At 34.5% G+C, this 72089-nt stretch overlaps 1 protein-coding gene across 1 annotated transcript; it reads left to right on the forward strand.

Annotated features, from left to right (window-relative positions):
- Nucleotides 1-20970: 20970 nt before the first annotated feature.
- Nucleotides 20971-27474, forward strand: LOC149169956 (uncharacterized). The gene is made up of 3 exons (XM_089425400.1): nt 20971-21509; nt 22238-26449; nt 26694-27474. Exons 1-3 carry the CDS (start codon nt 20971-20973, stop codon nt 27472-27474), a joined length of 5532 nt encoding a protein of 1843 aa, XP_089281526.1.
- The last annotated feature ends 44615 nt before the right edge of the window (nt 27475-72089 follow it).

Genomic DNA, 72089 nt, shown 5'->3' on the forward strand with positions numbered 1-72089 from the left:
GGTACGAAGGAAGGCAACTTCTTTCGGGAGGGGTGAAGGAGTAACAAGGAGGACATTGTCGTCTGATTTGTAGTCACTGACCACACAACGCCAGACGGACGACTACGGTAGGATGCTGCTAAGACTAGTGCCAGTACAACCAAAGGGCCACTGTATAATATTAACGGTGTTTCGTAATTTTTAATTAAGAAATTTATTTACTTTATTAGATTATAATTTTTTTTGCTCATTGTTTTTATAAAATTAATTATACTATGGCTTTTTGGAAATAGGTTGGAATTCCATGGATAGGAGCTATTTCAAATTCAAACACTTAATCACACCTTTTGTACATTCATTTTAGAAATTGCAATATTTCTAAAATCCTAGGGTGAAAATAGATATGGTGAAATCTATATCCTTTTTCGGGGTAGTCCCGAAATTTTCTCGGGAAATATATTTGGAAAAATTTTTACCACTGGTATATTCTCTTAAAAAAAGAAGTTTTATCTTTATAATCAGCATACCCTATTTGTATTGCACAACCTTCGTAGCTTTTTCTTATGCATTTTTGCTAATTGGGAGGCTGTTACAGGGCTTAATTGCAGTGGTTTTTGAATACCTTGAATTTTCTATCTCTCTCCTTTTTCATTTATGTAATTGATGGTTTTGGTTTTACAGTTAATGAGGGATCAATGCTTTCCGGACGAGTCCATACTTATAAGGATGTTGTATGATCCGAAGGGCAGCACATTCAGATCTGCGATGATAGATTCACCACCTAATGTTAGCTAACAATTACTAACTTTGGACAACACCTTTCTTTTTGCCTTGTGACTAGTTGTACTAACCAAGGATTTTTAAATTTAATAGCGTGTAAGCAACATTGTTTTACTATTTTGGGGCTAATGTAACTCAAGTTAGCTTCGCGATCAATTAAAATGAATATATTTTGGTCAAAAACATTACTTTCGAATACAACCATGGTTGGTTGAAATTCTTTCTGGTCGTCTTCAAGGGCTGCATTAATTTTAGGGATGCTTCTTGCCACTTCTCCCACCGTGGATGCTTATTGAATCTATGAAATCTGATCATCTCCTTTGTGGTGTGGGTAGTTTTTGACATTATGTGAGCCTTCACATCCCCAACACTGTACAGGTGGTCTATTGGTCACTTCTACTTATATTTTGCGTGATTGTTCATTCACCTTTGATTCACTTGGTAACTTAAATCTGGGCTGATTCCTATTCACATTCCGGTTATTTTGGCCTCCAAACAATCCTTTGTTGACTATGCCCTTATTTTCCTTGTGGCTCGAAGTAAATTTGATCCCCTTTTTGTCGACCCATCTCTTCCCCACATCTCCCCTTGGTTTGTTTTGTTGTTGGCATATCCGCGCTTTTCATATAACTTCGTCATGGTATTTGGGTTATCAAACTCTAGTCATTCTTTCATGAACAACGAGGCACTTCTGATAAACCACTGCACTTTCGCCTTTTGTTCGCGTAGGTAAGGGACATGCCAAAGTAATGATGTGAATTCTATTATGAACTCATCCGTGGACAATTGGCTTAGTTGGAGATCTTAAAATTCCTTTTCCTTTTCGTCGTAAAGTATTTTGGTTAGATATTTTTCTTTAAAATAATTTTGGAATTTTTCCCAGGTTATACTTTGTTCATTTACTCCGGGAACTGTTTTTACTTCCTCCCACCACAAGGTGGCTTTCCCTTGTAAGTGGAAAATGGCTTGGAGGCAACTTCTTTCGGGAGGGGTGAAGAAGAACAAGGGTGACATTGCCGTCAGATTTGTAATCATTGACAACACAACGCGAGACACATGACTACGGTAACGAAATCAACCATTGTAGGGTGATTTTAAAAATTTTAATGCGGTGCACAAAAAGCTAAGACTATCTCCAGACTAGCGCCAAGAGAACCAAAGGGCCTTCGATGTATAATCTTAACGGTGTTTCTTAATTTTTAATTAAGAAATCTATTTTCTTGAACTTTTTTAGATTATAATTTTTTTACTCGTTTTTTTAAAATTAATTATGTTATAGCTTTTTTGAAATATGTTGGAATAAGATGGAAAGCAGCTATTTCAAACACTTAATCACAGTCTTGTACATTAATTTTAGAAATTGAATATTTTGTTATTATCAATTTACAGCAAAATTCAAAATCAAGTTTGAAATTAAGCATATCATAAATATTTAAATTATAATTTTTAATTTGAACAAGAAATTTATAATATATATGTTGTTATTATTATTATTATTATTTAATTTTAAGGTTATAGTTAAGCTAGACATCAAATTGGTGTATGAAATCTCTTTGTTTATGGGACAAGGGACCCATTTCTTCATAGTTATTTGACTTCTAAGTTTATGAAGACATACATACTCTACCTTTCTAGTTTTTAACCTAACACTTCTTAAAAAGAAACACATACTCTTAACCATTACACCCACTCAAAACCCACATGCTATCAAAACGACTAAAATATTTTTTATAGATTTATAACCCTGAACAATAACCACACAATAAACTACTACAATAATGAAATCAACTCCTGTAAAGTATTTTTAAAATTTTGAATGGGGCGCATAGAAAGCTAAGACTAGCTACAAGACAACCAAAGTGGCCTACGCTGTCCGATATTAACAAGTTTTTTCCCTAATTTTTAATTAAAAAATCTATTTTCTTAAATATAATTAGATTATATTTTTTTGCACAAAATTTTTGAAACCTATCTTCCTAAACTTAGGTTTTGAAAATGTGCTAGAATTTGAAAATGTACAATAATTTTTGAAATATTGGGAAATGTGTTTTAATTTTTCTTTTTAAATTTTGAAATATTGGGAAATGTGTTCTAATTTTTCTTTTTAAATATATAAATCAATTTACAGCACAACTCAAACCATAGTTATCAAGTTTCAAATTAAGCATACTGGAAATATTTAAATTAGAATTTTCAATTAAAAAGAACAGATAATATACCTCTTATGACAAGGGCATTGCTGGCTGGACTTATAGTCCAGAGCAGTGACCACACAATGACACACGGACTGCTACACTTATGAAATCAACCATTGTAGGGTGCTTTTAAATTGGCACACAGAAAGTTGAGACTAGGTACAGGACAACCAAAGGGCATTCGTTGTCGGATGTTAACAGCGTTTTTAAATTAAGAAATCTATTTTCCTAAAGTTAATTAGATTATAATTTTTTCTCAAACATATTTTCTTAAATTTAATTATATTTTAAGTTTGGGAAATATATGGAAATTTGATAGAGGGAGTTACCTCACACAATTAATCTCTCTAATATAAAAAATATAAAAAACTGAGAATTAAGAAATATACAATTTTCATTAATATCTACCAAATAAAAGAACTTCAACGATCTAAAAAACTGATAGAAAATCAAAGGAAAATAATTAGAATAATATTTCAAGGAATTTTAATATAAAATCAAGAAATCATTTTTTTATTTTTATTTTTTTAGTTTATTTAGAACTGTTAGATATTGTTAAATTTGTATTACTCATTAATTATGTTTCTGGCTTCCTTTATTTTCTCCATAATTTTAGCATTTCATCTTTATATTTTATATATTTCTTGCTTTCCAATTTTATTGCAATTTATGAGGATGTTTATGAATGTTTATAGTTATTAATTTCATTTTCATTTTACTTTGACTTTATAACATTTCAAAAAAAATTAATTTTAATTTAATTTTGATTTTTTGACTTTCTAACGGATCAAATTGTTTTTCCTTGATATTGTTAATGTTGGATAAGATACTCCACCTTTTCCCTGATGATGAACCATAGTAGAGTGTTCGAAACGTTGGCTCCAAGAAAATATTCGATGTGATCTCTCTGAAAAAAAAAATAAAAAATTCTAAACATTATGGATCACAAAAGTATACACTCATATATAATTTTTATATTAAAAGTTGTCTACATTATAAACTCAAGGGATGAATACTAAAACTCTTGGGATTAATAATATAAACCCAAGGGATTAATAAACACAATATAATAAATTTTTAAACTCAGTGATTATTAATATTATAATCATATGAGATTAATAATAAACCCAAGGGATTAATAATATTAAAAACCCAAGGGTTGATATCATAAAATCAAGGTATTATTATTATTAGAAACCTATGGGGCTAATATTATAAATGTTAGGTATTAATAAACCTAAGGGATTATTAATATTATAAAACCAAGTAATTTACAAATGAAAGTGATTATTAGTATTATAAACTCAAGGGATAAATGTGTTCACTATGTTAGAGTTTATAATATTTATACAATAAGAAATGTTAATTATGGTTGATTATTGTTGACATGGTTGACTATAGTCAACATGGGCATTACAATCAACAATAGTGAATGTGACTCCCTTGGTGAACCATATTTTCCACCAGAATCATGGTCTATCTATAAATGACCTATAATGAACAATAACAGATGAACATGACTCATGATGGAGACTTATAGTGGATGATTGGGTTTAAAATATTAATATTGAGGTTTATAATATTAATCATGGGGTCTATTTCCTAGTGTTTAATAAATTAAACTTGGATTTTATAATCTTAGGGTTTATAATAACAATCTTAGGTTTTATTTTATTAGGTTTTATAATGCTAGGGTTTTGTATTATGGCTTAATATTGTGACATTGGAATGGTACAAAAATTTATCCAACATCACATTAAGATATTACAAAATTAGGGTTTAATATTAAGGTTTTTAATGTTCAGGTTTTTAATATTGGGTTTATAATATTAGGGTTTAATATTTGGTTTATAATTTATAACACTGAAGTTTAATATTAGAGTTTATAATATTGATCTTAGGGTAGATTCTATTGGGTTTTATAAAAATATAGTTTTGTATTATAGTTTAATACTATGACTTCAAAATGGTACAAAAATCTATCAAACACCCCATGTGACAAACATTGTCTCAATACGACAAACAATCTAACAACCATTGTCACAATTTTACATTTCTTTGCAATTTATTCTATTATGTTTATTATATTGAGTTTTATACTGTTAGGGATTTACATTAGAGTTTAACACTATGACATTGGAATGGTACAAAAATCTATCAAATGTTGCATTTTGACAAACATTGTCTCGCTACGACAATCAATGTTGTAATTTACATTGCTTTGTAATTTATCCAACATCACGTTATTGCATTACAAAACTGGGATTTAATATTGGGTTTATAATATTAGGTTTTGAATATTAATCGTGGGGTTGTATATAATTCCCTTGGATTTATAATCATGTAAGTTTATAATATTAATCCATTGGGTTTAATGTTTGTCGCAACGTTGCAATGTGACAAACATTGTCTCAATGTGATAGTCAATATCAAAATCATTGTCACAATGTTACATCACATTCCAACTTATTCAATATTGCCTTGCGGCATTAGTTTTTATACCTTGAGTTTAATATTAATCCCTTGGATTTATATTATTCATCCCATAGGTTTATTAATCCATTGGTTTTATTAATCCCTTAGGTTTATAATATTAATTTTTTGGGTTTATAATATTAATCCCTTGAGTTTATAATACTATTCCCATAGGTTTATAATATTAATAATCCCTTGGGTTTATTAACCCCTTGAGTTTATTAATCCATTATTGTTTATAATATGGAGCCCTTGGGTTTATTATATCAATAATCCCCTTGATTTATTTATCTTTCCAGTTTATAAGATTATTATTCCCTTGGATTTATAAAGTTTTTTCAAGTTCGGTTGGTGATATATGTACATGGGGGTTGGAGTTTTGATCATTGGGCTACACAAAAGGCTTCCCAAAATGTTTTTTCCAATTGTTCTACCAACTGCAAACCCCTTGGGTTCATAATGTTGATAGCATGGATTTATGATATGAATAGTCCCTTGGGTTTATTAATCCTTTAGGTTTATAATATTAATCCCTCATACACATAATAATATATTAGGGAGTATAATATTAGGGTTTATAATATTAATCATAGGTTTCATCCATTTTTGTTTGTTTTTCAACTTGCTTGTGTTCCTCTAGGCTTGATCTGTGGCTTGAGAAACCACGACCCAAGGGAATTTAAGGTGTCAATGTAACACGGGGATCACACCTGGCCTGCGTCACACCAGACCTGAGTTGAATGGATTTTAGTGTGTCTCCTCCCCCTAGCGTGGACACAACAAGCTTCGTGACATTTGACCGTGGGTCGTCTTGCTGACAAGGCCTATTCTCAACCAATTGTGATAGTGGGAGGAGACATCATAGGTTTGATACATTAATCTTAGGATTGATAATACTAAACTTAGGGTTTAATATTCATCCTAGGGTTTATAATCCATTTGTACTATAATATTAATCGTAGGGTATAATATTAATCCCTTTGGTTTATAATCCCCTAGGTTTATAATATTAATCCCAAAGGTTTATAATATTAATCCCGAACTTACTAATATAAAAGGTAAATTATAGGGTTTTATAATGTCAGGTTTTATATTAGGGTTTAGTATTGTGATGTTGGAAAGGTAAAAAAAATTATCCAACATTTCATTATTACAAATATTGTCTCGATACAACAATCAACCTGGAAATCATTGTTGCATTGAAACATTACATTGCAATTTATTCAACGTCACATTGTTACATTACAAAATTGTGGTTTAATATTAGGCTGATAATATTAGGGTTTTTTAATATTTGGTTTATAATATTAAGGTTTATTACATCATAGGGTTTACAATATTAACGCTAGAATTTATAGTCCCTTCGGTTTATAATAGTAATCCTAGGGTTTATAATCCGTCAGGTTTATAATATTAATTCCAGGGTTTAATATTTATTCATTGGGCTTAATATTAATCCCATGGGTTTATAATATTTCTCCCTTATGTTTATTAATCCCTTGGTTTTATAATATTAATAATCCCTTGGTTTTAATAGTCCCTTGAATTTATAATACTAAGAATCCCTATGGTTTATAATATTAATCTCTTGGGTTTTTAATATTAATCTCTTAGGTGTATTAATGCTTTGGGTTTATAATATCAACCCACTGGGTTTATTACTTCTTTGGGTTTATATTATTAATCCCTTGGATTTATTAATCCTTTAGTTTATAATATTAACAATCCCTTGGTTTTATTAATACTTTAGTCTTATAATATTAGTCTATTGGGTTTATTAATCCCTTGGATTTATAGCGTAAATAATTCATTGGGTTTCTAATATGAATAAGCTCTTCGTTCTATTAATCCCCTTGGTTTATAATATTCATCCTAAGTGTTTATAATGTTAATGTGTTGAGTTTATTAGTCTGTTGGGTTTATAATCCCGTGAGTTTTATTAAAATTAATAATACCTTGTATTTATAATAACAATCATCCATTGGGTTAATTAACCCCAAAGTTTTATAATATTATTGATAATTTCAATATTATTATAATATAATAATTTTTATTATAATTTTTATCTTAATAATAATAGTAATAATAATATTTTTTTAAATAATAATTATTTGTATAATATCATTATTATAATTATATTTTTACTAATATAAATATTAAATTTATAGTATTGAAATTTATCAACCTATATTAACCATATTTACTAATATAATTTTATGTGAGATTGATATAATCATATCATAATCACATTTATTAATCTTATTGTTCCAATAAAATAAACCCATGATATAAATACTTACAAAATTACAAACATATCCCATTAAACAAATTTCAATTTTTTATAATTTATAAGCTGAAACTCTTTCTCATAAAATAAATCAGTGATATTAATCATTACAGAATTGCATCACCTGAATTTAAGAAATGAAAGTACACATTTAGTTGGGGATAGGGTTTACTGTTGAGAAATTCTATGTGTTGACCTCTGATTTATACTCAAGTTACAACTTATTACATCATAACTTTATCTAGCCAGCGACATTGGACTTTGTGAGGCACCATTGTTGGTCGTGATAATACTTTACCAGCCTTGTGGTTAGAGTCAATGTGACCAACAAGGAAGCAACAACATCCAAGAGTATTGGTTTCCCAGTGTTAGCCACCCTCCAACATTAGGATTATATGTTTTTATATTGTTTGAAATGTAAAATATAAGAAATTTTTAACCCAAAAAACACCACCTAAGAGGAAAAGCAAAACTAGAGGAAATAACACTGCAATTAGTTAAAGACATGCAAAGGAGGTTAGTGAGATTGTGGTGAGTATTATGATCTGTACATTTAGTAACAAGGACTAGACATGATTTCACTTTTCTATAACTCATCTTCTTCACCAAATTCGTGGTACTCCTCGTTGTTATTTTGATTCATGTATTAATTATTATTACTCTATGTAACTCCACCATTTTTAAGTGTCAGAATATGTAGTTCCTACTTGTCTCAGTTGTGATTATTTCTAGCTAGAGGAGTCTGTTCCTATTTGTTTTCTAGATTTGTGTGTGGTTGAGACATTCTCTCAACCAACAGATTGTGTGTCCAAGATAGTTTTCCTATCTTGAGACAACACTTCATATATTTATTTGTAACATTATTTGATTAATGGTAATATAGATTTCCTTATGGAAATTTAACATGGTATCAAAACCCTTGAGGGCCTAGCCCCTCTTGGGCTTGATCCATCCTGGGCGAATGTAAATAAGAGTGTACTTGTTTTTAGAGTATTATTTTTTATGTTTGCAACATCTATTTTTTTTGGTTTGTCCATCATTTGCCGAAACCTGTTGCTAATTTTAAATTGAATAATTATAAGTGGTCTGCGTGTGGCACCTTCATTGCCAGATCCAGGGAGGAGTTGTAGAGATTGAAATATATCTCTATTCGCAAAGATTGCAAAATTGAAATTGGTGTGGTGAGTGTGGAAGCCTACTGTTTGATTAAGTTTATGGTTGAGATCACGTGATCTATTGAGCGACTGTTTCAGCCAGAGAATATATGTGTGAGCGATTGTTGTGTTAGATATTGCTGTCAGCATGAAGGTGAAGATTGAAAACCGTCATGGCACCAAGGATTTGCAAGGATCCTACATGTGGCTTTCGAATGTTTTGTGGAATCGCAAGCTACTCGTTATAAATGTTGAAGGAGTATGTGTGACTAAATTATGTGTGGAGGATTGTTGCATGTGTAAGCAAACATTCTGAACCTCTCTATGGATTTCCGAGCTTTGTGGAATGATTGTGTGATAAAGTCCTATAGAGGAGACTGTGCTCGCTTGTCAAGGAACTCAAGTGTTTTGCGATTTTACAACTGATTCATCGTTGGACTCTGTACTGTGAATAGTACTGGGAAAGGAGGACTAGAAAAGCCAGAAAATCTAAAAGGTCGATTGATATAGCCACTATTTTTTAATGAAGGCTTGTCTGTCAGGTGCTTGTTGATTGTTTAATTATGAATTTCAATATTTCTTCAACTTCTCTAGAGAGAATACCTGCTAGGGCAGCTCATATCAATGATAAGAAAAAAATAATCATGTTCACATTGATCTAATTGGCTTAGATTTTGATCTCAAAAGCCAATACCAGGGGTGATTTAGTGCAAAGGATCAAAGAATCTATGGCAACGTTTGGAATGGCATGATCAGTAAATGGTGTTGACAGGGAATGAAATAATTACCGTCGGTGACATAATGAAGGGAAACAGTTGTGGAGCGAGACGGACCAAATGTTGACGAAAATGGCAGATAGAGTGTAAATCAGGCGAGGGCACAGTGACTTTTCTAGAAGGGGAGGATGGTAAGAATTGTTGCTTTGTTTGAGATCGTGTTGACTTCCCTTCACAGGCATTATTAGGATTTATTTGAGTAAGGGCATAATCACAGTCATAAAAATCTATGAAAATGGGGGAAACATTTAAGTGAGGAGCAGATCGCTTCAATGCGATAGGAATTTAACCTCTTTGACACCGACCATGATGGGTACATCATAGCGGCCGAACTGGCAACCATGATGTAGGTATGTTTAACTAAGTGATGACCCATGAAAAATGACCATGCATTCATTCATTACTGCATAGATTTTAATCAAAGGAAAGGAGTTGATAAGTGTCAATCTTGTAGCCACTTGGAACTTATGTCTATGGTATTCTTGGATCATTTAACCAAACTTGCTCAAATTTTTGTTCTTCTTGCCATTCAAATCTTATTTGTGAAAAACCATGGCATGAGAAAGCCAACCCTCTTTTATGTATATATAGATTCTGTTATTTATGGCGGGACATCTTGGTTATGTCTAGTCAAAATCAATTGTGAGAGTGTACCAAGTCAGGTAGAATTGTATTGATATATGTCTAGAGGAAGGGATTGGATGCTTGATAATTATTCTAGCCAACTATTTTCATATGTTTGAGTCTATGTCGGAATTGGCCATTCCAACAATAGATAAATCTATTTGGAGGAATTGTTCACTACAAGGTATAATGAAGACATGACAATGAAGATGGCATTAGAGGAGTTGCATCAGATATTAAAGGATTATGGATAACTGAGTTTGTGTGAGTTTGTGGAAGTAACTCATTATCATGATGTATTTTTGAGTCACACATATTAATTGTAAGAAATCCTAGGATGTTTTGTAGTGGTCTTTGGAAAGTATGTACCTCGTAACTCCAAGGATTGGAGTGTGAAATATAAGCCTGATGAGGCATGTGTACACCCAAAATGTTCATGGTAATCTTAAAACCAGTTTGTAATTGCAGGTTTGTGGCTAGTTGAAAACCACTGTGTTGTGTTGGTTTGTAGTAAGCCAGAAACCACATGTGAAAGTGAAGTGGACAAAGATTCCTGTAGGCATGGTTTATGGTTAGACGACAAAACCATAATCCTATATGGAAAAATATATGAACCAAGCACCTCTAGCAAAATGTTGCTCTAATGTCTTCCTATATTGCTATAATGTTGCTCTAATGCAGGTATGTCTATATTATGACTCTCCCCCTTCCTCCTTCTTTACTTAATGTATGTATGATTATTCACAGGGAGCAGGTCACTTAAGCTATATTTTAGGGTAGAATGTCTGCATTCTAGAATTTATGGAAGGAATATGTTGTTTTTTATGTTTAGCAACTTCAATTCGGCCAAATTGTTTATGTTATCTAGAGCATCCTTCTCTCTCAGATGTGTATGACTGAGGGTTAATGCTCTCGCATTCATTTTTTATTCTATGCATGGTGGTGTGGGTTTTATTTCATGTCTCTTTACTCTATTTGTTTGTAAGCATGAGAGGAGATTCCTTGAATAATTATATGTCTGAATGGATTATGGGTTTCTTTCTACCGAGGCTCGGGAGAACCATGGATTGATGATGTTAGCATTTATCCATTCACCCATATCATAAACAATGGAAATATTTGTTTTGTTTGCTTCAAGCTCGTAGTTCTATGAATTTCTTTTGCGTTATACCTTCAAGTGTTATTTCCATGTACATGCTCGAGATTCGTCACCTTAAGACATGCTATGTGTTATGGTTTTAGGGTTGCCATCTCAATTCTTTGTTTTATTATAGTGATAAGTGCAACAATAGTATAGCCCGACCTTCCTCCAGTAGAAGCACCAGGTCAGGTGATAATAGGGGTTAGAGTCATCGTGCGGGAACTCTACGAGGTGGTAGTCAGCACCAAGAATGTCCTTCTCGATGTTAAGGTCATAGAATAACTTTCGGACTCATTCGTGAAGTGGCCCAGGCATACCATACAAGCACTCAACCAAATATTTGTCAACTTATCTCTAGGTGGGAAGCGGATTTGAATCGACATGCAGCTTAAGAGAATTTTGATATTAGGGAATGGTTGGAATTAGCTTAAGACCTTGGTCATACCAGAGGTTGATCCTCCCAGTACAAATAAATTGTTTACCTATATTGACTCATGAAAAAAATTGTATCAAGAGCTCTGTCCACTACTGCAACTACTCTGGCCAAGTGTGACCACGTTCTTCCATAAATTCATAAAGAATTTCAACTTATTGAGATTTAGGTTCAGCAACCAAATGTCCACCTCAGCGACATAGAAAAAAATATTACGTCTCCCTCAAACTGAACTACCTAGGTCGAGCACGAAATATCCAACTCCTGTGGCCTCCTGTGATTATTAATAGTATGTATAGCCTAATATGATTTTGTATTTTTGTTAAGTACAAATGCAGGACAAAAATACTTTGACATTATGCAGTAGATATTTAGATATTAGAGATGATAAGGATACTCAGACATATATAGTTCTAAAAGATAGTCTTAAACTATTTTTGTTTTGGTTGGCTTATAATGCGGTATGGTGGCTAATAGATTTGGTTTCTCATTGGGAAGATTGAAGTTACCTCACCACTTGATGATGGGTGTATTCTCTTCTTTTTATGAATGAATGAAGAAGGCATTTCCAAGCTTACAAAAAATATATATATAATAATTATTATTATTATTATAAATTATTATATAATAATTATTATTATAATTTTTATCGTAATAATAATAATAGTATTTTTAAAATAGTAACTATTTTTATAATATCATTATTATAATTATATTTTTATTAATATGGAATTTTTATTTAACTAATCACGAACAACTAGTTTTGAATGATGCATCCATACTATTTATTCTTGAAGATTTACTGATTTTTTCACCTTGTCCCTAGGATGAACCACATTAGTTGGCTCAAAACATAGACCAAATCCTAATTATGTCATTCACCCAAAAGACATTTATCTATAGATCTCAAAAATCTTGGATCTAACAATATTAAATATATAATATTGACATTTGTTTATTGAAATATATTAACTATATTTACTAATATAATTTTGTATGTGGTTGATATAGATATATCATAACCACATTTATTAATGTGGTAGTGCTAATAAAATAAACATATAATATAAATAATTACAAGTTGGAAATATAAGGCATCAAACAAATTTCAGCGCTTTCTAATTAATTTCTAATTTATAAGGTGAAAGTATTTCTGATAAAATAAACCAGTGATATTAATAATTACTAAGTTGAATCATCTGAATTTAAGAAATGAAAGTATGCATTTAGTTGGGGTTAGGGTTTACTGTTGAGAAAGTTTGTGTGTTATCCTCTCATTTATAGTCAAGTTACAACTTATTACATCGGAACTTTCTCTAGCCAGTGACATTGGACTTTTTGAGGCACCATTGTTGGCCATGATAATACTTTACACGCCTTCTGGTTAGAGTTAATGCGACCAACAGAGAAGGAACAACATCCAAGAGTATTGGTTTCCCAGTGGTTGCCACTCTCCAGCATTAGGATTATATGTATAAATTATACAGTTTGAATGTAAGATATAAGAAATTCTTAACCCAAAAAACAACACCTAAGAGGAAAAGCAAAACCAGAGGAAATAACACTGCAATTAGTAGAGACATGCAAAGGAGGCTAGTGAGCTTGTGGTGAGTATTGTGCTCTGTACATTTGGTAACAAGGATCGGACATGATTTTAGTTTTCTATAACTCATCTTTTTCACCAAATTCATGGTGCTCCTCATTGTTATTTTGATTCATATATTAATTATTAGTATTAGTATTTTGTGTAACTCAACCATTTAATTTTATGTTTTTGGTGATAAAAATTGAAGAGAACAAAATGATGGTGCAGAGGACTTCTCTTCTAAGTATTTCAAATCACCTAAATAAAATTACATTGGAAACATCAGCAATAAATCACTGGAGTTAAACAAACTGGACTAACTCAAACTGAACTAAGACACATGGAGGGAGAGTTTTGACACCTAATTATAGGTGGTTGGAATTAGATTGTCCAACACTCCCCCTTAATTGCAACCACATAAAAATTTAATTTAATTTAATTCAGAATTGGCTCATTCTCCTAGGCTTCTTCAATCTTCTTCAAACTTCTGCTACTCTCTCAAAGAGTCTTACGCTCTCTCTCTCCTTCTTCCTAGTAGGCTTCTACAAACTTTCGTTGCTCTGTCAAAGAGTCTTATGTTGGCAGGCCTATTCTCTCTGCTTCTCTCTTCACTCATGTTGTTGCTCTCTCAGGGAGTCCTATGCAAACCGCTATGATCTCTGCTACTCTCAAGTGCTCTCAAGGAGTCTCATGTAGGCTAAGCTCTGATTCCATGACAAAAATTGAAGAAAACGAAATGATGAAGCAGAGGACTTGCTCTTCTTAGTATTACGAATCATTTAAATAAGACTATATTAGAAACATAAGTAATAAATGACTCGAGTTAAACTAAACTTAAAGTGAACTAACTCAAATTGAAATGAAACACTTGGAGAAACTATTTTGACACCTAACAAATGATTGGAATTAGATCTAACATTTAGACTTGGACACTCGAGTTGTATGCTCATCTGAATGAATTCGAGAAAACTTTTTTTTTTGGTTGGTGTCCACCTCAGCGAATTCATTACTTGAAATATTGAAAATAACATGAAGCGCTATTCATGTGATGAATATATATTAACTCACTCCACTCAAATGAATTCCCTGAAGTTGTATTAGCTTGACATGCAGATGCTATACAATACTGACCTTAAGTGGTTCTTAGAGTTCATCCAATCCGCCCAAATGTACAGCGAGGAATAAATTACTTCAAAGTTGTATTTGCTTAATTACATACAGGCTATGTAAAAATTAAGCTCGCGTGACATGTGCCATGTTTTTAATTAAAGTACAAAAATATGGTGTAATTTTTCCTTTCTATCTCATATCTTTTTGGACAAAGTTTCTATAAAATCTGATGGAGGGTAAATTTAATTTACTAAATCTTTATATTTCAACTTTCAATATGTATTTCAAAACTAAAAAGCCTTTTATTAAGCATGGTAACGTGGAATTTTAATCAAACAAATTAATGTTTATTCCTTATTTTTTAAATAAGAATTTAACTTTGTGTTTGAGAAATTTAGTTAGTAAATAATTTTTATATTTAGTGTTATTTTTATAATTACAAGTTTTAATTTTGAATTTTAATGTGGAGTTTAATTTTTTTGTAAGCTTGGAAGGATTATATTTTCATTGTATTTAATATACCATTTTGATTTGAGCGGGCAATTGAACCGGTGACTTCACATTAAAAATACCTTAACAAAGCACCATATTACCTTTAAATTATTATTATTATTATTATAATACTTTAGATTTTTTTTAATAAAATCTTAAAATTTTTTAGAGAACTTATATTGTGCCAACTATATAATTCAAACTCTTAATTTCAATGATTCCTCACCAAATTTAAAATAATATTAATCCAAAAATACAACTAAAAAACCAAACCATAAAAAAAGCCTAACTAATTTTAATAAATGTGTAATATCTATATTCTCCCTCCCAAACATAATATTATTAAATCTTTTATGATTACTTAAATTTTTATTAATAATTTATTTTTATTTGAAACCCTATTCATATATAAAACTCTCAATTTAACACTTTATATAAATAAATCTTAACTATTTAAAATATATAAATTAATTATTACGAAGCAATAAAAATTATATTGAATTTAATAATGTCACATTTTGATGATGATGATGATGGTTAACCTCCGATGAGACCAAACATTGGTCTATAGACCTAAAGAAACAAATTATTATTTTGATTTAAAATTTTATTCCTATATTCAAAAAGCTTGGAGAGAAGCCTCCTGAACTCACTATAATTTTATAATTTTGACATTGTAAAAAGTTAAAAAGGTCAGTATTGTAACAAAGATTGTGAAACTGAGATCTAATATAGTTGTATGCGAAACACTCTAAGAAAAAGTGATTTTATAATTTATATAATTTTAATTAAAAAATATTTTAAATAAATATAAATTTAACTATTCATCCATAATTACTGTATCGCTGAAGGGTTAGTATATATATCGCGATATTTTGTGTTTAACGATTCAGTAAATGGTTTGTAAGTTAACCTAATGTTTTTTATTAATATATATATTACATGTTAGCACATTCATATAATTAGTAATTATTATTAATATATATTACATGTTAGCACGTATTATATAAAATGGATCATTTATATAAATTATAAAAAATAATATTATTTTTTATTTATATAAATTATTAACAAAATTATTCTAAATTTAATATATATAAATATATTCCAAAATTTTAATATATATTTTATATTTCAATTCTAAAATACCATCTTTAACATATTTAAAATTTCCGAAAGGGAAATTCTAAGCATTCTATAGATCAAGATTGGTTGTTCAGCAGTACATGTATTTTTTCCTTCATTTGTACCTTATTCTTGCATATATTATATTTCATTGTTTTCCCATAGGAAAAAAACAGTTCTTTTCATTATTATAAATAATAAAAAAAAAAAATCTCTTTTATTGGTTCCTTATTTTTACATATATCTTATTTCATTTTTTTCCAGAGAAAAAAATAATTCTTTTCGTTATAAAATAAAAGAGGAAGTACACTCTCATAAATCCCTAATTTTAGGGTATGCTTCTGCCCAGCCCAAATACATTAACCAACTTTATAATTAATCTATATGCTACCCTTTTATCTTCTATAAGTTCTACATATCTTGTCTTCCATCACCTCTAGAAGTCCATGTTTTTCAATTTTATACTCTTTGTTCCAAATTATTTTTCTATACTAAAAAAATTGGCTATCCCTTTTTATCGGTATCCAAACAAAAAAAAGCATAGAAATCTTAAAAAAAAAAGAAATATCCGCAATTTCGACATATATACAAAAACATTAAAAAAAAAAAAAACCAAAAAAAAATACTCATACTGTCATCCTTGATTTTGACATGGTTTTCAAAGACTAGATAAAAGGTCTTACCAGGAACCATCTTTAATGGACAGAAGGTCAGCAGTGGAATTTTGTTCTCAAATTGGATATGCTGGAAAAAGTTTACCAGGATCCTAATATATCATATTTCATTCAACCACTAAAACCATCCATTTGCACTGTCGTACCAACGTATCCATCTGCATTAATGTGCTGAAGTAATAAGACCGAAAAAATTGGGATTTTCTTGGAAGGTAACATCTCTCATTAAAAGAATCTGATAAAACATGAAGCAATCTCATGATTCCTTCAGCCTTATATGGCAATTATATACATCTCAGATCTATAACTCAAGAACATTGAAAACTCTTATAAAAATGATTCCAGTTTCTGCAAAATATTAAATAAACTCACACCACAAAACAGAATCCAAAACCAGTAAGTTGGATGAAAAAAATAGTCTTTATGCAGTACTTGAGCAAAAATGATTCAACACTCCCATAACTTCAGAGTACATACTACAACAAAAGCTCTTTATTCAAATCGAATTAAGGATACGGGAGTTCGAGAACCTTTCAGAAAACCATTAAAATGTACATGCATCAGAATTTGCAGTACTCCTCAGGTTTTCACGTTGGCAAATAGCAAAGCTGGATATCTAAATTATCCGAACAAAAATATGCGTTTAGGAAGATTCACATATTGCTTGACATTCTATTAAAGTAAGACTTCAAAATCAGCTCTATACAATGTACATAGCCCAGGAGGGATAGACTCATTAGGGAAAGTTTGATTGAGAGGTAAGCGGGCTCATATCCATTTGTAGTGCTGGCATGCTACAATAGTACAGGGTCAGGAGCAGATACTGCTCTCGCAATTCGTTGATGGGTCTTACAAGGTCAAGATAAGGTCTTACAAGGTCAAGAAGCCCACACTTTCAGGTTACCCGGAAAAGAAGACGAAGCTGTTGAAAATACACGAGGAGCTTCGACGAGAGTAAGGATTGACTACGCTATAAAACCCATGTAGAAGGCATTTTCAGATGCAAATTTCGCATGAGTTAATGACATAGGCTTCGTAGAGGGTAGAAAAGTTTCAGGTTATAAAAGCTCAGAGGGGATAGCGCCAAACATCATATTATTGCCATCGGTGATAATTGTACCTTGTAAGCAAATGGCAACTTCCATATTCTCAGATTCAACTGTGCAGTACCGCATCATCATCATCTTGATATTTATTGGATCCGCAATATAATCATGGGAAACTATAACCACAAAGAAAATTTCATCATCTTGTCGCTCATACCGGTCTCCAACGTTGACAGTACTGAAGGGTGAAATGGTTGAAGAACTCTGGAGATCTCCCATGAATCTGCAACCAAAACATTTTGGTGATCTTCTGGCTTTCTCAATATTCCTGGACTTTACAATAATGGGGTGATCTGTCAGAAATATAGACAAATGAAGCGAGCTAGGATATACATGAACTGGATTCAAATTTCTGCGAATATTTTGCACAAAATTCTAAACGGAGCTCGCTCGATGTTGGCCACACATACCCTTCTTTCTTCGCTAATTTTCTGTCATCTCCATCACAATCGAAAAACAAACAATTCTGTGCCAGTGTTTGACTGCGCAGCTTGTTTTGGAATGGATATGGAAAGACAGAAGGACCCAGAGAAAATATTTTGGGAGAGTTTTTCAAGATCTGCCAGTTGTATCACGAAGCATCAGGGATTGATAGGTTATGCTGTTGCTACATACTATATACCATGGATTGAAGATGATGAGTTGGATGTGAAATGACAGCTCTTTATGGGAAAAGGAAGGAAGTGTGCCAAAATGAGAGAGAGAGTGCGTTTGCGTATGAAGGAAGGCAACTTCTTTCGGGAGGGGTGAAGGAGGAACAAGGAGGACATTGCCGTCAGATTTGTAGTCACTGACCACACAACGGCAGACGGACGACTACAGTAGGGTGCGTTTAAAATTTTTAATGCAGTGCACAGAAAGGTAAGACTAGCGCCAGGACAACCAAAGGGCCTTCGCTGTATAATATTAACGGTGTTTCCTCTTCATAACGAGGCCGAGGAATTGTCCGGGGTGAAGGAGGAACAAGAAGGACATTGCCGTCAGATTTGTAGTCATTGACCACACAACGCCAGACGGACGATTACAGTAGGGTGCTTTTAAAATTTTTAATGCAGTGCACAGAAAGGTAAGATTAGCGCCAGGACAACCAAAGGGCCTTCGCTGTATAATATTAACGGTGTTTTTTAATTTTTTCAAGTCTTTATAATTGTTTGGACGGCAAAAGTGGTTGGAATCTGGGTAAAAAAATTTAAAAAATCTTGCAGAGGCAGTGTTTGAATGGTGTTTTTGATGGTGGAAACAGATTCAGCACCATCAAAAATTTTTAGGACACCTAAAATTTTGAAGTTTAACAACTATAACTTGGATTTACAAAAATCGTTGCCGAAATTTCTCTAAAAATGACCAGAATTTCCATAACTTTTAGGGCAACTCCTCCTCTTAAGACTACACTAAGAAATCTATTTTACTAAACTTTATTAGATTATAAATTTTTTTGCTCATTGTTTTTTCAAAATTAATTATATTATAACTGTTTGGAAATATGTTGAAATTCCATGGAAAGGAGCTATTTCAAACACTTAATTTCACCCTTTGTACATTCATTTTAGAAATTGCAATATTTTGTTATTTAAAAAGTTTTGTTAAATATATAAATCAATTTACAACACAATTCAAAATCAAGTTTGAAATTAAGTATATTATAAATATTTAAATTAAAATTTTTAATTTCAGAAAGAAATTTATAATATATATGTTGTTGTTGTCAAGATAGACACTAAATTAGTGTATGAGATTTAGTTATTTGTGAGACGAGAAACCCACTTCTTCACAATTATTTGACCTTTAAATCTATAAAAACATAAACACATATTTTTAACAATTAAACCTACTCAAAACCCACACATTATTGAAACAACTAAAATATTACTTACAAATTAAATGACCACACAACGAATTACTACGATAATAAACTCAATTACTATAGAGTATTTTTTAAATTTTCAATGGGGCTCAGAGAAAGCTAAGACTAAGGACAAACAAAGTGGCCTTCGCTGTCCGCTATTAACGGCTTTTTTCTCCAATTTTTAATTAAAAAAACTATTTTTTTAAAATTTAATTAGATTATATTTTTTTTACAAAATTTTTGAAACTTATTTTCCTCAACTTAGATTTTGAAAATATGCTAGAAGCTAGAATTTGAGAGTGTATATTAATTTTTAATTTTTGAAATGTTAGGAAATTTTTTTAATTTATAAATCAATTTAGAGCACAACTCAAACCATAGTTATCAAGTTTGAAATTAATCATACCGGAAATATTTAAATTAGAAATTTCAATCGAAAAGCATAGATAATATACCTGTTATGACAAGGGCATTGCTGTCAGGATTTATAGTGGAGAGGGCTGACCGCACAACGCCACACGGACTGCTACACTAATGAAATCAAGCATGGTAGGGTGCTTTTAAATTATTTAATGGGAAGCACAGAAAGTTGAGGCTAGGTACAGGACAACCAAAGGGCATTAGCTCTCTGATGTTAAAGGCGTCTTTTAACTAAGAAATCTATTTTCCTAAAGTTAATTAGATTATAATTTTTTCTCAAAAACTTTGAAACTTATTTTGTTATATTTAATTATATTACAGGTTTTGGAAATATATATGGAAAACCATTAATATTTTTTGGTTACATATCCACAAGTTACTTTATATGTAGTAACTTTTTTATTATTTAACTATCTTATGAGATATTTAGAAGTTAATTGTAAAACTTCTGAATTTACCAATGTAATTATTCATTATAAATAGAGTTAATATAGTAGTGAGGCTTTCGATGGCGGCTCTGGCGATTTCCTGCTCCATGCTCATCTGACCTGCTTCCCCCAGCGCGTCCGCGCCTGGCAGCGCTGCTGCTGGGCCCGTGCTCTTCCTCTGCTGACCCTCTCTTTGCCTGGGGCCTCCTGCCCTTCTGACCCGTTCTTTGCCTGGGGCCTCCTGCCCCTCTGACCTGCCATCGGGTCTCTGATCTCTCCCTTCACCGGGGCCTCCCCCGGTTCCCCTTCTGAACCCCTCGACCCCCTTCGAATGCCTGAAATGGATCCTTCGTCTCAGGATCCGGACGATCTGGAGAAATCTTTCGCTGCTCTCATCCCTGAGAATGCAGCAGACAAAATCCGCCCCACAGCTTCTAAGTTCATCAAGAAGTTAGACGAAATTCCGGAAGTCTCGCTCCCTCCTTCCCTTCCGAGGAGAGCAGCAGTTGCCTTAGCAGAAAGAGGCCTGGTTGGCCAGTTCACGGGATTGTGGCCTTCTCCTCGATCAGTCCAAAAATGGGTCGAGAGAAACTGGAACTCGATAGTGCAAGGGAAAATAGCAATCAGGTTCTGTGGAAGGGGGTTTTTCACCTTCCTTTTTGAAACAATGGAGGATCGTAACCTCATCTTCAGAAATGGCCCCTATTTCATGGACTCTCGGGGCCTTTATCTGAATAGATGGACCCCTGATTTCGACCCAGAGATGGACGTTCCCAGCGCTGTCCCCGTCTGGGTTCGCCTGCCCCATTTGCCGCTACATTGCTGGGGGGATGAATCAGTGAAAGCCATAGGGAATGCCGTCGGGAAATATATTGACAGGTCTGAACCAAAGGAGAACATGCATGCCTGTGCGCGGATATGCGTAGAAGTAGATCTTGGTAAGGGACTGCCGGAAGCAATCAAACTCAAAGTGGATCAGTGGACGCACATACAGCAAGTGGACTACGAGCAGCTGCCATTCAAGTGCAAGGTATGTCACGAATATGGGCATTTCGCCAATAGATGTAGCAAATCTAAATCAAATGTATCTGAAGGCAACGTAGAAGCCCCTGAAGAAGCTTGGGAAATTGTCAAAAAGAAAAAATCGAATCCCCCTCCTGGCCCATTCTCTAAGCCCCTCCTTGAAGATCCCCTCCCCCCCTCTCAACCCTCCGGATCGGGCCCTTCCTTCCCCTCCTCCTCCAACCCTTTTGAATCCTTGTCTGCAGAGGAACCCCCATCCCCTCCTCCATCCCCGCGAGGCCCCTCGGTAACCCCCTCCAATATCTCTCCCCCCCAACCCTCCCCTCCCCCGACAGTGGAAAGAATCTTAACTAGGAACAAGACGAAGGAAAACAACCTCTCCACCGACCCTCCCAGAAAAGTTGGAAGGAAGTCAAACAAAGAGATAAGGGATGAAAACGCTGCAAAAGAAATGGCCACAGGGACTCAACAACCAATGGATACATTTCTAGATAAAACTAAAGGAAGTGGGGAAAAAATGAAAGAGAAAAGCGGGGCTCACAGCAAACAAGGTAAATGATGATATTGGTCTCCTGGAATTGTAGGGGGATGGGCTCCTCCCTAAAATCAAATGCAGTCCGAGATCTTCTCAAAGCTGAACATCCAGACATTCTCCTCCTTCAGGAGACCAAAATCATTGACCAGGAATTTCAAAATAGCATAAAAAGAAACAGAAATTATGAAGGGATAGCACTGAGTGCAGTAGGCGCCTCAGGGGGAATAGGGACAATCTGGGACAAAAATAAATGGAAACTCAAAGATCAAATGCAGAACAGATGGTGGATAAGATCAGACTTACAAAACATAGCCTCGAAAGAGGTATTCTCAATTTACAACATCTATGCCCCCAATCATTACAGAGACAAAGCCTCTTGTTGGGACTCAATCACCTCCGATCTTTTGATTGATCAGGGAAGGAATTTTTTCCTGGGTGGAGATTTAAATCTCATAAGGAATGCTGACGAGAAGCTAGGAGGAAACTTCTTCGCGGATCCCTCAAGAGATTCTTTAGAAGAAATCATTCAAACTCATAACTTAGTGGACATTCCGCCGCAAAATGGGCGTTTTACTTGGTCAAATAAAAGAACAGGCAGCAATAACATAAAAGAGAGGTTAGATCGAATTCTCGTCCAAGAGAGAATAGTGGCAAGATTCCCAAACATCCAAAGCAAAATAATTCAAGGCTATATTTCAGATCACAAACCAGTGGCTTTGATTCTTGACAAAGGAAAGAACATGGGACCGATTCCATTTAAATATAATAAGGCCTGGGACAGCAGCGATGAATTCAGGGATCTGATCAAGGAACAATGGGTAAAAGAAGTTGTGGGCTCCCCTCATTACATCTGGGAAACTAAGCTCAAGTCTCTCAGGAACACCATTAAGCATTGGGCAAAAAATCACGCAACAGAGGAAGGGAAAAAAAGATTGGAACTTCAGGCAAAGCTGGAACAGTGGAGCAAACAAAAAGAAAGAAGTCAGGACACCGAAGAAGATCAAAACAAAGAAAACGAAATGTATAAAGAGCTGTATAAACAGAACAGAAAAGAGGAAGAAGAGCAAAGGCAGAAATCTCGCTGTCTTTGGCTCAAGGCGGGAGATAAAAATACCTCCTTCTTTCATAACTGCCTTAAGCTCAGGCGGGCAGGGAATCAAATAGAGAAAATTACGATGGAAGGAAGGGAACTCAGAGAACAAGAGGAGATAAAGGAGGCAGCGTCCCGGCATTTCTGTGACCTTCTAACATCTGATCCTCAGGTTTTCGAAAACTCTGATTTCCTTAGCATAATTGAAAACAAAATTTCAGAAGCCCAAAATGTCGAGTTGGAGAAAGAAATCACGGTAGAGGAAATCGAGTGGTCTATATTTAGCATGGCTATGGACAAGGCTCCGGGCCCGGATGGGTTCACTGTGGCCTTCTATAGAAATCATTGGGAAGTTATTAAAAAGGACTATATCAGAATGGCTAAGAATTTCTTCTCGAAATGCAAAATGGGCAGCAGCATCAAATCCTCCCATATAGCCCTCATTCCCAAAGACCCTAATCCCCAATCTTTTGATAGATTCCGGCCTATATCCTTGTGCAATGTCTCCTACAAAATCATCACCAAAATCCTAGCTAACAGGTTAAAAAAGATTCTCCCTTCCCTTATCTCTGAGAATCAAGGAGGATTTGTTCCTGGAAGACAAATAACGGACAATGTTCTTATTATCCAGGAGGCAATACACAGCAGCATAAACAGGAAGGAAAGGGGCATGATCATCAAGCTAGATATGGCGAATGCCTTTGACCGGGTTAACCACCAATTCCTTCAGGCGGTCCTAAAGAAATTTGGCATTTCCGAGATCTTCATCAGCAGGGTCATGGAATGCATCTCATTTACCTGGACAGCCCCCCTCATTAATGGCAGGCCCTGTAATGCATTTAAAAGTTCAAGGGGTTTGAGGCAAGGATGCCCGCTCTCCCCCTTCCTCTACATCATCATGGCTGAAACTCTAAGCATACACCTGGAGAATTTGCGCAGGCTAAAAGAAATAACAGGGGTCACCATAGTTCGGGGAACCAAGGGAATAAACCATTCCCTCTTCGCTGATGATACTCTTCTAATTGGAGGAGCTTCCAGCCTCATGGCTAGGAGATTCAAGAATGCGCTGGATCTCTTTCTTCAAGCTTCTGGAGGCAAGCTAAACAATAACAAGTGCATGATCTACACTTGGAATGTACCCAGGCATATCATCCAAAGAATCTCCACAATCTTGGAAATCCCGGCTCAAAGGAACTGGACACATTTCACTTATTTGGGGTTACCCCTAGCCAAGGAAAAGGTCAAAACTGAAATCTGGGTCAAGTTAATTGAGAAGCTGAGAGGGAAGCTTCAGAGCTGGGGGGTGTCTTGGCTCAACCTAGCAGGAAGGACAATTCTCATCAAAGCCATCCTTACAGCCCTCCCAATCTACCAGTTTGCAACCATTCTTGCCCCGGCCAGCATTCATAAACATATGGAACTTATCATCCGAAGCTTCTTGTGGCAAGGAGGTAGGCAGGAATCAAAAAAGTTCAGCTTAGTAAAGTGGGACCAGGTCATCTTACCCTTCGAGAAAGGAGGGCTAGGAATTAGAATCCCAAGATTAGCAAACTTGGCCATGGGATTCAAATTGATATGGAGAATTCTCAACGAAAACGGAGCTTGGTGGGCAGAGGTCATCAAAAAGAAATACATGAATGGGGCAAATTCCAACATCCTCTCCGAATCCATCATTGATAGACAATGTACCCCGGTTTGGAAGCTTATTAAAAAATCCCTCCCCCATTTCAAAGCATGTATCTCAAGAGTCCCGGGCAATGGTAGAAACATTAATATATGGGAGGACAGAATAATGGGCACAGAAGCTAGGATTGCCTTCACAAACTTCAGGCCCCTGCAAAGGTGGATGACAGAGGGAAACCTAAAGACCCTCTATGATATCTCCTCCTGGGATCAAAACAGTTGGGCAGGCTGGAAATCTATCTCCCCTCCTAACGATCTCAAGAAACTGTGGTGTGATCTCAAGCTTTCACTCATAGGATCAGCTCCCCTGAATAAAATGTCAGAAGACAAATATGTTTGGGACTCCAACGGTGGAAGCTACACAGTCAAAGAGGGTTACAAAGTCCTTCTAAGCGCCTCATCAATAAACAACTGGCCTCTCCACAAGGTGGCTTGGAAAATTGAATGCCTTCCAAAGGTAAAATTTTTCAACTGGACCCTCCTCAACAGTAAAATACTTACAGCGGAAAATCTAAGGAAAAAGGGTATCCATGGTCCCTCAATATGCTGCCTGTGTAGGGCAGCGGAAGAAAGCTGTAACCATCTTTTTCTAGAATGCTCCTTTGCGAGGACTTGCTGGAAACTCATCACTAGTCCGTTGAGCACAGACGGCCTCCCCACTCAGCTGACTCTCCTACAGAAAAACTGGAGCAAGAGCTATCCCCTTCCCAAAAAAGGCAAGACCCTGGCTAAAAGGCTGTGGAACAGTATTCCCTCAAATCTATGCTGGCAGATTTGGAACGCCAGAAATAAGAGCATTTTCAATAATAAGGCTCCCAGCATCCCCAACACAATAGCAAAAACAATAGCGCTCATATCAGAAACCATTGAGGCGAATGGAATAGCCCAGGAGGATTCGAATCCGGGAGACTCAAGAGAAGCAGAGTGGATGAGCAAATTCAGTTGTGAAGCTCGAACCCAAAAAACAGTTGGTGCAGGTAAAGGAAATTCTGATTGGAAGTTGAGAGGGACCAAAGAAGAAATTAGAGATTGGATACAAAAGCAAAGGAGGCCCTCATTACACTTTGACGGGGCCTCAAAAAATAATCCGGGCCAAGCTGGAGCTGGAGGAATCATTAAAGACCCCCAAGGCAAAACAATAGCAACCTATGAATGGGGATTGGGAGCAATGTCGAATAACAAGGCAGAGGCCTATAGCCTCCTCCTGGGGACCTCAATCGCAAGGAAACTCGGCCTCCAAAACCTGTTAATTATGGGGGATTCAGCTATAGTCATAGCGGCCATGGTATCGGGAAAGGACTTCAATCAAATGGCATTAAACAACATCAAATACAGGGTGATGGAAAATATCAAGGAAATCAGCGGGGTCGTCTTCAAGCACGTTCTAAGGGGAAACAATGTGGAGGCCGATGAACAGGCCAACAAAGCAATCAGCAGGCAGACAGGTCAGGTCAGGGAAAACGATGATGTCTATGACAAAGCCATTCCGTAAGCTCCTCCATCCGAGTCATCTCAGACCTCGCACTCCTAGAAACTGGTATCTTATCGAATCTTCATATCCCCTGCACTATCCCCTCGACTGCACAAATCGGTACTACATAAATCAGATCCGCCCCCCAACTTCGATCCACACCACATCAATCAGCCACTCCCACGAGTCTCAGACACCCTCTGCAGATATTTTTTGCCTTGACTCTCTGGTTCATCACCTTGGTATCCATTCCGCACGCAGCAAGATCTTCTCTGAGGATCTCAGTCATATCAAGAGCCGATCTCCTCAGAATTGGTCCAAGCACCGGAGGAACTCTCATCATCCTATTTATAGTAGCTCGGGCCAAAGCGATCCTTCACTATTCAGCGTTGCATGGAATCCTCAGTGCGCTCTCTTCAGGCGCAGACTCCCTTCTGAAGGCAATCATCGGGAGCTTGATCCGCGATCCCTGAACGTGGTAATCTCAGATTTTCTCACTGTTGTTTTAAAGTTTTCTAACTGGTGGATTTCTGGTTGCAGCAGAGACCTTCGTGTCCCTCTGATCCCCTCCCTTCTTGTCCCTCCCTGTGCTGCTTCGCCCCCCTCTTCTCTGACTTATCCCCTCCCTCATATCGCTTCCCTCCTGCTTCCTCAGTTACAAGACCCTCATCTACAGGTTGCTTGGATGGCGGATCAGCAGGACCAGCCAAATGCCCAGGAGCAGGCCAGCAATCCTTTAGACAAGATCTTCAACAACAATGAGTGCACCATGTGCAAAACTCATACTTTCATGATCAATCGTTTTGTTAAACATTTCAATGAACTGAAGGATGACTACCAGGCTGATAGTAGATCGAAACGGAAGAAGTTGGAGAAAAGAAAGGCAGAGATAGAGGCGCTGAAGGAGAGGTGCAGCCATCTGGAGGAAGCCATCGAGCACATCCGCTCCCTCACTCAAAGCTTTCAAGCGGAGGCTTCAACTAAAGCCAGCATCAGGAAAGATCCTCTTCCTGATGATTCGGTCACTCAGAAACTCCCCTAGAGGTTATGGAATGTAAATTTTGTTGGATTGGTGGCTCTTTTGTACGGCAATATAGCCGTTTCTACTTTGCTTTCAGTTATACTAATAGTAGCAATGAGGAAACTGGGTCTGCGAACCCGTTTTTGATCCTCAGCTCTCAGATCTACTATACTTATGTACTAGAACTCTGTTTCTGTTGGTTTTTATAATACACAAGTATCCGATTCTGTTAAAATATATATATATATATATATATATATATATATATAGTAGTGACTTTTTATTATAATTCATATAGATTACGATATACACAACCTTTCACTTAAGGTGTGAAGGTTATACATTAGAGAGTTCTCTACCAAGTCACAAGCTTTTTGTCATTTTCGCATTTTGATTTATTAAATAATATACTTTGTATTTAAATCAGTCCTTGATGACTGTCCGATTATTGAGCTGTAATTAATTTTCACCATTCGACCTCCCACTTCGCATTAACTTGCTGGCTGTTGCTCGGCCTAGGTGGAGGTGCCACCTTGCTTGACTCTTTAATGTTGTATCGCTCCAATGATGGCTTCAGGATTTACTCGATATCGACGATCTCTGGTTGTCATTTGGATTAGACGTTGGAGGAGAACCTTGGGGTTATATGCCTTCGGTATAGTGTGATTTCCCTTTAGTTTTTCCCTCTTCTCGTAATGGCTTCGACGTACTCTATGGAAATTTTCCTTTTTGCTCAAGTATTCCTGTTCACTATCTCGTTGTTGGAAACTGTTTCTCCAAAATTGTTTACTTAGGACGCTTTATGTTTTCTAAACGCTCCGTTAACTTATCAGGTGCTTTGGGTTTCATTGCTCAGTCTCTTGCAAGAGAAATATTCTACAGTAGAGTTAGATTAGGTATTGTTTTGGGTAGTCTCATTTGCTATGGTTCTTTCTCAATCTTTATTTTGCTGTTGTTTATGGTTTTAAGCTTCGGTTCTCCTCCAAGCTGGGGTGGAAGGTTCTTGCAGAGATAAAGCGTTGGGCAAAAAGCTGGAGGGAACCCTCGCTCCGCTCTCCGAATGTGGTAATGGCAATCAAATCTATTTCTGGGTATTTTTGTTGCCTAACGATTCTTTGCTCGGCTTACTCAGTTGGGGTTTCAGCTCTATAAAGAGTCTAAAGTTATGAAATATTTGTTGTGACTATATTTATTAGTAATTTTGTTTAAAAATTGTCGGTAGTTGGAAGGCTGTATACATCTGGTAAATGATAAGGATTTTATGCGGACCTGTGTTGTATTATTAGTTTTCCAAGTATCTATAGTTATTTTGGTTAATGTCGACTTGTAGGCAGACAATTTGGTGATTGTATATAATGTCAAGGGTTTGGTGAATTCAAACCCTGGCCCAACTCAGTTAACTTGGTTTCTCGAAGTTAGTTTAGACAGTCTTAATGCTATTATGAATACATTTCAGTTCTTCCTATGTTTTTACTTTTTTACCCTTGTTTATATTCTAGAGAAGGTAATGCTTCCCACAATCTCCTAGAGTGGCTTTTATCATGTTTAAAGTTGTATTTTTTTGTTCGAACTAATGTTGTGATTTCTACATAACGTGCATATTCGAAGCAACATTAGTGCTGTAATATGCCCTATTTTCATTTTGAAAGTTATAGAGGATGAATTCTTGTGGGTTTATTGTCGTAATTCTTTTTAGTTCTTCTGTAAATTATTTCTGCTACTGCAGCTCTCTCGGTTGCTTACTTAGATTATATTGATAGGCAAGTGTTCATAATACTTTCTTTTCTGGAATTTAATATGAACATGTTCTTTTATTACTTATTTGAATTCAGTTGTTCATTCTATCGCTGTATTCATGGTTTAGTTGATACCTAAGTACTCCTTGGTTTTCAAGGTTTGGTTGATTCCCGATTACTCGGGATTTTCCTTTTTACTTAAAAGTTTGGTATTCTATTTAGTGCATAAATATTTAAACTAGGTTAAATAGTTTATCTTATTACCATGATAATTTCTTTAACAAAATCTGTGTCAGTTTCTAGTTATGGTTTACTGAATTTAGCTCTTCCCTTTTACTGAGTATTGAGTATTATATCCTTTATCTAGATGGATGAAATATCTATTTATGGACTCTTTATGAAAATACAATAGATTAACTAGTCCATTTCTATTTTCTGGTAGTGAGAATCATGCATAGATTTATATCAAAGTACACGATAAATTTCTAACTATTAAACACGAGGAATTTTCACTTATCTGGACCATTGTCTCCCAGATGTTTTCCTATTTCGGTTTACAACCAGACCTTGCTTCTCTTTTCTTTGCCTCCCAACCTTGAGACTACTATGCAAGTTAGTCTTCCCCTGAGCTATTCTTGAATACAAGAAATTTTTTCCTTTTCCATGAGATCTCATAGTCTCACTGCTATCTGGTCCAAACTAGAGCTAGCGACATAAACTGCCTGACATTTCAGCACAGATTTAATTTTTTTCTCACCATTCTCCTTGATCTCAGATACCCCTATCCTCTTGATCTTTCTTGAATAAATCCTCAAGAAATCAGTTAGGGACAGGTAATTGTCAAACCTAACTACTTCAACATGTAAAATAATATTTATAGATAACTGTTATTTTACTTTTTCATAAACTAATTCAAGAAAGAGTTCTTTTATAACTTTAAAATAATAAACAGTTTTGTTTGTCTGCAGTAATTTAAATATTTACATTGTCTGGGGATATCACATCTTCCCCCCCTAAGATGTAACATCGTCTCGATGCTTTCCTTCTGAGAATAAATCTGAAAAGGTCTCCTTCATAACATGCTCATCTTCCCAGGTAGCCTCCTTCGGCCCATAGTGCTGCCATTGCACTTTAACCTGGGTGATAACTCGTTTCTGCAACATTACTTCTCTCCGATCGAGTATAAATAGAGGTTTGACCAAGAACTCTCCTTCCGGTTCGACCTATACATAGCAACAAATAATTTAAATCATAAACCAGTGTGTTTAATAAGTCTGAATTTAGAAGGAAAAAACTTACTATATGTTTTACCTGAAGGTCTTGCCAATTGATTATGTGGTTAACATCATAAATGTATTTCTTAAGTAGAGAATCATGAAAAAAATTGTGCACATGAATACGCCTCGGTAAGGCAAGCTAGTAAGCCACTGGCCCGATTCGGGCCAAAATTTGGAAAGGGCCACAGAATCGGGGTGCTAGTTTAGCACATCTGAACCATTGCAAGGTGCTTTTCTTGGCTCATACCTGGATCTAAACATGATCTCCCACTTGGAATTCCCAAAAATTATTTTCCTATCTTTTTCTAGTCCTGAGTGACTTTCAAATTAGCTTGTACAATTTTAACCATCTTTTCCATTTCCTCTAACATATCTGGCCCTAGCATTAATTTCTCCTCTGGACCACTCCAACTCGTGGTGTCTTGCACTTACACTCATATAGCACTTCAAAGGGACTCATCTGTAAGGATGTATGATACCCATTATTATACGCAAATTCTACCAAGTGCAGGTAGTCCTCCCATTTCGATGGTTGTTGCATTACATAAGTCCGCAACATGTCTTCGACTACTTGGTTTACTCGTTCTGTCTGCCCATCCATTTGAGGATGATAAGTAGTGCTAAAGTGTAGTTGTGTGCCCAATCCTTCAAATAGAGCTTTCTAGAACGCTGATGTAAATTTCACATCATGGTCGGAAATGATCATTTTGGGTACTCCATGCAACTTAAAAATATTTTGCATAAAAATGTTAGCAATTTGTATTTCTCTATAAGTTGATTGTACTTGTATGAAATGAGCAGATTTGCTCAATTTTCCCACTACCACCATTATTGAGTCATTTTTCATTTTCAACTTCGCTAGTCCGGTAATGAAATTGATGGATATGGTTTCCCATTTCCATTTAGGAATAGGAATTAGGTGGAGCAATCCCGTTGGATGGTGGTGCTCTGCCTTTACTTGCTTGCATTCCAAATAGTGGGCTAAATATTCTGCTACCTGCTTCTTCATACCAGGCCAGAAAAATTCCTTTCTAAGGGCAGTAATCATTTTCTGGTATCTGAGGTGGCCAACATAAGCAATCTTATGATATTCATCTAAAATTATATTTTTAAGATTTTTCAGGTTAGGTACATAAATCCTTTTCCTATAAATCAGAAAATAATCAGAATTACCTCATAACCCGATTGTTGTTCATGGTTGTTCAATGTTTTAGCTTGCTGCCATAAATGTTTATATTCTAAATCTTGCATGGTTATTTCTCGAATCTGCTCATAAAATGTATTTTGTGATTCACTGAAAGAAATCTCATAGAAACAATTTACCTTTCAACTTAAGGCATCTGCAACTCAGTTCTCTTTTCCCTTCAAGTGTTTGATTTTGAAATCGAATTCACTTAAGAAGTCAGCCCAACGAGCTTGCCTAACATTCAAAGTGGGCTGTCTGAAGTAGTTTGTTAGACTATGATGATTAGTCATTAACATAAATTTCTTACCCATCAAGTAATGTCACCACATCTTTAAGGCATGGATGACTGTTGTCAGCTCTAAGTCGTAGGCCGAATACTTTTTCTCATATTCTTTAAGCTTCCTTGATTCATAGGCAACAACTTTGCCTTCTTGCATTAGTATGCCACCTACACCTTCTTTGTTGGCATCTGTACAAACCACATATTCTTTATTGGGATTAGCAATGCTCAAGATGGGTGCGGTGGTGAGTAAATGTTTGAGCTGATCAAAACTCCTTTGACAATCAGGGGTCCACCTAAAGGATTTTCATTTCTTTTTTAGAGAGGTAATAAGGTATGCCACCCTAAAAAATTCTTTCACGAACTATCTCTAATATCCAAATAGACCCATGAATGATCTCATGTCAGCTACATCTTTTGGCACCGGCCACTCCATGATAGCCCTTATTGTTGCTAGGTCTACTGCGATTCCATATTTGGTGATGATATGTCCCAAGTACTAGATTTTTTCTTTAAAGAAGTCACATTTACTATATTTAGCATACAATTGGTGCTCTCTCAGGACTTGTAGAACAAGACAGAGGTGTTCCTTATGTTCTTCCATGCTCTGAGAGTAGATTAGTATATCATCAATAAATATTAACACAAACTTGTCCAAAAACTGATGAAATATAATGTTCATGAGGCACATGAAGGTTGTTGGGACATTAGTCAGTCCAAAGGGAAACACTACGAACTCATAATGCCCATAACAAGTCTTGTATGTAGTCTTTACTATATCCTCCGCTTTTATACTGATCTGGTGATAACCTAAGTGGAGATTTATCTTTGAGAATATGGTTGCACCCTTTACTTGATCAAATAATTCATTTATACGGGGGAGGGGGTATTTATTCTTAATGATAAACTTATTTAACTGACAGTAATCCATGCACATTCGCAAGGCTCAGTCCTTCCTCTTAAAAAAGAGCATTGAAGCTCACCAAGGGGACACACTGGGACAGATATACTTTTTGTCTAGCAGCTCTTGTAGTTGCATTTTTAGTTCTAATAGTTCTAGTATACTTATACCATAAGGGGCTTGGGAGACCAAGGCAGCTCCTCGAATCAACTCAATGGTGAAATCTATATCCCTTTTGTGGGTGAGTCCTAGAATTTCCTTAGGAAATACATCCGGAAAGTTTTGTACCATTGGTATATTCTCTAAAGAAGCAATTTTATCCTTAGAATCAGCATACCCTACTTGTATTGCATAAACTTGGTAGCCTTTTTTGATGCATTTTTGCTAATTGGGAGGTTGTTACATGTCTTAGTTGCAGAGGTTTTTGAATACCCTAAATTTCCTGTCTCTCTCCCTTCTCATTCTGGTTTTACAGTTAGTGAGGGACCAATGTTTTTCCAACCAGTCCATACCTATAAGGATGTCCTATGATCCCAAGGGTAGCACATTCAGATCTACTATGATAGACTGACCAGCTAATGTTAGGGGACAATTACTAACTTTAGCCAACACCCTTCTTTTTTCTCACGTGGCTAGTTGTACTAACCAAGGGTTTTTAAACCTAATATCCTACAAACAACATTGTTACACCATCTTGGGGCTAATGTAACTCAAGGTAACTTCGAGATCAGTTAAAATGGATATGGTTTGGTAAAAAACTTTACCTTCGAATTCAACCATGGATGGTTGAAATTTTGCCTATTGGTTTTCAAGGGTTTCATTAATTTTAGGGATGCATCTTGCCACTTCTCCCGCAATGGATGCTTCTTTAATCTGTTAAATATGATCAGCTCCTTTGTGGCATGGGTAGTTTTTGACATAATGCAGGGCTCTGCATCCCCAACACTATACAGGTGGTCTATTGGTCACTTCTACTTCTGTTCTGCCTGATTGTTCATTCACCTTTGATTCACCTGGTAACTTAAATCTGGGCTGATTCCTATTCACATTCCAGTTATTTTTGCCTCTAAACAATCCTTTGTTGATTGTGCCCTTATTTCCCTTGTGGCTGGAAGTAAATTTGATCCCCTTTTTGTCGAACCATCTCTTCGCCACATCTCCCTTTGTTTTTTTTTTGCTTGTAGTATATCCTCGCTTTTCGTATAACTTCATCCATGGTTTTTGGGTTATCAAACTCTAGTCGTTCTTTCATGAATAGTGGGAGACTGCTGATAAGCCATTGCACTTTTGCCTTTTCTTCATGTATGTAAGGGACATACCGAAGTAATGATGTGAATTTTGTTATGAACTCATCCATGGACAATTGGCCTAGTTGGAGATCATGAAATTCCTTTGCCTTTTCGTCATAAAATATTTCGGTTAGATATTTTTCCCAGTTTATGCTTTGTTCATTTGCTCCGCGAACTATTCTTATTTCCTCCCACCACAGGGTGGCTTTCCCTTGTAGCTGGAAGATGGCCAGGCGAGCCTTTAGATTATGGGTATACTCATATAGTTGAAAATAGTTGTTCATATTAATGAGCAAGGCTTCCCCTACCTCTTCCTATTCACCATCAAATGGAGGAGGCTTTATTTTTCGAAACACCCCTTGAAGTTCCATTTTCTGTGCTTTTTGTGCCTTGTGCCTCGATACATTATCTTATTCTTCTTCATGATTCTCTTTGCCACCTTCTATTTCCACATTCTGAGTTCGAAATTCTTGCTCTCCCATCATATTTCCATGCTCTGGGATACAAATTAGTGGCTCATGATTTTGTCTCTCTGATAAACTCTTCATAATCTTTTCCTTCTCCTGCATCAGTATTTCCTTATCTTCCTTTAGCTGGGCCATATCATCCTTCAGCTCTTCTACGGTTTCCATGATGGATGTGTTAGTATTGCACGGCTCATCACCCAACTGCACCCATACCTCTGATTTTCCTTCTTGAAATGATGATGGCCCTATTCCCATTACGGATTTGTGTGGTGGATTTCTAGTTCTTCTCATGTTGACTACTTCCTGGCTTCCTCTGTGCACATCACCAGTGTTTTTATTCAATTATATTCCAAAGGTCTCAGTTTTCCAATGTAAGCAATCTGATACCACATGTCACAAATCAACAAGTTGCTTTATATATAATATTTTTTTTTTACTTAACTACCCTATGATACACATAGAACTTAATAGTAAAACCTATGACTTTACCAATGTATTTATTCATTATAAACAAAATTAATATAGCATTGAATTCTTATTATGCCTCATATATAATCATGCAGATTATGATATACATAACTGTGACTTATGATGTGAAGGTTATACACTAGAGAGTTCCCTCTCGAGCTACATGCGACTTTTCATTCTCACATTTCGATTTATTAAACAATATACCTTGTATTTAATTCAGTCCTTGATGACTGTTTAGTTACTCAGCTGCAATTAATTCTTCACCATTCGACCTCCCACTTCGCATTAACGTACTTGTTGTTGCTCGACCCGGGTGGAGGTTGCACCTTGCTGGAGTCTCTAATGTTGTTTTGCTCTGATGATGGCTTCGAGATTTACTCCGGATCGACGGTCTATGGTTGTCATTTGGATCAAATGGTAGAGGAGAACCTTGGGGTTATATGCCTCTAGTATAGTGCGATTTCCTTTTCATTTTTCCTTGTTCTGGTAGTGGCTTCGGTGTACTATCTGGAAATTTCAGCATTCGCTCAGGTATTCCCGTTTACTAGCTGGTTGTTGGAAATTGTTGCTTCGAAATTGTTTATGTGGCTGCTTTAAGTTTTCTAAATGCTCCCGTTAACTTATCGGTGCTTTCCATTGCATGGCTCAGTCTCCTACAGTGGAAAGATTCTACAGTCGAGTTAGACTGAGTATTGTTCTAGGTAGTTTCATCTGCTATTGTTCTTTCTCAATCTTGATTTTGCTATTGTTTATGGATTTAACCTTCTGTTCTCCTCCTAGCTAGGGTGGAGGGTTCTTACAAAGATAAAGCATTGCGTGAAAAGCTGGAGGGAACCATTGCTCGGCTCTCTGAATGTGGTAATGGCAACCTCATCTATTTCTGAGTATCTGCGTTGCCTAAAGATTCTCTTCTTGTTTTACTCGGTTGGGGTTTCGACTCTATAAAGAGTTCGAAGTTATGAAATATTTGCTGTGACTATATTTATCAGTAATTTTGTTTAAAAATTGTCGGTCGTTGGAAGGTTGTATACATTTGGTAAATGATAAGGGTTTTTATGCAGCCCTCTGTTGTTTTATCATTTTCCGAGTATCTATACTTATTTTAGTTAACATCGTCCTGTAGGCAGGCGATTTGGTGATTGTATATAATGCCCACGGTTGGGTGAATTCAACCCTAGCCCGAATAAGTTAACTTTCTTTCTCGAAGTTAGTTTTGGACAGTCTTAATGTTATTATGAATAAATTTCAGTTCTTCATATGTTTTTACTTGTTTACCCTTGTTTATATTTTGGAGAAGGTAATGCTTCCCGCAGTCTCTCTGCGTGGGTTTTATCATATTTAAAGTTGTATTCTATTGGTCGAACTGATGTTTTAATTTCTACATAGCCTGTGTATTCAAAGTAGCATTAATCTTGTAGTATGCCCTGTTTTCCTAGAGGCTAGGGATTTGAAAGTTACAGAGGATGAATCCTCATGGGTTTATTACCATAATTCTTCATAGTTATTGTATAATTATTGCTTCTACTGCAGCTCTCTCAATCGCTTATTTAGTTTATATTGATACACCAGTATTCATAATAATTTATTTTCTGTAATTCAATAGACACATTTTCCTTTATTATTTATTTGAATTCAATTGTTCATTCTATCTCTGTATTTAGGGTTTAGTTGATACCTGAGTACTCCTTGGTTTTCAGGGTTTGGTTGATACCTGAGTACTCAGGATTTTCCTTTTTACTTAAAGATTTGGCATTCTAGTTAGTGAATAAATATTTAAACTGTGTTAAATAGTTTATCTTATTACCATGATAATTTCTTTAACAAATCTCTGTCAGTTTCTAGTTATGGTTTATTGAATTTGGCTATGCCCTTTTACTGAGTACTGAGTATTCTATCCTTTGTCTAGATGCATGAAATATCTATTTATGGACTCTTTATGCAAATACCATAGATTAACTAGTCCATTTCTATTTTCTGGTAGTGATTATCATGCATAGATTTATATCAACATACAGGATAAATGTCTAACTATTAAACATGAGGAATTTTCACTTATCTGGACCGATGTCTCCCAGATGTTTTCTTGTTTCAGTCTACAACCAGACCTTGCTTCTCGTTTCTTTGCATCCCAACCTTGAGACGACTATGCCAGAATTTGCTTCTCTTTTCTTTGCATCCCAACCTTGAGACTACTATGCCAGTTAGTCTCCCCCCGAGCTATTCTTGAATACAAGAACTTTCTTCCTTTTCTATGAGAACTCACAGTCTCACCACTATCTGGTCCAAACCAGATGTAGCCACATAAAATTGCCTGACATTTCAGCACAGATTTACCTTTTTTCTCATCATTCTCCTTGATCTCAGATACCCCTATCTTCTTGATCTTTCTTGAATAAATCCTCAAGAAATCAGTTAGGGACATGTAACTGTCAAAAATACCTACTTAAGCATGTAAAATAATATTTACAAATAACCGCTATTTTACTTTTTCATAAACTAATTCAAGAAAAAATTCTTTTATAACTTTAAAATAATAAAAAGTTTTTTTTTGTCTACCCTAATTTAAATATTTACATTGTCTAATCATATCACACTCTTGTACAAGATTTTTTGAAATTTTTGTCTAATCCGTAAGATGATTTTTTGAATATGACCATATAAATTAATTCTTTTAAATTTTAAAATTTTTATTTTTTTGAATATGACCATATAAATTAATTCTTTTAAATTTTAAAATTTTTATTTTTTTTGAATATGACCATATAAATTAATTCTTTTAAATTTTAAAAAGTTTAAATATATTAATATTAGCAAATTATGATATTTTGTCATTTAAGAAGTATTCTTCAATATATAAATCAATTTACAACACCACTCAAACAATAATTATCGAATTTGAAATTCGGTATACCATAAATATTTGAATTAAAATTTTCAATTCCACAAAAAAAAACCATAGTATACATGTTAATACAAGGATGACATTGCTGTCAGATTTGCACTACAAAGTAGCGACGGCACAACGCCACACGGACTGCTACACTAATGGAACTGAAACTAAACATTGTAGGGTGCACTTAAATTTTTAAATGGGGTCAACTGAAAGCTAAAAATAGCTCGAGAACAACAAGGGACCTTCGCTGTATAATCTTGATGGCTATTGCATAATATCAATGGCATTTTAATTAAGAAATATATTATAATAATTTTCTCAAAAAATTTGAAACTTCTTTTCTTAAATTTAATTATTTTATAAGTTTTAGAAATATATTGGAATTTGATGGAGCTAAGCTACTTCAAACAATTAACCTCACTCTCATATATTAATTTCTAAAATATTTTCTAATTTGGAAGATGAGTCAATTGTTTTATGTTTTCATATATATAATGTTTTATTTTTTTAATATAACAAATAGTGGAAATTATAATATTTTTTATTTTTTATTTTTTTTATTTTATTTTTAAATTAAATTTTTAAATTTTAAAAAAATCAATAATATAAGTGTTAAGATTTCTTGTAAGCATGAAGTTATCTACTTATTTTCTCACTATTTAATTTTGAATTTATAATAACTTAGACGGGTTAATATAAAAACCTGACCTATACAATTTAAAAAAAAATCTTTTCCTCACCTGTTCCCTCCAATTTTTTTATTTTATTTACAAAACTAAAATTTAAAGTGCTTTCTTAATTTCAAATCTTGCATTTGGAAATTCCATGTCGAAACACTTATTTATCTAAAATCCTCCCTATAAACCTATTTAAAAAATTAGGCACTCTCTAAAATTAAACCACTTTTACCAATTCTCATCGTTGTTGTTTTCTTCATTGTTCACGCCTCCAAAGACCAAAGTGAAACTAAAAGCTAAAAAGTTATCCAATTTCTTGATTGCTTTTCAGTTCGTTTCCTACTCTATGCACGCCATCAGCTCTATTTGTGGTGGAGCAAGTACGAGAACAATCTTTGTAGGTAAAGTATGAAATATGGATTTTCCGTGAGCTGATCTAGTTGATTAATCATTTATCATTTATATTATTGATTTTATCAAACCAGGATAGATTTATCTTAAATATAAATATAACATGGATTAATTTTCTTTTGACAGTAAACTAAAATTTCTTTTTTGCTTTTTTGAAGCAGAGTTTGCTGCTCATTGTACCCCAAATTAAATTGAAAATTCAAAAATTATAATAAAGAATTATACACTTTACATGATCTAATTATTTTTACAATATTTTTTAAATTAAATTCATTTTATTTATTAAATAAAATTAATTAATTTAAAATTCAAAACTTCAAAATATCATCAAAATCCCTTTACGACAACATGAATGTTGAATGCTTTTTTTTTCAAATATTTATATAAACTTTACCCTTATATATAAAATTTTCACTGCATTCATGTTTAGCGTTTTTTCCAAATATTTATATAAACTTTACCTTTATATATAAATTTTTCACTAAATTCAAGTTGCTAATGTGCACGACAAAGCTCAAAACAAAATAACCCACCTATTTTCCTTTTTTAAATAACCCACTTATTTTTTTTATACTTATATAACTATGTCATGTTTTCATGTATATATACTTTAATATTTAAATCCAAGAGCTTTCCATTTATGTATGTGCATAATTGAGATAGTTTTTTGAATTTATTTTTAAAAAGAAAAATACAAAAATTGTATTTATATATAATTATAATAATAAATAATATGTCAGATATAAAAATTAATAATTATTTTATTAATTAAATTTAATCTTAGTAAAATAGATTTTATAAATTGTTACATTATTAACTAAGTGTATATTACAGATTTATTTCGTATAACAATCTCATTCTTGTAGCGAAGTGTTCAAAATAAGAATCCCGGAAGATGAAATGGTTGCCGAGAACAGGAAATCACTGTAGAATAAAGAGTCAGCTACAAAGTCCTCGAGGAGGAAAAGTCGACCTCAGAGAAATCAATCATTACAGTATGTCAAATGGCCACAGAAATCATGATCAATACTTTGAAAAGTTTCAAGCCGAATACCCATTGAAAATGCTTAATCAAAATTTTCTCAATAGTTTGACGTATTTCATATAGTTTATAAATAGTTTCATTCAATGCTAATTAAACCAGGGTTCAAGGTTAATGATATTAGAGTTCATAGTGGAATTTTATTTATATGGTTGAATTTGTCGTAAACAATCAATTTGGGATGTGTCCATGCAATATATATCTGTTATTTCTTCCTGGATGAACTTAACATTATGGCTGGCACTACAATGTTGCATTGAATAGATTAGGGATTTGGTGTTTTTAATGTATGTGTTTCATTTCAGTGATGACGTTTTGTTGAAATACAAGTATTTTCTTGTAGAAACTGTTCGAAGGTAATGGCCCTACTTCAAGAGTATCATAGCTGAATAATATTGACGATTAAAGTTGATATTGATTGTCATTAAGTTACTAGTTATTAATTTATTTTGTTAAGACCCAACACTCAATCATCAAACCAAAGAGAAATTGAAGTGGTTATGATATAATGGGATCCATATGATATAATGTGTATGATATTATAGTGATTATAATATATAATATTATAGTGGTTAGTATATATGATATAAAGGGAAATTGAAATGGTTTTCATATAATGATTTAGAATATCAACTATTGCAATAATAATTGACATTATTTTAGGGTATTGATTTTTTTTTCCTTTTCGCATATGTGAAATTAACATTAAAATGCGCTATTTTAATTATCATATTCTGCTATGTTAAATCAATCAAATTCTAGTATGTTAAATCAATCAGGTTTTAACAATATAATTTATAGTGTTAATTAGAATTTTTATTTAGAAGAGGATTTTTTTAGAGATTATATCGAATACTTCTTTGGAATCAATGTTTCAAATTTTTTAGTGTAATTTATCATCAGGGTAAAGTTGGAGTATCTGATCTAACATTAACTATATATATATATATATAGGTGGAGATGCTTCACAGAAAACAAGAAAAAACATATTGATGAGTTAGAAAGTCAAAAAATAAAAACTAAATTAAAAATAATTTTTTTTGAAACATTATAAAGTCAAAGTAGAATGAAAATGAAATTAATAACTATAAATATTCAAAAAAATCCTCATAAATTGAAATCAAATTGGAAACTAAGGAATGTGTAAAATACTATGTTGCCAGGAAACGTGGGTGTGGGGACGGGGACGGGGACGGGGACGGCATTTTTGGAAACAGTGTGCGTGGGTTCGTCGGGTAATATAATAATATTAAATTTTAATAATTATATTTTATAAATTTATAATTTATAATTAATAATATATGTGAAATTTGAATTTGACAATTTGTATATTTTTTCAACTTTAAACAAGAAAACTTTAATGATAATCATTTAAACATTGCACATCATTGAACATTCAACATTGACATTGAAATTTCAAAATTTATCAGTTAAACTTATCACCAAAAAACTGTTCATTGTTTACATATTAACATGAATCATGATATATGTCCATTGTCATACTACATTCAAAATTTGCCTTAAAGCATCTTCAAACATGAACTAGGAAATTTTAAAATACTAAAATAAAAATACTAAATAGCTAAAGCCTAAGGAACAATGGCTTCCTCAAGCCATGTCTTCAACATCCATGTCATCAACATCACTTAGATCTTCAGCTAGCATGTTCTCCAGGTAGGAATCACACTCATCAACAGACTCTCGCTCATCCATAGCAATTGGAGGTAGCTCGATAAGGCCATCTGGTTGTATCTCCTCGTCCACACACGAAGCATCATCTATGTGTTGGTCCCATCTCTTGAAAGGACCCTCCTTATACCCAGGGTCTTTTCGAGATATCAGACGAAGTGTGCTATGAATGTACACTAAGTTTTCTGCCTTCTTTGATCCCATCCTATTTCTCTTTACTGAATGAATAAAGGCATACGTGCTCCAATTCCTCTCACAAGATGAAGAACTAGCTACCTAAAATATTAGGGGGAGCCCATTAAATTAGTTATAATAATATAATTTTAAAAATAAAAACTAAGACTAAAATGAAAATTTAAAATTTAAAATTAATTTCCTATATTTAATTGAGAATTTTTCAAATTTTGAGTAAGATGAGGGAATCCAAATTAGCTACCTGTCCAAGTAACCGTATGGAAAATTGCTGCAGCTCACGAGCATCAACACCATGAATCCACCACCAATCAATTGGATCCTTCTTCTTGCATCTATCTGCCAAAGATGCATGTGAACCAAAGACACCTCGGCCACGTGAAAATTGGGCAAACTGAGATCTTATGTCAGAGGCTTCTTCTGTATTACCATAAATTTTCTTGACAGCGTTCAAGAATCCTTTGAACACCTCTCTATCTTGGGATGGAGGCCTCCTTCATGTTGTGGGATCATACCATTTTGGATTAACTGCATAAGCTGCCATATGAAGAGGGGTGTTCAGTTTATTCCAACGCCCATGTATAAACTCTTTCAGTTGTGGCCATAAAGTAGGATCCTTCCTATCTGTGATGGTTTGGATCCGCTCACACATGGAGTCCATGTTCTCATAAATCTCACCTAAACATGCACCATCTGTGTCTGCATAGTGGATCATATCACAAATTGGTTCTATAATTTCCACAACAAATTTGGCATCAACCCAAAAATTATCATTCAAAATCAACCTCTTCACCTCCAAAGCTGCATCTGAGGTAGATAACCTCCACTGTTCCCACATGTCACTGACGACTGTGGCAGATAAAGCCTCCTTCATCTCCACAAGCCGCCTAAGTAAAATGTAGTAAGTTGCGAATCTGGTATCTGCTGGTTTAAGAAGCTCCATTTTTGCATGCTTGCGGTAAATGGCTTATGACTGATGATGGTTGCATATAAACATTTGAATTTTGCGGCCATTTTCAATTAATGCTTGAATCCATTCAATTTTGCCAATGTCCTTCAATGCATTATTCATAGCATGCACAGCACATGGTGTCCAAAAAATATTCCTGGGTACATCAAGGACAAAATTAAAATATTAATAAATCAAGGACTAAAGTTAAAAAATTTAAAAATTTAATTGATCATTTATGTAATTTAAATATAACATAAGTCAAACTTGAAAGTTGAAACTTGTCACTTACTTGTACTCCTTCTGAACCATTGCTCCTGCTGCTTTGCACACTGGAGCTGCATCAATAATAACTTGAACAACATTGGATGGCCCCACCTCTGCGATGGCATCACATAATTGGTATTTTAAGAACATAGTGTTCTTTTCTTGATCAGAACAATCAATGGCCCTGAGAAAATAAGGCCCAGACATGGAAGAGACAATGATGTTTATTAATGGACGATTCCTACAATTAGTCCATCCATCCATGACAATAGAGCATCCATCTACACTCCAAGATGCCTTCAAGGGTGCCATTGCCTTCTCAAGACGGGCTTTCTCCTTGTCCACCAATATAGTTCGAAGCTTTTCATAACCAAGAGCTTTATACCCTTGAGGTCCATCATTGATAGCACGAATCATTTGCTCAAAATAGGGGGAACAAGCTGCATTAAAGGGAATGCCACATGCAAGAAAAAAATCTTGCTATTTCAAGATCAACACCATCCCTACCTTTCACATCAAACATGTCATAAATGCCACCAAGTTTAGGCTTCTTGCGTGTTTGATTGGTAGTGATTTTTGATGCTCTAGATGACACTGACACATACTTATCACCAGTTTCATCTTCATCATCAAATGGTAATTCTTCTTCATTTGAATCATCATTTTCAGTCACATTGTGAGATGGCCTAGAGATCTCTTTGCTTGCCTTACCATCAGCCTTTTGTTTCTCTCTTTGTGCACTAGGGAGTCAAGTGGGATCATTTGGGTCTCCAGTGCAAGCATCAACACCCTTCCTTGGTATCTGCATAAAATGAGCTTTAACTCTTGTATAGCTCCCTTTCCATTCAAGCTGACATAAAGTGCATTTTATTGTTGCTGTCCCCCCAGCACCTTTTGGAGGTTTTTGCCTATCCACATATTTCCAAAGTGGATATTGTGGACTTGCTGGAGACATTTTTTATTTTGGAAATTTTGGAAGACAATTTGAATCTGTTTAACAAAATTGAAAGTAAAAGTTATGTTAATAATTTTGGTATGGTCATCACCTTATTAATTTAAATAATAAATTATTAAATAGTAATCACTCCAACGGCAACTAATCACTCCCACAGTCTTGTGGGTGAATTACTTCACTGTGGGATGGTAATACTAATATATGGCAGAATGCCAGAAACAGAACTGAGAGATGGCTGTAGAAGGCATAGTATTTAAATACTTCTCAATGTTTTACAAGAGACCCAATGTTATATATTTTTATTGTCTTCACGAAGACCTAATGATATACATTTTTATTGTCTTCAAGAAAACCCTGTACTCTCACTATATCGGTGAAACCCTCTGGTAATAGTGATGAAATGAAGCAAGGCTATTTAAATATTATTATTACTTAATCGATCCGGTTACGTTATTCTTCTGTTGCACAGGAACCGTTCCCAGCTTTTCAGAAACAAGATTCCAGCATTCAGCCTTTCCGGTAGCCTTGGAACAGTTACGAAACATGCCAGATCCAACTGGAACGACTAGGGGAGATCAAGAACTAAATGGAAGCATTTTAAAAGCAAATGTGAGAACAAAGAAATGGTTTCATGGGCTAAAAGTGGCAGCTACAACACTCTTGTAAACAGCTCAAAACGATCTAAGACTATCAGCTGAGAGCATGAATTGAAGCTTTCGCAAATATCATTATCTAAGCATGCTTTGCTCCATGTTATGGGGGGTTGTCTTTCTCTATACACCATGAAATTTAAATATATCATCTGCCTTTCAAAGATTCTGTTTGCATGTTTTAGAAAACCCTATACTGAAAACAGAGAACACGGGCCTAGACTCTACAAAGAACTTGTAAATACCGTCCACTGCCGTTGAAGCTACACGGTCCACGTTGAAGCTGCCCATTGCTGCGAAACTGGTATGTCGCGGTGCTCTGCCGCCAAGAACAATGAGTATAGCGTATCACTTATTTTTTAAACAATGATATTTGCCTTTAAGATTTAGGGTGTTTTAACTTTTTTTTTAAATTTCATTGTTTCAATAATTTATTTATTTATTTATTTATTTTTTTTTATTTTTTATTTTATCGAAGAACCCATTAGTTTTTTAATGAAGAACCCAAAGAACCCCGAAGAACCCAACTTGAAGAACCCGAAGAACCCGAAGAACCCAAGAACCCAAGCACCCGAAGAACCCAAGAACCCAAGAACCCGTCAAAGGCTAAGAACCCAATTTTTTTTTTTGAAGAACCCGGTTCTTCACAGAAGAACCCGGTTCTTCTGGGTGCGTCTAAGAAGAATCATTGCCCGAATCCGGGACTTGGGTGCGGGAACCCGGGACGGGTTCGAGAACCCCACCCCCGGGTGCAGGTACCCGTGCAACACAGGTAAAATATAAAGATGAAACCCTAAAATTATGGAGAAAATAAAGGAAGTCAAAAACAGAATTAATGACTAATATAAATTTAACAATATCTAACAATCTATATAAAAATAAAAACATAATAAATAAATAAAATAAAAAATAAAAAAATTTGTGGAATTAAGAAATATACAATTTCCACCAACATACATATATATATATATATATATATATATATATATATATATATATATATATATATTCATTCCAAATAGAAGAACTTCAACCATCTTAAAAACTGATAGAAAATCAAAGGAAAAAAATTATAATAATATTTCAAGGAATCTTAATATAAAAAAATATCATTTATTTTATTTTATTTGTTTATTTATTTATTTAGAACTGTTAGATATTGTTAAATTTGTATTGCTCTCGACTTCCTTTATTTTCTCCATAATTTTAGCGTTTCATCTTAATATTTTATATATTCCTTACCTTCCAATTTTATTTCTATTTATGAGGATGTTTTTGAACATTTATAGTTATTAATTTCATTTTCATTTTACTTTGACTTTATAACGTTTCAAAATATTTTAATTTTAATTTTAATTTGACTTTTTGACTTTCTAACAGATCAATTTGTTTTTTCTTGTTTTCTCTTAAGCATCTGCGTGCCCGCGCGCGCACACACACACACACATATAGTTAATGTGAGATCAAATACTCCACCTTTAGAGGGTTTGAAATGTTCGCTCCAAGAAAATATTTCATCTGATCTCTACGAAAAAATTCTCTTATAAACATTATGGATCACAAAAGTATAAATTGAGATACAATTTTATATTAAAAGCTGTCTATATTATAAAATCAAGGGATGAATATTAAAGCTCTTGGGATTAATATTATAAACACAAGGGATTAATAAACACAACATATTAATTTTGTAAACTCAATGGATTATTAATAATAAAAAGCTATGAGATTAATAATAAACCAAAGGGATTAATATTATAAACCTCAGGGAATATTATTAAACCAAAGGGATTAATAAACGCAAGGAATTACTAAACTTAATGATAAAATTTTATAAACCAAAGGGATTAATATTAAATACCCAAGGGATTGATATCATAGACTCAAGGGATTATTATTATTATAAACCAATGAGACTAATATTATAAGTGCTAGGGATTAATAAACCTAAGGGATTATTAATATTATAGAACAAGGAATTTATAAATGAAAGTGATTATTAGTATTACAAACTCAAGGAATAAATGTGGCTACTATGTTGGGGTTTATAATATTTATACAATAAGAAATGTTAATTATGGTTGACTATTGCGGACATGATCGACTGTAGTCAACAGGGGCACTACAGTCAACAATAGTGAATGTGACTCCCTTCGTGAACCATATTTTCCCCTGAAATCATGGTCTATCTATAAATGAGCTATAATGAACAACAGTCGATGAGCATGATTCATGATGAGACTTATTGTGGATCACTAGGGTTAAATATATTAATATTCAAGTTTATAATATTAACCATGGGGTTTATTTCCTAGGGTTTGATAAATTAAACTTGGATTTTATAATCTTAGGGTTTATAATAATAATATTATGTTTTATTTTCTTGGGTTTTATAATGTTAGGTTTTTTTTTATTATGGCTTAATATAGTGACATTGGAATGGTACAAAAGATTATCCAACATCACATTAAGATATTACAAATTAGGGTCTAATATTAAGGTTCATAATGTTCGGGTTTTTAATATTGGGTTGATAATATTAGGGTTTAATAATGGTTTATAATTTATAATACTGAGGTTTAATATTAGAGTTTATAATATTCATCTTAGGGTTTATTCTATTGGGTTTTGTAATATTAGAGTTTTATATTATAGTTTAATACTATGACTTCAAAATGGTACAAAAATCTATCAAACATCACATTGTGACTAACATTGTCTCAATACGATAATCAATCTAACAACTATTGTCACAATTTTACATTTCTTTGCAATTTATTCTATTATTTTTATTTTATTAGTTTTATAATGTTATGGATTTATATTAGAGTTTAACACTATGACATTGAAATGGTACAAAAATCTATCAGATGTTGCATTTTGACAAGCATTGTCTCACTATGACAATCATTGTCATAATTTTACATTGCTTTGAAATTTATTCAAAATCACATTATTACATTACAAAACTAGGATTTAACATTGGGTTTATAATATTAGGTTTTGAATATTAATCATGTGATTGTATATAATTCCCTTTGATTTATAATCCTGTAAGTTTATAATATTAATCCTTTTGGTTTAAGTTTTGTCGCAACGTCGCAATGTGACAAACATTGTCTCAATATGATAATCAATATCACAATCATTTTCACAATGTTACATTACATTGCAATTTATTCAATGTCGCATTGGGACATCCGAATGCAATTTATTCAACATTGCATTGCGGCATTAATTTTTATACCTTGAGTTTAATATTAATCCCTTGGGTTTATAGTGTTCATGCCTTAGGTTTATTAATCCCTTGGGTTTAGTATTAGATTTTTTATATTAATCCTAATGTTTAATATTATTTCCTTGGATTTATAATCCCTTAGGTTTATAATATCAATCGCTTGGGCTTAATCTTTACCCCAACATCACATTGCCACCAGCATTTTCTCAACGGAACAATCAATCTCGTAATAATTGTCACAACGTTACATTAGATTGCAATTTATTCGACATCCCATTACGACACTACATTGCAATCCATTCAATGTTACATTGCGACATTAATACTAATCCCTTAGGTTTATTTATTCTTTGGGTTTAATATCGATCACTTGGGTTTAAAATATTAATCCCAAAGTTTTCTAACGATAACCTCTTGGTTTTATTAATCCCTTGGCTCTATAATATTAATATTTTGGGTTTATAGTATTAATCCCTTAAGTTTATAATACTATTCCCCTAGGTTTATAATATTAATAATACCTTGGGTTTATTAAGCCCTTGAGTTTATTAATCCCTTAGGGTTTATGATATTAAGACATTGGGTTTATAATATTATTAATCCCTTGGATTAAAGTTTTTTTTTAAGTTTGGTTGGTGATATATGTACAGGGGGATTGAACTTTTGATCATTTGGCTACACAAAAGGCCTCCCAAAATGTTTTTTTCCAATTGTTCTACCACCCGCAAACCCCTTGGGATTATAATGTTGATCGCATGGATTTATAATATGAATAATACCTTGGGTTTATTATTCCTCTGGGTTTATAATATTAATCCCTGATACGCATAATAATATATTGGGGATTATAATATTAATCATAGGTTTGATACATTTTTCTTGTTTGTCAACCTATGTGTGTTCCTCTAAGCTTGACCTGTGGCCTGAGAAACCACAACCCAAGGGCATCTAAGGCGTCAATGTCACTTGGGGATCACACATGGCTTGGGCCGCACCAGGCCTAGTTTGAATGGATTTTAGTGTGCCTCCTCCCCCTAGCACGGGCACAACAAGCTTCGTGAGGTTTGATTGTGGGTTCTCTTACTGACAAGGCCCATCCTCAACCAGTTGTGCTAGTGGGAAGAGACATGATAGCTTTGATACATTAATATTAGGGTTTGTAATATTAAATTTAGGGTTTAATATTCATCCTAGGGTTTATAATCCATTTGGGTTATAACATTAATCATAGAGTATAATATTATTCCCTTTGGTTTATAATTCCCTAGGTTTATAATATTAATCAATAACTTATTAATATAAAAGGTAAATTATAGGGTATTAAAATGTCATGGTTTTATATTAGGATTTAGTATTGTGACGTTGGAATGGTAAAAATATTTATCCAATGTTGCATTATTACAAACATTGTCTCAATACGACAATCAATCTGGAAATCATTATTGCATTGTAACATTACATTGCAATTTATTCAACGTCACATTGTTACATTACAAAATTGTGGTTTAATATTAGGTTGATAATATTAGGGTTTTTTAATATTCGGTTTATAATATTAAGGTTTATTACATCACATGGTTTACAATATTAATGCTAGAGTTTATAATCCCTTTAGTTTATAATAGTAATCCTATGGTTTATAATCCCTTAGGTTTATAATATTAATCTCTTGGGTTTTTAATATTAATATCTTAGGTTTATTAATGATTTGGGTTTATAATATCAACCCATTGGGTTTATTAATTCTTTGGGTTTATATTATTAATCCATTTGGTTTATTAATCCTTGAGTTTATAATATTAATAATCACTTGGTTTTATTAATACTTTAGGCTTATAATATTAATATATTGGGTTTATTAATCCCTTGGATTTATAATATCAATAATTCATTGGGTTTATAATATGAATAATATCTTGGTTTTATTAATCCTCTTGGTTTATAATATTGTTCTTAAGTGTTTATAATGTTAATGCGTTGAGTTTATTAGTCTGCTTGGGTTTATAATCCCCTAAGTTTTATTAATATTAAAAATACCTTGTGTTTATAATATCAATCATCCATTGGGTTAATTAACCCAAGCATTTATAATATTATTGATAATATCAATATTATTATAATATAATAATTTTATTATAATTTTTATCTTAATAATAATAATAATATTTTTTAAATAATAATTATTTGTATAATATCATTATTATAATTATATTTCTATTAATATAAATATTAAACTTATAATTTTGAAATTTATCAATCGATATTAACCATATTTACTAATATGATTTTATATGTGATTGATATAAGCATATCATAATCACATTTAATAATATGATTGTGCGAGTAAAATAAACCCATGATATAAATGATTACAAAATCACAAACATAACCCATCAAACAAATTTCAGCTCTTTATAATTTATAAGCTGAAAGTCTTTATGATAAAATAAATCGGCGATATTAATCATTAGAGAATTGCATCATCTGAATTAAGGAAATAAAAGTACGCCTTTAGTTGGGGTTAGAGTTTACTATTGAGGAAGTCTCTGTGTTGACCTCTAATTTATAGTCAAGTTACAACTTATTATGTCAGAACTTTATCTAGCGAGCGACATTAGACTTTGTGAGGAACTATTATTGGCCGTGATAATACTTTACCAGCCTTGTGGTTAGAGTTAATGCAACCAAAGAGAAGGAACAACATCCAAGAGTACTGGTTCCCAGTGGTAGCCACCCTCCATCATTAAGATTATATGTTTTTATATTATTTGAAATGTAAAATATAAGAAATTTTTAACCCAAAAAACACCACCTAAGGGGAAAAAACCAGAGGAAATAACACTACAATTAGTCAGAGCCATGCAAAGGAGGCCACTGAGATTGTGGTGAGTATTGTGCTCTGTACATTTGGTAACAAGGACTTGACATGATTTTAGTTTTCTATAGCTCATCTTCTTTGCCAAATTCGTGGTGCTCCTCATTGTTATTTTCATTCATATATTAATTATTAGTATTCTATGTAACTCAACCATTTAATTGTTGGAATATGTCGTTCCTACTTGTCTCAATTGTGATTCTTTTGATCTAGAGGAGTTTGTTCCTATTTGTTTCCTAGATTCGTGTGTTGTTGAGATATTCTCTCAACCAACAGATTGTGTGTCCAATATAGTTTCCCTATCTTCAAACAACACTTCATATATCTATTTGTAACATTATTTGATTAATGGTAATATAGATTTCCTTATGGAAATTTAACATGGTATCAGAGCCCCTAAGGGTGTGGCCCCTCTTGGGCTTGGCCCATCCTAAGCTGTGGGAAATAAGAGTGTATTTTTGTTTAGAGTGTTATTTTTGATGTTTGCTGAATGTATTTTTTTGTGCTTGTCCATCATCTGCCGAAACTTGTGGCTAATATTAGATTGACCAATTTTAAGTGTTCTATGTGTGGCATCTCTATTAACAGATCCGTGGAGGAGTTGCAGAGACCAAAATATATCTATGTTTGTAGAGAGTGCAAAATTGAAATTGGTGTGGTCAGTGTGGAAGACTACCATGTGATTAAGTTTATGGCTGAGATTGCATGATCTGTTGAGCGATTGTTTCAGCCAGAGAATATATGTGTGAGTGATTATTGGGTTAGATATTTCTTTCAGTGTGAAGGTGAAGATTGAAAACCCCCATGGAACCAAGGATTTGCATGGATCCTATATGTGGCTTCCACATGTTTTGTGGAATCACACGCTACTCGTTATAAACATTGAAGCAGTATGTGTGTGACTAAATTATGTGTGGAGGATCATTTTGTGTGTAAACAAACATTCTGACCCTCTCTGCAGAATTTTGAGTTCTGTGGCATGGTTGTGTGATAAATCCATGAAGAGGAGACTTTGCTCACTGGTCAAGGAAGACCAGTGTTGTGGGGATTTAACAATGAATCCATTGTTGGCTTTTGTACTATGAACAGTACTATGAAAGGATGACCAACAAGGCCAGAAAATCTAAAAGGCCGATTGATATAGCTAACCTCTTTTAATGAAGGCATGCTTGTTAGGTGATTGTTGATTGTTTAATTGTGCATTTCAATTTTTCTTCATCTTCTCTATAGAGAATACCTGCTAGGGCATATCATATCAATGATAAGAAAAAAAATTCCTCTTCACATTGATCTAACTGACTTCGATTTTGATCTCAAAAGCCAATACCGAGGGTGATTTAGTGCATAGGATCAAAGAATCTGTGGCAGAGTTTGGAATAGTGTGATCAGTAAATGGTGTGAGGGGATGAAATTGTTACCCTCGATGACATAATGAAGGGAAACAATTGTTGAGCCAGACAGACCAGATGTTGATGAAACTGGCAGACAGAGTGTAAATCAGGCGAGGGCACAGTGACTTTTTTGGGAGGGGCGGATGGTAAGAATCATTGCTTTGTTCGAGACTATGTTGACTTCCATTCATAGGCGTTAATAGGCTTGATTTCATTAAGGTCATAATCACAGTCATAACAATATCTAGAAATGGGGAAAGATTTGAGTGAGGAGAAGATCGCTCCAATGCGGGAGGCGTTTAGCCTCTTTGACAACGATCATGACAAGTACATTACAACGGCCGAACTGGGAACCATGATGTAGGTATGTTTAATCTAGTGATGATCCATGGAAAATAACCATGCATTCATTCATTGTTGCACATACTTTAATGAAGGAAAGGGAGTTGATAAGTGTCCATCTTGTAGCTACTTGGAACTTATGTCTATGGTATTCTGGGATCATTTAACCAAATTTTCTCGACTTTTTGTTTTTCTTTCCATTGAAATCTTATTTGTGAAAAACCATGGCATGAGAAAGCCAACCCTCATTTATGTATATATAGATTTTGTTATTTGTGGTGGGACATCTTGGTTATAATTATGTCTAGTCAAAATCAACTGTCAGAGTGTATCAAGTCATGTAAAATTGTATTGATAAATGTCTGGTGGAAAGGATTGGATGCTTGACAATTAGTCTGGCCAACTATTGTCATATGTTTGAGTCTATGTTGGAATTGGCCATTCCAACAATAGACAAATTTATTTGCAAGAATTGTTCACTACCAGATATAATGAAGACATGATAGTGAAGATGGCATTAAAGGAGTTGCATCAGAGATTAGAGGATGATGGATAAGCGAGTTTGTGTGAGTTAGTGTGAGTTTGTGGAATAGACTCACTAGCATGATGGATAAGCAAGTCTAGGATGTTTTGTAGTGGTCTTTGGAAAGTATGTACCTCGTAACTCCAAGAATTGGAGTGTGAAATGTAATCCTGACGCGGCATGTCTAACCCCATAAAGTTCGTTGTAATCTTAAAACCAATTTGTATTTGCAGGTTTGTGGCTAGACAAAAACCACTATCCTGTGTTGGTTTGTGGTAAGCCCGAAAACACATGTGAGAGTGAAGCAGATAGGGATTCATGTATGCATGGTTTACAATCAGAAGAAAAAACCCTTGGCATGGTTGAGGGTGAGCTGAGAAAACCCTGGGCCTCGTTGAGTTGGGTCTGTCATGAGCCTTAGTGGTTGGATTCCCTTAGTGGTAGATTTGTGGCCCATAGTGGCTCGAGTGCCTTAGTGGCATATTTGAGGCCTTTAGTGGCTGTGTTGAGCCTTGGTGGCTGAGTTGAGCCTTGGTGGCTAAGTTGAGCCGTGGTGGCTGAGAGCCCTTGGTGGCATGGTTAAGGGTGATCCAATAAAACCCAGAGCATGGTTACAAGTAATCTGATAAAACCCATTATGATGATCTCAGAGGGGGATTTGGAGGTATAGGTACATTTATGTAGTTATAATGGTTGACAGAACCATGTATGTGAAGGACATCCTACTACCTTGGCGGTTGCTGCGATTGGCACCCATGCATTCTGGTGGATGGCTGCACCTTTATATGGACATCAACATATTTTTTTGTTATGTTTGACCACAACTAGACTTTGTAGATTGATATCAAGAAAAATACTCATTAAGTGGGTGTGTTGGAATATGTAATTCCCACTTGTCTCATTTGTGATTCTTTCTCTCTAGAGGAGTTTGTTCCTATTTGTTTCCTTGATTTGTGTGTGGTTGAGATATTCTCTCAACTAACAGATTGTGTGCCCAAGATAGTTTCTCTATATTAAAACAAGACTTCATATATTCATTTGTAACATTATTTGATTAATGATAATATAAATTTCCTTATAAAAATTTGACATTAAATACATGTTTTTGGCTCTCGACACTAGAGTGGTATGCTTTATTTGAATGGATTCCAGACAACTTTTTTATTGACGTACACCATATCAAGTGGATTCATTACTTGAAATATTGAAAATACCATGAAGAGGTATTGCTTTGATGAATATATATATTAACTCACTCTGCTCAAATGAATTCCTTGAAGTTGTATTAACTTGACATGCAGATGTTATACAATACTGACCTTAAGCGGTTCTTATACTTCATCCAACCCATGCAAATGTACATCGAGAAATAAATGTTTCAAAGTTGTGTTTCCTTAATTAGATATAGATTATGTAAAAATTAAGACGGCCTGACATATTCTGTGTTTTTAAGTAAAGTACAAAAAGATGGTCTAATTTTTCCTCTCTATCTCGTATATTTTTTACGAAGTTTCTATAAAATCTGATGGAGGGTAAATTTAATCTACTAATCTTTATATTGAATATCTTCAAGATTTTTCATAGGTTTCAATATGCATTTAAAAACTAACACGCCCTCTTATTAAGAATGTTAAAGTCAAAGTTTAATAAAAATTTTGATTAAATAAATTAATGTTTATTTCTTATTTTCTAAATAACAATTTAAGTGTTTGTTTGAGAAAATTGGTTAGTAAATAATTTTTAAATTTGGTGTTATTTTTACAATTACAAATGTTAATTTTTTTATTTTAAGGTTGTAACATTCACTTTTAATAAATAAAATAACCTAAAAAAATATTATTTGTTTGACCTTAAGATTGATGACCGATACGTATTTATTTATTAAACATTAAAGTCCTGATATAATTTGTGGCTTCCACAGAGCCGGCTAGCTCACTTCCACCGTATGTGCTTAATACTTGCACAGTCTACCAGGCTACCACAGAGATTTACATTAATAGAACACATGGCCTTTGGTATGTTGGCATTTACTACCCTGATCTTATTCATTTGGTCTTCATGCGTGGGACTTCGTGGCATGATCTCAGCTGATGATGTTACATTTAATTGCTTCCTGGTTTGTCAATCTAAGGACATATGTCCTGCCTCTCCTCCATTGATTTTTGGTCTAGCGATCTAACGGTGGTGGTTGGTTAGGGTTTCATCACCTAACCGCTTCCTCGCACCCAGTTTTCGGTGGTTTCATTGTTGCTTTTGTTCCTCAGTTTATTGTTGCTCTGTAATGGCAAGTTAAGTTCCCGAGGTTACAGTAAGGTCGTTCCACCTCCTGAGGCTTGCACTGGTTATCATGTTGTGGTTGGAGAAGGAAAGTGTTGGTTGCCATTGATTTTCAGTATCTATTTTATTTTGTTTTGAGAGTAGGACATGCCTCTTGCGGAGGTTGGCGAGCTATTGTCTCTGTTCAGGATAGTTTGAAGGTGTTTCAGAATGAAGACAACTTTTTCGCTATTACTCCATATTCGAAAGGTAAACCTTGAAAACCAGGAATCTTACGAGTTTGACATTTTTTGAACTTACAAATATTTGTTTAAGGTTTTTGATGGTTGAGCAGGTGGGCGCTTGGAGAGTGCGTCCTTTAAATTTAAGTATCACTCTACCAAACCTTTATAAGCTTTTTGCCATAGTTCTTATCTATGTTTAGATGGCTATGAAATGGTTTTATGCCAACTATGTTTTATAGTAGGTATCCCTTTGCCCTACTCTACTTGCACAAGTCTGGGACCTACCCTTCAATGCTCGAACTCTTACGGTTTTTCTAGTCATTTCCAGGTTGGCTTTTTGGTCCTCAATAGTTAGTTAAAGAGGGTTTGATGTTTCACCGAATGAGCTCAAAGAGTTGTCTAAATTTATTGTAATCCTTAATTAAATAGTTGTTGAAGTGAGTTGATAGACTCTGCGTGTGATTCAAACAATGTGGGGAAACACTTCCCCAATCTTTGAACATATTTCCAATTTTGTTTTTATAACTACTCCTAAGCCAGTTAAGGTATTAGTTAAGAATGTTGTGATTTTGAATGAAATGATTCAAAGAGTCACTCTGGACTACAACTTCTTGTTTGTAATGGAGTGAATGCGTATTTGTATATATTATATTATTAAGTTATTTGGGTATTTCGAGTATGTCGTTTCCTATTTCACATGACCTAGCTACCTCTGATCCAATTTTTAAGTATGATATGCTTTATCGAAAAAATGTTCAGTCTTTATGGAAATAACTGTTTTTGAAAGGTGTTGGTAGAAAAAAGGGTTTATTCCAGGCTTATTCGTAGGTTGATAGTTAAACAGATAGATATTATATGGCAATATCTCTATTTTTTGAATAGTTCTAGATTGCACTCCTTAGTTGTATGTTGTAGTTAAATGTTGAAATAGTCATAAATGTGTATGGTCTTGGCACGCACCATGTAATTATTCCTTGGTGTATTCCATCAATATTTGCATAACTCGTTATGAATATTTTAGATGCATAAGCTTATTTGTTGTGTATGATTTTGAATCTTTTATACACATAAAATACCTACAATATTCCTCACATAATTTTATCAGAGAATATTTATTATTGCTTGTCCTGAGAAAGAAATAAAATACACTCTGTCTATTGTTTCCATTGTATCATTACTAAAGAATTTCTATACTTATCTATATTGCATACACAAAATCTCTTTACTCTGAAGTCAGTAGGTAGAGTTCCTACCTAAGTAAGGTATTAATTTACAACATAGTACCTAGTTCCTAAATTAATAATTTCAGGTTACTTATCTATTATAATGATAGCAACAACTAGCCAATAATCCTCTTTGGAAAGTCTCACCTCCCTGCCACGAGTTTTGGAAATTACATCTAGACTCTCCCATGAGCACTTTCTGTTGGTGTCACAGTTAATGATTTCCAATTACAGTCAAGTACCTTGGGTTCCTGGATTACAATCCCACCCCCAAGTCCTGTACTCTTTTATGACAGCCTTTCTAGAGGATTCTCCCACTCGTTCCTCTAGCTCAAGGATGTCTCCTCGATTCTTTTTCTTTTCCCTAAATCTCCCTTCAGGGTAGATTGGGTAAGTATTTCTTTTAACTCTTGTAAACAGTTTCTATTTTGTGTTAAGGTATCATTCCAAATATTTAGGTAACCATAATTTAATTTTCTTGGCCTTTCAACCTTAGCACTTATTATTACAATATAATATAATAAAACTGAAAATAACAGATAATAAAATTAACTTATTAATCCTTAATAATTTCATACACCTTGGAGTGTTACATCTCCCCCCCCATATGAGGAACATCGTCCATAGTGTTCATTTAACTTTTAGAAAACAACACCGAATAGGATTTTCGAATAAATTCTTCTTCTTCCCAGGTGGCCTCATCTGGACTAAAGTGCTTCCACTGCACTTTAACCTGGGTAATGACTCGCTTCCACAGGGTGGTTTCTCTCTAGTCAGGAATGCGAAGAGGTTCTGCAAAGAACTCTCCTTCTTGTTTGACCTGCAACCAACAACTCATAGTCATGATTCTACTGAATATATATATTAAAAAATAGATCTAAAAGTCATATATCCCACTTTATTGGTTACCTGAATGTTTTCCCAATTAATAATGTGTTGAAGGTTATACACATATTTTTTTAGTAAGGATACGTGGAACACGTTATGGAACCGAATGTGGCTGGGTAGTGCAAGATTATAAGCCACCAACCCAATTCGTTCCAACACTTGAAAAGGTCCACAATATCAGGACACTAACCTAGCGCAACCCTGCAACTGTAAGGAGATTTTCCAAGGTCTTACTCTTAGATATACGTGATCCCCGGGTAGAAATTCTCTGTATGATCTCTTTTTATCTGCATACTTTTTTTTGTCTATATTGGGCTACCCTTAGATTTTGCCGAATTTTCTTAACCATCTCCTCCGTTTCATCTGGAATGTGAGGCCCTAACGCTAGCTTATTAACTGGGTTATTCTAATCCATGGGCACCTTGCACTTCTTTCCATACAACACTTCGAAGTAGTTCATGCCCAATGATTTATGATGCCCATTATTATGTGCAAATTCCACTAAATGGAGATAATCCTTGCATTTATGTGGTTGTTTCACTACGAACATGTGCAACATATCTTCCACCACCTGATTTACTTGTTCAGTTTGTCCATTAGTTTGGGGGTGATAGGCAATACTAAATTGGATATGAGTACCTGATCCCGAAAATAGGTTTTTACAGAAGGTGGATGAAAATTTTACATCCCTATCAGATATTACCACTATGGATATTCCGTGTAAACGAAAAAATCTCCTTCATAAATATGCCTGAGATCTCCACAATTGTTTAAGTGGAATTTACGGGTATAAAGTGAGCAGTTTTACTTAACTTATCTACTACCACCATAATTGAGTCATGCTTCTTTCTAGTATGAGGTAAGCCAATTATAAAATCCATAGATATGGTTTCCCATTTCCATTTCAGAATGGGCAGTGGATGCAGCAAACCTGTGGGATGCCGATGTTTTGCTTTCACAAGTTTGCACTCCAAACATTTGGACAAACACTCAGTGACATACTTTCTTAACCCGAGCCAATAATACCCCTTTTTGATGGCTAAAAATAATTTCTAGTACCTTGGGTGACCAGCACATGGTTTTCTATGAAATTCATCCAATATCTATTGTTTAACCGAGTTTTGGTTAGGGACATAAATTCAGTTTTTAAAATTAAGAAGATTGTCAGAATCTATTTCAAATTTGGATGCTTCCTTTCTCAGCATGGCCTCCCTTGTTTGTTTCCAAAGGAAGGTATATTACAGATCATTCAAAGCTACTTCCCTTATGATTTCAGGGATATCTGAGCTGGGCTAGCTCATTAGGACCTCATAACTGTAATGTATTTTTCATCTCAATGCATTGGCCACCTGATTTTACTTTTCTTTAAGATGTTTCATGTTGAAGTTGAGTTCTCTTAAAAATGTTATCCATTTGGCTTGTCAAGCGTTCAAGCTAGACGGGTTGAAGAAATTTGTAAGGCTGCTATATTCAATTAATAGCAGAAATTTATTCCCGAGTAAGTAGTGTTGCCACATTTTAAGTGCATGCACTACTATTTTCAAATCAAGTCATACACAGAATATCGTTGTTCATATTCCTTCAATTTTCGTGATTCATACACAATAACCTTTCCTTCTTGTGTTAGAACTCCACCTAAACCCTCTTTACTTGCATTTGTGCAAACCACGAAGGACTTTTTTGGATTTTCCACTTTTAGCACTGGTGTAGTGGTAAGCACATGTTTCAGCTTTTCGAAACTTTGCTGACACTTGGTTGTCCATTTGAATGTGCACCCATATTTCTGTAAGAAGGTCATTGGAAAGGAGATTTTGAAAATCCCTCAATGAATCGACGGTAGTACCCGGATAAACCCAAGAATGATCAAATATCATTGAAATTCTTTGGGGCTGCCGATTCCATGATTGTTATGATCTTCTCCAGGTATACCCTTATTCCATCAGCTGAAATAACGTGACCCAATTACTGAATCTAATCTTTGAAAAAATCACACTTGCTAAATTTAGCATATAACTGATTTTCCCATAGCATTTATAATACTATTCTCAGATGCTCTTTATGCTCCTCTTGATCCTTAGAGTATATTAAAAATTCATAAATGAAAATCAGTATAAATTTATCAAGGTAGGGCTGGAAAATACCACGCATCATACTCATAAAGGTGTCTGGGGAATTTGTGAGACCAAATGGCAACACTACAAACTCGTAATGACCATAACAGGTACAGTATGTTGTCTTGTAAATGTACTCCTCTTTTATTCTTATCTGATGGTAGCCTGATCTTAAGTCAATTTTTTAGAACACTTTAGCTCCTTGTACCTGATCAAATAGATCATCAATACAGGACAAGGGATATTTATTCTTAATGGTTAGCTTGTTTAACTATCGATAATTGATGCATAACCTCAGGTTCCCATCCTTTTTCCAATACAAATAATACGAGAGCTCCCCAAGGAGACAGACTAGGACAAATATAGTTTTTGTCCATGAGCTCCTGAAGCTTCGTTTTGAGTTTCGTTAACTTAGGTATGCCCATGAGATAAGGGGTTGCACCCGGAATGAGCTCAATAACGAAATCAATATCACGTTTTGGAGGTAAACCTGGAATGGATTCTGGAAACACATCAACAAATTCCTGAATCATAGGAATGTTTTCCAAGGAGGTCATTTTATTTTTGGTACTGGTAAACCCAACCTGAACATCATATATTTGACAACCTTTTCTAATACATGTACCTAACTATTAGCAGTAATAGGGTGTAACTTGGTGCCGATTTTTATTCCTTAGAGTTCCTTCCTTTGGCCCGATTCAGAAATAAAAATTAGAGTTTTATGTTTACAGTCTACTAGAGACCAACATTTTTCCAACTAGTGCATCTCAATTAAAATATCATAAGAACCCAAAGGAAGTATGTTAAAGTCAACATAAATATGTTGTCCTGAAATGGTTATGGGACAATGCTCTGTTTTTGCATTAACCCTTCTTTTTGTCCTAGTGGCTAATTGAACTAGCCAAGGTTTTGAAATATTTTTGCTTGATAGTTGACACTTTTCTACCACCTTAGGACTAATATAGCTTAAGCTAGCACCTGGATCAATTAAAATAGAGACAGTTTGGTTAGAAATCATACCTTCACATTCGATCATTGTGGAATGAAATTCTGCCTGATGGTCATCTGAGGTAGTGTTAATTATGGGGCATGCCCCTTGCGACTTCCCCAACCGTAGATGCTTCTTGCATATTCGATAACTATTCTGTTCTAGCCCTGTGCAGACAATTTTTGTAATAATGGGGTTCTTCGCATTCCCAACATTACAACGATGGTTTTGATTCCTGATCATTGGCAGATTTAGTGACTCCCTCCACTGGTCTGTTCTCAGAATATGCAGTTTTGGGATGATTCCTCGTTGGAAACTTGCTATAAGTCTTTTCCTGTACATTCCTATTATTAGTAAATTTTGGGTGTCTGTTTGGAATCAGGCTTCTACCCTTCCAATTCAACCCCCCTTTTTGTCCTTCATTCTTGTGCTTCATTTTCTGATAGAAAATGTGTGCTTTCCACACAGCATCATTCATTTTCTTGGGGTAGTCAAATTCCAGTTTTTCCTTCATAATGTTGGGTATGCTACTGATGAAGAACTCAATTTTGGCATTTTCCTCTTGCATGTAAGGCACATAGCGTAGCAAGGATGTAAATCGAGCCACATATTCATCCATGGTTAAGGTTCCCAACCTTAACTCTTGAAATTCCTTTTCTTTTTCATCATAATAACGCTCAGTTAGGTACTTGTCTGTAAAATGTTTTTGAAACTCATTCCATGTAACCTGCTCTTCATCAACTTTTCTTACTATCTTGATTTCCAACCATGAGAGGGTTTCTTTACCCCTTAGCTGATAAACTGCTAATAGTGCCTTCCGTTTGTTAGTGTACTCATAAATTTGAGAGTACTTCCCCATGTCGATTAACCAAGCCTTTGTTGTCTCTTCAGATTCTCCCTCAAAGAGTGAGGGCTTAATCTTTTTAATTCTCCTTGTAGTTGTGACTTTTGTTCTGACTTTTGTCCTTTGGTTTTATGCTGGTTGAAGACACTGTCTGAACGTCCTTCTTCATCTTCCCTATGTTTTCCAGCTAATTTGGAATTTTCTTCTCGATGCTGAGTTGTCGGGGTCCTTTCCCGGTCTTCTACATTGTGGTCTGGGTGGAATTTATTCTGTCGATTGGACAGACTTCCTAAAATTCTCTCCTATCCTAAACACAACCGTTCATTATCCATTCTTAAATTGGTCATTTCTGCACATAACTGCTGCACTGTTTTGAGTAGCATTGCATTAGCTTGTTGGGATTCCTCCCCCATTTATATCTAAATATCAAGATTAGCATTAACATATGTTGTTCCGGGTGATTCAGGTGGTCTGGAGCTCCTCTCCATTATGAACTTTCTTTTCTTGTCACTATCTCTGTGTTTACACACATGTTTACATAGTTAATTATTATATATATGTTTATATACTCAACACATTTATTTCAATTATAATTGTACTTACATCCCAGAGAGTCTCAATATATGAACCTAAGCTCTGATACCATTTTTAACATTCACTTTTAATAAATAAAATAACCAAAAAATAAATAAATTGTTTAACCTTAAGACTGATGACCGATACGTATCTATTTGTTAAACTTTAATGTCCTAATATGATTTGTGGTTGCCGTAGAGCCGACTAGCTCACCCTCCAACGCATGTGCTTAATACTTTCATAGTCTACCAAGCTGCCACGAAGATTTACATTAATAGACCACATGGCCTTTGGTATGTTGGCATTTACTACCCTCCTCTCATTGATTTGGTCTTCATGTGTAGGGTTTCATGGTGTGATATCAGCTAATGATGTTACATTTAATTGCTTCCTAGTTTTTCAATCTAAGGACATCTGTCCCACCTCTCCTCCTTTGATTTTTGGTCTGGCGATCCGATGGTGGTGGTTGGTTAGGGTTTCATTACCTAACCGCTTCCTCGCAACCAACATTCTGTGGTTTCATTGTTGCTTTTTGTCCACAGTTTCTTGTTGCTTTGCAATGGCAAGTTAAGTTCATGAGTGTTGCAGTAAGGTCGTTCCACCCCCTGAGGTTTTCACTGGTTATCATGGCGCGTTTGGAGAAGGCAAGTGTCGGTTTCCATTGACTGTCAGTATCTCTTTTATTTTGTTTTGAGTGGAGGGCATGGTTCTTGCCGAGGTTGACGAGCTACTGCCTTTGTTCGCGATGGTTCGAAGGTGTTTCAGAATGAAGACAAAAGTTTCGCTATTGCTCCAGATTCAGAAGGTAAACCTTGACAACTCAAAATCTTAAGAGTTTGAAATTTTTTGAACTTAGACAGATTTTTTTAAGGGTTTCGATGATTGAGCAGGTGGGCACCTGGAAAATGTGTCCTTCAGATTCAGGTATCACTCTGCCAAACCTTTAAATTTTTTTTCAACAATTCTTTTCTATTGTTAGATGGCTATGAAATGGTTTTATTCTGACTGCGGTTTATGGTAGGCATCCCTTCACCCTACTTTACTTGTGCAAGTTTGGGACCTAGCCTTCAATGCTCCAAGTCTTATGGTTTTGCTAGTCATTTCCAAGTTGGCTTTCTGGTCCTCAACAGCTAGTTAAAGAGGGTTTGATGTTTCACCAAATGAGCTCAGAGAGTTGCCTAAATTTCTTGTAATCCTTAAATAAATAGTTGTTGAAGCAAGTTGATAGACTCTACATGTGGTTTGAACAATGTGGGCAAAGACTTCCCCAATCTCTAAACATATTTTTGATTTTTCTGTTATAACTACTCTTAAGTCAATTAAGGTATTAGTTAAGAATGTTGTGATTTCGGTCGAAATGACTCAAAGGGTCACTCTGGATTGCAACTGCTTGTTCGTAATAGAGTGAATGCATATTTTTATATATTACATTGTTAAGTTATTTGGGTATTTCGAGTATGTCGTTTCCTATTTCGCACAGCCTAGTTACCTCAGTTACAATTTTTCAGTATGATATGCTTTATCGAAAAACTATTTGGTCTTTATGGAAATAACTATTTTTGAAAGGGGTTTGTAGAAAAAGGGTTTATTCCAAGTTTATTGGTAAGTTGATAGATAAACTGATAGATATTATATGGCAGTATCTATGTTTTTCAAATAGTTCTACATTGCACTCCTTAGTTGTATGTTGTAGTTAAATGTTGCAATAGTGATAAATGTGTAAATACTCGGCACGCACCATGTAATTATTCCTTGGTGTATTCCATGAAGATTTGCATAACTCGTTATGAATATTTTAGATGTATAAGCTTATTTTTTGTGTATGATTTTGAATCTTTTATACACAGAAAATACTTACAATATTCCTCACATAATTTTATCGGAGAATATTTATTATTGCTTGTCGTGAGAAAGAAATCAAATACACTCTATCTATTGTTTCCATTGTATCATTACTGAAGAATTTCTATACTTATGTATACTGCATACACATAATCTCTTTACTCTGAAGTTAGTAAGAAGTTTCTACCTAAGTAAGCTAATGAAATACACTCTATCTATTGTTTCCATTGTATCATTACTGAAGAATTTCTATATTTATCTATATTTCATACACATAATCTCTTTACTCTGAAGTTCATAAGAAGTTTCTATCTAAGTAAGCTATTAATTTACAGCATAGTACCTAGTTCCTAAATATTTCATACACATAATCTCTTTACTCTGAAGTTCATAAGAAGTTTCTATCTAAGTAAGCTATTAATTTACAGCATAGTACCTAGTTCCTAAATTAATCATTTCAGGGTGCTGATCTGTTATAATCTATTATAAAAATAGCAACAGCTACCCAATGATCCTCTTTGGAAAGTCTCACCTCCTTGCCATGACTTCTGGCAATTCCTCGAGCACTTTATATTGGTGTTACAGTCAAGTACGTTGGGTTCTTGGACTACAATCTTGTCCCCAAGTCTTGTACTCTTTTGTGACTATCTTTCTTGAGAATTCTCCCACTTGTTCCTCCAGCTCAAGGATCTCTCCTGGATTCTTTTTCTTTTCCCTAAATCTCCCTTCAAGGTAGATTGGGTAACCGTTTTATTTGTAACTGTTTCTTTTAATTCTTGTAAACAGTTTCTATTTTGTGTTAAGGTATGATTCCAAATATTTAGGTAACCATAATTTATTTTTCTTGGCCTTTCAACCCCAACACTTATTATTACACAATGTAATGTAATAAAACTTAAAATAACACATAATAAAATTAACTTATTAATAATCGGTAACCTTGGGGTGTTCCAAAAATAAAGTTTAAATTATTATTATTATAATTTGAATTTTTTATTATAAAATTTTAAGATTTTTTTTTGGCATTTATACGTTATAAACTATGGAATTCAAATTCTTAATTTCAATAATTTATAACCAAATTTAAAGTAATATTGACTCAAAAATACAACTAAAAAATAAAAACATAAAAGAAAAAATCAAAACATAAAAAAAAAAAAGTTAAAAATCAAAACATAAAAGAAAAGATAACTAAAAATAAAAACATAAAAGAAAAAATCAAAACATAAAAGAAAAGATAACTAGTTTTAGTAAATGTGTAATATGTAATATTTTGCATATAATATTAAAAACCAAAACTTAATATTATTAAATATTTATTTATTATTTAAATTTGTATTAATAATCTAATTTTAAAAACACTATATTAATGGATAAAACTCTTAATTTAACACTTTATATAATTAAATGTTAACTAGTCAAAATTTATAAGTTAATTAATACATAGCAATAATTTTTTTTATTAAATTTAATAAAATTATATTATTTAATCAAAAATTATTTTTAAATAAATGTATTTAACTATAAAAATATTTATAATATTTATCCATAGTTACTCTGGTCAGTGAAGGGTTGGTATATATAGAGATATATTTTTCGTTTAAAGCTTTATTAACTGGTTTGTTAATAAAGCCATTCTTTTAGGGAAAAAACCATTCTTTTATTTAACCGTTCTTTTCATTATAAAATAAAAGTGCATTTACCATATTTCATTTTTTTTTTCTATTTTTTTTTGGAAAAAAAAATAAAAAATTGTATTATAAAATAAAAGAGAAGGTAAACTATCATAGGTTCCGAATTCCATTAAACCAAGCTTATAATTAATCTATCTACTGTCTTTTTATCTTCTATGAAGGTCTGCATACTTCCATTACCTTCGAAGTCCATGTTTTTCAATTTTATACTCTTTGTTCCATATTATTCTTCCATACTAAAAGAAAAAACAGAAATAAAAAAATAAAATACAGAAATAGTCTTACATAAAAGTGATACTGTCATCCTTGATTTTGACATGGTTTTCAAAGACCAGATAAAAGATCTTACCAGCAACCATCTTTAATGGACAGAAGGTCAGCAGTGGAATTTTGTTCTCAAATTGGATATGCTCGAAAATGTTTACCAGGATCCTAATATATCATATTTCATTCAACAACTAAAACCATGCATGTGCACTGTCGTACCAACGTATCCATCTGCATTAATGTGCTGAAGTAATATGACGGAAAATTTTGGATTTTCATCGAAGGTAACATCTATCATTAAAAAAATATGATAAAACATGAAGTAATCTCATGAATCCTTTAGCCTTATATGGCAATATCCATCTCAGATCTACAACTCAGGAATATTCAGAACTCTTATAAAAATGAATCCAGTTTCTGCAAAATATTAAAGAAACTCACACCACAAAACAGAATCCAAAACCAGTAAGTTGGATGAAAAAAATAGTCTTTGTGCAGTACTTCAGCAAAAATGATTCAACACTCCCATAACTTCAGAGTACATACTAGAAACTACAACAAAATCTCTTTATTCAAATAGAATTAAGGGTACGGGAGTTAGAGAACCTTTGAGAAAACCATTAAAATGTACATGCATCAGAATTTTCAGAACTCCTCAGGCTTTCACGTTGGCAAATAGCAAAGCTGGATACCTAAATTATCCGAACAAAAAAATGCGTTTAGGAAGATTCATATATTGCTTGACATTCTATTAAAGGCAGACTTCAAAATCAGCTGTTGGAGAGACTCATTGGGGAAAGCTTGATTGAGAGCTAAGCGGGCTCATATATCCATTCCTAGTGATGGCATGCTACAATAGTACATGGTCAGGAGCAGATATGTGCTGCTGCTCTCGCGATTCGTTGATGGGTCTTACAAGGTCAAGAAGCCCACACTTGCAGGTTACCCGTAAAGGAAAATGAAGCTCTTGAAAAGACATGAAGAGCCTCGATGAGAGTAAGGATTGACTAGGCTATTAAACCCATCTAGAAGGCATTTTCAGATGCAAATTTCCCATGAGTTACTGACATAGGCTTCGTAGAGGGTAGAAAAGTTTCAGGTTATAAAGCTCAAAGGGTATAGCGCCAAACATCATATTATTGCCAAAAAGAAAATTTCATGATCTTGTCGCTGATACCGGTCTCCAACGTCGACAGTACTGAAGGGTGAAATCAGAGGTTGAATAACTCTGGAGATCTCCCATGAATCTGCAACCAAAACATTTCGGTGATCTTCTGGCTTTCTCAATATTCCTGGACTTTACAATAATTAGGTGATCAGTCAGAAATATAGACAAATGACGCGAGCTAGCATATACATGAACTGGATTCAAATTTCTGCAAACCATTCTTTCTTCGCTAATTTTCTGTCATCTCCATCTCAATCGAGAAACAAACAATTCTGTGCCAGAGTTTGACTGCGCAGCTTGTTTTGGAATGGATAAGGAAAGACTGGACCCCAGAGAAAATACTTAGGGAGAGTTTTTCAAGATCTGCCAGTTGTATCATGAAGCATCAGGCATTGATAGGTCATGCTGTTGCTACATACTATACACCACGGATTGAAGATGATGAGTTGGATGTGAAATGACCGATCCAAGCAGTACACAAAGTAATCTAGGCATTGATGGGTTATGACAGTTGTATCACAAAGCATCTAGGCATTGATAGGTTATGCTGTTGCTACATACTATATACCATGGATTGAAGATGATGAGTTGGATGTGAAAGGACAGCTCCAAGCAATACACAAAGTATTCTTTATGGGAAAAGGAAGGAATACGACGAAAAGCTCGTGTCTCACGAAATGAGAGAGAGGGAGGGAGAGAGAAGGAAGGCAACTTCTTTCGGGAGGGCGGGAGGAACTGCAAACGTTAACAACAAGTCACTAAGCCAATGATTGGCTTAGTGCATGAAATTACCATCTTGTGAAAAGATATGTATGGTCATATATGGTCATATTTTCTGGCAACAATTTCAGAGCCATATTTTCAGTATCCTCTACCTCAGTGGTCCGGTTTGCTCCACCATTAAATTGAATTTAATGCATGGATGAGACATCCAGGTATTTACCATCTCAACATTTTGGATTTCAAACTATTCAATGGGTCACGGCCTGCCGGATTTTCAAACTGAGTAGTGGCGCGTCATGGATTTCTTCACATCTCCGCAATCAATTTTTCCTCCGTCTCCAAAAATTCAAATTTTGTCTCCACTAGTGAGCTTCAGTATTGCAACAATGATGTTGCAACTCCTGGGACTCCCTACTTTACTTTTATCAACTCGATAGTTCGTAACAAACTTGGAAGCGACGGTGCTATATGCACAAGTACTAGCTCTTACTACAAACTGTCACTTGATCAGCTGGCACAAGTTTGCTAAGAGCTTAAGCCAACTTTTATGAGTTATTAGAAGAAGCTTTTAACTATTATGGATGAAGGTTAATTCAAAAGAGGCTAGTCTACTTGCAGAAAGAAGATGAAAGCTGAAAGGAAATGCAAACCTTAGCAAACCCTAGTTTTACTGACTAACCCTACTTGTGCAAGAAAAGAGATGTACAACTACTGAAATGGATGCCATGGACAATTGCAGAGGTAAAATACATGTGTTTAAGCTAATTCTGAAGGAAAATATGGAAAAATCATCTTTTTGTATTTTTGAACAATTTTATACAGAATTATTGTGCATGTGTTTTGACTATTTTTTATTGTGCTTAGGTTTATTGCCGAAAAAAAATGGAGTGGATGTTTGCAGAGGGTTAGGAAGGTATGGAGAGGACCTAAGGGGTGCCTAGCACCCTTCTGGAGGTTCCACCGTGCTCAAATCTCAAAAAACTGCTTGCGTTATCTTTTACAGGAGGCTGCAGGGGATCCACAGGAAATTCTACAGGAAGTTCTACAGGAACAGGCCGAAAGTGGTTTTTAGAGGATTGATGGTGGAAAAATAGTGGGCAAGTGGAAATGAAGGATGGATAATGATGTTAAGAGGTGTGGGACCTGGTAAATGAAGCTAAGGAGTGATGAAAATGGTTGGATTTGTTTAATGATGAAGAAAGCAATGTTGCACAAAAATATAGAAATTAGAGTTAGTTGGGAAAGTGTGGCGAATGAAGGGAAGAAATCTTGAGTGAGGGGTTGGAACAGGTTGGATGATGGAGGAAGGGTAGGTAGGGATGTATTACAGGTGTTCTGCACATTACTTTCTGAAAACTGATCCAAACAAAGACAAAAAAACAAAGATTTATCTACGATGACCTAATCTACTCTTAAAAACCAGAAATATGATAAACAACAGTGTATAAACAAAAAATCATGCAAGAGAGCTATGGAAACTATGCAAGAATATATCTGAACATGAAGACAACTGATATCAACTTTTCCAATTCAATATCTAACACTAACAATTGCATTAGAAGGCAAAAACAGTGTTTTTGTGGTAGCGAGTGTACCTTGGTCTCAATTCATGATCCCAAGGAGGGAGAACTGAGATCAAGGACTACTTGGCAGCCTTTTTGTGGATCTTTTCTGTTACCAAACTATCAAATCAACCTGAATCATAAACAACTATCTAAATCATCAAAATCAACCTAAGAAATGAAGAAATATTTTAACCAAAATAATAGAAATTAATCTATGAATGCAAGAAAAACACATAAAAGTACACAAAAGAGGTACTAGAACTTGGGTTGGGCCCAACCCTAAGAGCTACAACCTCCTAGAATGATCAGAGCTGGTGCAAAGTAGAATTCATCTTCATTGAGAAAAAAATAATAGCTACATCCAAAAATTGTTGACAAGAAGAAGCTCGAAAATGTGTTGATACAAAGTTGCACTAATGTGCGAAAATAGACTAACAAAATGACTAAATTACCAAGGCTTGAAGCCTTCCTACTTCTCATTACGAGGGCCCCCAATAGTCCTCCTTAACTTGAGGAGCTTGGCTGCCCAAAACTACAGTTAATCAACCACTTCACTAGACCTGCTTGGCTGCCCTTGAAATCATCTTTGGTGGGCTGTAGAACTCCAAGATGATGGTGGAGAACTCGAGGAAGGGGTCATTTAGTGCAGTAGACATCCCTCCTACAAATCCTCAGCCTTGTTTCCTCGTATTTGGCTGCCAATCTACTCATAAATGCCTGATCTTGGTCCCAAAAATGTCCAAAAATCTGCAATAAGCACGTGTTAGACCTTGTGGTAAAGTGACTATTCCCATTCACACAATTAACATAAATATATTCAAAAGCATGCATAAAACTATGGAGAATGGTGGATTAAATGAGAATATTAGGCAAAATGAGCCCATATTGTTACCCATTTCCAGAGCTCATCGTCACTCCTCTACTGAATGTGTTGCTCATCCTCTAAGCAACTAGTCTAGTTCATCATATTTGATTGCTTTGACTGCCTCTCTAACATCCCAGGCCTCCGAAGTGATGTCCTCTTCCCTATCATGAAATCCTGCCTTTCTGTCTACCTCCTCCCATTGCCTTTGCTCATCTTCTTCCTTGACCCCTTCTAACAGCCCCAACAGTAGTGGAGGGCTGAACTTAAGGCCAATCCAATTGGCTTTCAGGTTCTGCATTGATTGTTTGTATAGGGGTACTCTTCTCATAGCCTCCCTCATCCTGGTTGGGGAGTGGTACTCTCTTATTTTCAGACTATGGGATAAGGTGTTCAATAACCTTGTGCAAGCATGAATGAAATTATCACCAAACAGTCTTTCCATGTCCTCAAAGTGAGCAATGGCCTGAGCTTGTCTTTCAACATAGTCAGGCATGATGTGAGGGTTGTCTACAAGGTACCGATGGGAATATATAAGGGTTGAGGGATCTTTTGGTTCTGTCGTGATCATGAGTGGCTCATTTAGTTCCCTAGCCATAATCTTCTGAATCTCTACTCCTGTTTTTTCCTCATGGCTTAACCAAAAAGCCATGGCCATTAGTTGCAGATCTCCTAATACAGTGTTTGGGTCCCATAGATTCATGTTAAATAGTGCAGAGTTATGTAAATATAATTCTGCCGTCTTGGTCTTATCTTCTGCTAAGCTACTGTCACACAATTGCAAAAACTGATTGTAATTCTGAAATGGAGTTGTGCCCCTTTGGGCCAGTATGTTAATTTGAAATTGCAACCATTGGTATTTAAGGTATAATGCATAAGATATAGCATGTTTCTTACATTGTAGGGCTTCTATTGCCCAACTAGCCATGCAGGCCAATTGGGCCTCTTTCTCTTGTAACTGTTGTTTCAAAACTTGTATTTCTTTTGCTGCCTGAGATTCCTATTCTTGCAGCAGTTTTGTTAACATCTCCACATTAGCTTGTAGCTCTCCCTCTTTATGTTGTTTCTCAGTTGTGTCCTTGTCTGCTAAAGGTCCTTCTTGCTGCCATTCCTCTCCCAAAATAGACAGCCTATCTTCCTTCTGGACTTCCTGCAGCTGCAACTGCTTTTTCAGCAACTCATTCTACTCCTGCGGTTGGGCTCTTTTGCAGCTTTCTACATGCCTTACCATGGCCAATTTTCCCCTTAATTCTTTTAACTTATCATCCATGTGGCCTATGTCCTCAACTCCATTAGATTTGACGATTTTCATCCATGTGTGTGTTCTGGTCTTCTCTTTCTCTAATTCCAAAAATAATGGTACAACAAATTTCTGTGAGATGATTTTCCCACCCTCTAACAAATTGTAATATGAGCCCAAATCAGGTTGAGGGGTAGGTTTAGGTATTTCTTCAATTTTGCTCTCCCCTTGTCATTGTTTAACTACTTTCTCCTCCAATTTCTTGGACTCTTTTAACTTGGCTAGAGTTTCCTATAGAGATATTGCAGCTTCCTGTAGAACTTCCTTTAAGTCCATCAACTTAATTTTCTCTTTCCATGTAGAGGTTTTTGGGCTTCCCCTTTCATAGGTGATGGATATCTTGGAAGGAGACTCTTCCTTCTTTTTAGTGGGTGAGTCCTCAA

The sequence above is a fragment of the Pinus tabuliformis genome, chromosome 4_2, assembly GCF_031772625.1.
Source record: "Pinus tabuliformis cultivar Carrire ecotype Pingquan chromosome 4_2, CPIR1, whole genome shotgun sequence".
Lineage (NCBI taxonomy): Eukaryota > Viridiplantae > Streptophyta > Pinopsida > Pinales > Pinaceae > Pinus > Pinus tabuliformis.

Excerpts from the sequence above, each read along its gene's own strand:
- LOC149169956 (XM_089425400.1), top strand. The coding sequence starts at position 20,971 with ATGGATCCTTCGTCTCAGGATCCGGACGATCTGGAGAAATCTTTCGCT. Across the intron at positions 21,510-22,237 it reads GTCGGGAAATATATTGACAG|GGGGATGGGCTCCTCCCTAA; the intron begins GTCTGAACCAAA and ends CTGGAATTGTAG. Across the intron at positions 26,450-26,693 it reads GTCTATGACAAAGCCATTCC|CAAGATCTTCTCTGAGGATC; the intron begins GTAAGCTCCTCC and ends TTCCGCACGCAG.